Below are 61561 nucleotides of genomic sequence, written 5' to 3'. Positions count from 1 at the left end.
ACCTTTACTTGTTTATAATATTCTTGTGACGTCTTTCGTAACACTATTTATTTATTTTTAATTTCACTAAGCTTATACAACAAACCCACAAACAAACCATTTACAAGAGGGAAATATCCACCATTAGACAGTAGATACTTTCCCCGGGTAAATATACCACAGAAGGTTAAATATTTTACAAGGCAAACATTCCCTCGGAGACTCTTTACTGCCCCCGGTGTGTCGTAAATCCTGAAAGTTGGGAAAAACAGGTGAAACTGTCTGAGGTGAAGAAGAATGTGATGAAGGTTAGAGTTCACATGTGCCCCCTCCCATACTAGTTGTTATGGACCCCATCCTAACCATACCATTAGGATTTAGGCCTAACCTAACCTAACTCAACTCGACGTAATGTAACCTAACGTAACGTAACGTAACCTAATCCTAACCAACGTAACCTAACCTAACTAGACCTACTCCAACCGAATGTAAACAAAACAACGTAACGTAAATCAGTCGAACCAAGTCTAACCTTAACGTAATCTAACTTAACCTAACTCTAATTTAATCTAAGCCAACCTCTCTCTCTTTCTCTTTCTTCTCCCTTACTTTCGCCCTTTCACACTCTTTACTCTGTTTTCCTTCAGCGTCTCTCTCTTTCATTTGCCCTTTCTCTTTCTCCTTCGTCCCCCTCTCCCCCCCACACTCTGTCACGTTTACGAAAGTTCCTTAACTATGACGACAGGTGACAGGAGTTCCCCGGACGGTGGTAACTCAACTGTTAACGTCAGGGGGTGGTGGATGTTGATAACTTATCGGCTGTGATATAGTGTGGGTAGAAGCGCGTGGTTTCTGTCTGTGTGGTGCTGGCAGTCTCCTGTGTACCTATTGGGGAAAGTTTAATTGGAGAGAGAGAGAGAGAGAGAGAGAGATCTATGTAAATTACCTTATACACTTCATCTTTAAGTTTTACCTACCTAAAGTTGTCATGCAATATGTCAACTGCATTCTGATTCACAGTTCACACTTCACACCATATCACTGTACTCCAGGAAGAGATATCACTGTTGGGTCTATCTCTCTCTCCGATGCGTCACTCGGCGAACAGATATAGAGGGAGATAGTTATTTTAGTCACTGCCATAATGTTGTGTTTACATTATCAATCAGCTGATGGTCACGTGAAAAGTACCAGGTAGCTAGCGGGTACACCTGGTGGGCGGGCAAGGGTATAAATTATGGTGTCTTCCTCCTGGCTGCCATAATCACGCAAGACACAGAAGGCGGCAGTACATCAGAATCCGCTTCAGACTCAACAATAAACAACATTTGTATTCAGTTCTTTAGCTTCAACTTATCAAGGTTTGGAACTTAGATTATTTTGTTAATTATTATACAGTATAGGGATTTATTTATTTATCTTATTAATTCACCAAGCTACTGTGTTCTTAATATACAATAATCAAACACCATATTTTGATAAGTTCTTTGTAAATTAAACAGCAGTGACGTCGTTTTTGTGGTAGAAAGATGTCAAACGACTATGAGGTGGAGCCCGTCACTGACATCATCAACTTCGGTGAGGGGCCACACTGGTCCGTGGACGACCAGGCCCTCTACTTCGTCGACATGTATGAGCAGCTGGTGCGTCGCTACCACCCGACCACTGACACACACACCAAGTTACACATAGGTAAGTAGCACCACAATCTACTCCACGGCAAACACCACAGCAACACCAGTTAACACCATACCACAATTAAAATCAAATCACTACAACACCACAGTTTAACATTACAGCAACACCACAACACAACAGTTAACAACACCAAACCGACTATCATCTGCCACATATGAAGCCTCATCGTCCCTCCATCAAAAGAGTTAAGTAAAGAGCTTCTCTCATGGAGGTGTGAGTCTTAACATGTGTCTTCTGATAGTGATAATCTGTGACCTACTGAGCCTACGATAAGTCTATTATACATAAACTTGGCCAAACAGAAATTAGGAAAATAATTATATGTATTGGACTCTTTGTATTTCCAATTTGCGCCACACCGTGTCATCAAATGTTATATAAACAAATTATTCGTACTACCTAACCTAACTCCATAATTGCCCGACTCGCCAGTTAATGCTTGTTTGTCATAATTCTGGTGCTGACCATCACACAACGTCATTACTACTTCTTCACTATGTACCGTATACTTCTTGTTCCCCCTCGTCCTTATACTCTGGTCCCTCGTCTCACTTGACCGCCTGTTCAATATTGTCTCCACGTCATTCGTGGTTTTCGTTTTTCTGCTCAATTTTCATTAAGGTTCTTATGACATTCTTATAGCTTGAGAAATCACACATTGAACTAATATATCTGTAATCTGACTTTACTCAAGAAAATTTACAAGATATTATTATCTTATAAATTGCAAACTTCAGTGTCCACCAAGCAAAGTCCCAAGGAACAACACATTCATTAATGGCTATCTAATTTTATGAACATCCTGAATATGAGATATAACGTGTAAGTAGCACGTGACATATCATATTCCGGGTATAACATGTAGACTGTGTCTGTCCCCAGAGGGCGGGCCCATCACACTCGTGGTGCCGCACAAGAACGAGAAAAACACCTTCGTCGTAAGCATCGGTCGTAACCTGGCGGCGGTGACCTGGCCAGACCCCAACCAGGACTTCTCTGTCACCGCCGATGACTACAAGGTCTTGGCCACCGTCGAGCAGGACCTCCCAGACAACCGCTTCAACGACGGGAAGTGTGACGCCAACGGCAGAATGTGGGCTGGTGAGGGCACTGAGGTGTGACGGGGAGGAGGGAGAAAGATAGGGGCATTTATTATATGTACAGGTGGATAGAATCACTCAAGGAATGAAATCACCTCTTGTCTATACAGATAAACAAAGAAACAGTTACGGGAGTGCAGGGGAAAGAACAAATAAAGGGAAGGTATGAGAGAGAGAGAGAGAGAGAGATTCACAAGACTTAATCTCCCTAGGAACAATGAGCCAAGAGGAGGACCCTGACCATCACGGCAGCCTCTACCGCCTCGACGGTGACCGAACCATCACCAAAATGGTAGACAAGGTCAGTGCCGGAGTCAGGTCACTAAAGGGGGGTAGAGTTGACTTATCTTGTATGCCATACAGGTCATAACTATGTGATAAAGTGTCTATTAACGATGTTTATGGTTGAGATGTTTTCGATCACCTTGACCTTGGTTAACTTGAGGCTCGTCCCGGCAGTTGACCCTCAGCAACGGGATGGCCTGGACTGAGGACAACACCACCATGTATCACATCGACACCAACGAGTACAAGGTCAACGCTTTCACCTTTGACCTCACTACCGGAACTATAAGTAGGATAATGTCTCTCTTAACTCCATATTAGAGAAGATATTTTGTTCTCTTTAGTCATATCAATATACTGTAATACCTAATACAAGAATACGGATAAATTTCTAAATGTTTATCTGAAGAATCGTCAACCTTGATAAAGAGGATGATCTTGACTAAACACAAGAGTTAAATAACGGTACTTTGATCTTACTAATGAATATCAAACAATGGCAATTTAGTGTGTAGTGTTGATCTGTCCAAGTCGAATACATGTCTTTGCTCTGTATGTATTAGATGATAAGGACGATAATGTACTTACAACCAATCCAAGAAGTATCGAGACCCCAAGTGTCCCAAAGAATATGAAACATCGAACAAAGACCAACACAACTCAACCAACACATGAACGAGTCTGATGTTATCGCTCATTTTCTATTCCACAGGTCCTGAGGTCTCGATACTTTTTAACAGGGGGGGTTTGGTATACAGTATACGTGGCCACTATCACTTAAGTAGTTATCACTTTGACGTGTCTGTCTCTGTACTTGTGTAATCCCTTGGAGTTATGGTGTTATTTCTGAGTTAGTGAGATGAATGACTAATGACCATATTCTGTTTTTTGATTATTATTAGTAATGATATTGATATTTAAATACAGTAGTTTATTTAGCCAGAAAAATACAAATACAAAATTAACAATAGCAACAATATTGACATGGCTGAGTCATGTGTTTGTGTGTGTGTGCGCTTCTACGTGTGTGTTTGGGTGTGTATTTCCCATGTATATGTATGTATGTATGTATGTATGGTGACTGGTGTTTCAGGTGACCGTCGTGTGGTGATCGACTTCCAGGAGGCCGGCCTCGCTCCGGCTAAACCAGACGGCATGACCATCGACACGGACGGTAACTTGTGGGTCGCAGGGTTTGGTTCAGGCACGGTAGGTGGACAGGGAAGCCTGGTGGTTGAGGTTCAGACGCGGAGGGTTGTTGGAGTATATCGTAACAGAGTAAATTAACGTTATAAAACACTAACAATAATTTAAGACATATAAACCATAAACTCGGGTAAAGATTCGCGAGTTCATAGTCGGAAATTTTGACCTAGACTCATATACACATATATATAAGACACATTAAAACTTACCTAACACAGACTGGGGGAGTGAAAAAAATATTGAAGTGAAGAGTTTACCCTATAGTTCCCACACGTTTTCTGTTACATGTATAATAAACTACAAGAAATTATATTTGCTCTGTATCACCATACCCGAGACAGCTTAATTGTCAGCAGGGTGCAAACATCTGTATAAATATATAATGTGCATATTTATTGATGAAAGCCGGAACTAGACGCGCTCACGAACATACAATGCTCGGGCTACTTATGAAATAGACCTTGACAAGATTATCAACACAGTGGAGAGATCCTACACAGGTCACTGGCCTCCTTTCCTCGGCATGGCCACCTCTAGTGGGTGGCCATTAGCATAACTGAGGATTTAATAAAAAAAAAAATACAAGAGTTTACTCGGGACCATGGCGTTTTATACGACTAAATGCTGAAAAACGAATAAATGTGTACTGTACCTTTACAGTTAATTACGGTATGACATCATCACCTGTGGAGTTATGTGAGTAAAAGTCACACACAAGGATTTATTACTCACTTTAATCCTGTTTTATTTTAGAGAGAGAGAGAGAGAGAGAGAGATACATTATGTCAGCAGGTGTTCTTGTACCCCGGCAGATTTTCAACATAGAGCCCAGCAGCGGGAAGGTGTTAAGGAAGGTGGGGGAGCTGCCCTCAAGTGAGACCACCTCCGTTTCTTGGGGCGGACCCGACTTAGACCACCTCTTCATCACCACTGGGGCAGGTCCTGTCTACAGGTGAGGGAATAGCTTTGTCGGTAGATGAGACTGATGAAGGGAGGGTGTTGTCTGTGAATGAGGTTCTATGAGGTCGGTGACTATCGTAAATTTATCATAATGGTTTATTCTTTGACTGACTGTGTTGTCCTTGGAATGATCGTGTTGTCCTTGGAATGATCGTGTTGTCCTATGAGTGAATAATTTATCTTTAAACTGTTTGACTGGTTGAGTTTGTGTCGTCCTCAGGGTGACAGGTCTCGGGGTGAAGGGTCGCCCTGGCGCCTCCTGCACAGTGGAACTCCCCGACGTTGCTACCACTCAATAGTATCATGATGACCTTCCCCCATCCCCAGCCTCTCTGACACAGGCATCTATAGAGGACGTCTTAAGTGCTGTCACCTCCACATTCTACATACGAAATCCTTTGATGGTTTACTACGACTGTCCATCTCAGTGCATCATTCCCCGTCGACCTCACCAGAGACATAGTTACCCACACACCACCTGTTTTGGTCTGCTCGATTACAAGTGATATTATGGCAACTGTGGTATAATTTAGGAACATTTTAAAAGCATAAGCCACTAACTTAACCTAAACTAACCTAACCTAGCTCTAACTCTAACCTAACCTAACCTAACCATAAACCTTTAAAATAGAATATATTTACTGTATACATATTTTCTATTAATAAATCATATACGTTCAATCTAAACCATATTTTGTGGACGTTTTAATGTCAGTCTTGGAATAGGTAGAGTGTGTAGATGAAGGACAATGATAAAAGAATAAATAGAGGAAATTTAAGGAATAAGGAATAAGTAGTGAAGAATGAAGAGATGCTTGAAGGAGCTTATTATATATCTCTCTTTCTCATTCTCTCAGCCTTTCATTTGTTATTCTCTCTCTGCATTATCTCTTTCTGTCTGTCTGTATGTCTTTTTCGTTCTAATTTTCTGTCTGTCTGTCTGTGTGTCTCTTCATATCGTTCGCTTTTTCTTTTTTCCTCACTCACTCACTCTGCTTTCTTTCTTTCTTTCTTTCTCTCAGTAAAAGAAGGAAAAGAGAACAAATATATTCACAGCTGACAAACAAAGAGACATTCATGCTCGGTGTATCTGACGTGTGGGTTATGACCTCCCTCTCCCATGCCCCCTCTCTAATGCTCCCTCTCCAATGCTACCTCTCCAATGCTCCCTCTCCAATGCTCCCTCTTCAATGCTCCCTCTTCCACATTTCTTCCTTTTCGTTCCTCTCGCCATTAATCCTCATTCCTCCTACTCTCTTATATTCTCTCTCTCTCTCTCTCTCTCTCTCGATCTCTCAAGCTGTCTCACTCACACTTTCTCTCCCTCTTCTACGCTCCATCACCCTCTCACTCCGCGGTTTCCCTTACCTCTTAGCTTTCTTTCCTCTTTCTCCTCTCTTTCTCTTTACCATCCTCCCCTACACCCCTCCTCTTCCACATCACCCCTTTCTTCTCTCTCTTTATTTTCAATGTATCATCAAATTCTCTCCTCTTCCTCCTGCTCCTCCTCTTCTTCCCTTTTCTCTATCTCCCTCCTCTCCCTAACCTCTCGACCTGTGTATTTACTCTCCTCCCTATTCTTCCATCTCTTTCTCTCACCTCCCCTCCCCTTGCCCATCATTCTTTTCCCCTTTACCTCCCATTGGTCTTAATTTTCCCTCTTCTTCCTCTTTCTCCCCCTCCCCCCCTTGTCTCTCTCTCTCTCTCTTTCTCCTTTTCTCAATTTATATATTCGGATTTACGTTCCACTATTCCTCATTTTTCTCTCTTCCTCCTCCTCTTCCTCTTCCTCCTCTCTCTCTCTCTCTCCTCGTCTCCTCTTCCCAATTTACACACCGACTCAAGATAATAATGAGCAGCGGTGAAAAATAAGACTCTTGGTATAGGTTGGACCAAGACGCCACCGCACAGTCATCCCCCCCTCCCTCTCTCTCTCTCTCTCTCTCTCTCTATTCTTCTTCGTTTTTTCCTTTTCTCATTTATATCTTTTTACTTTTTTTCCTCTCTCTTTTTTTTTATTTATATCTTTTTACTTTTTTTTCCTCTCTTTTTTTTATTTCTCGTGTTGTGGAAAATCATCAGTCAGTGACAAGATGTCTCGCGTCCACTTGTCGTTCTCGAAGTGTGGAATATTTCGTCTGCTATTTTTATTCTCATGTGTAAATAGTTTGTAATTGAATTGACATATTTGATTATATATGAGATTTAATACTATATTTTCTTTTAATTCTCGGAAGGGAAGACAAGGAAAGAGAAATAAATATAAGACTAAAAAAAAAGTTGATGAAATGGAAATAAAATAATGATGAAGAAAAACCCACCAAGAAATACACAGACCAGATATATATAAACTTGATTACCTGAAGATTAGACACCCTAGTTTATTATCCTCCCCCTCCACACACACTTAACGCTCCGTGGGGTTAGTTTTTATCTTTGTCAGTCACTTTGTCTCTTGTCTCTCACCATCTTTATCCTTTTTGTTTTATTTCTATGTCTCCAACTTTGTTATCTATTCTTCTTTTGTATTATTATATCCTTAGTTATTATTATCCTTATTGTGTTTACGTTTTTTCTCCACAGACAGACAGACACAAACTCAGGTCATCATCGTTTTTTGTCCATTCGTATATAAATTATTATCATCATCATCGTCATCATCATCATCATCACTATCACTATCATCACTATCATCATCACTATCATCATCATCATCATCTTCATCATCATCACCATCATCATCATCACGGGGGACCTCGTTAGGGGACGGGGACTCTTCCTCTGAATATATGACACACCTAACTGGCCTCATCACAGTGTTAAATCAGTCTCTGCCGTCTTCATCGACGACTAAGAATCCTTATTATTCATACGTGATTTAACCTGATATATTCTCTCTCTCTATCTCTCTCTCTCTCTCCTTTTTTCTCTTACAATCTGTCTTTCTTTCTTTCTTTATAGATTCCCCAGTACAAGCCAAAGACAGATTCTGGCTACATTTGTTGAATTCGTGACTTTGAAGTTACTTTTCCTTCAGGTGAGATTAATTCTCTTCCTACTCCCCGTTCTTTTCTCTGCCTTCATATTTTTCTATGTCCCTCCATACATCTTGTCTTACTCCTTCTATGCCTTTTATCGGTATTTTCTTAATTCATTTGAAGGAGGCAGCCAAGAGAATCATACTTTAGCGACAGGCAGGAAATTGAACCAAAATCGACAACTCTCCTCCTCCTACGTGTTGCTGCCGCTACCACCAAAAACACGGATCACTCCTCAACACGGGTCGGTCCTCACACACGGATCGCTCCCTCCTCACACACGGGTTACCCCCTCCTCACACACGGATCGCTCCCTCCTCGCACACGGGTCGCGGGTTTCAATTTAAGCTTAATTACAGAAATCCATCGGAGCTGTTGACTTCACAAGGTATAGAACTTACTAACACGTTCTGCCCCGCCGTTCTTAGGTATGTAGAGTTATACAGGTAAGTCGTATCGTGAAACCGACCAAAGTTAAGATTCTGTACCGGGTGAGATTCTGTAACGGGTATTTCACAGATCGCGTAACATATGGAAATTAATGTTTTATATATATTTTTTTTCAGCGAGGGAATCATAGCAAATCAACGAAGATAACACAGATATTAAAATTAGAGGAATCATTAAATATTCAAGTGGAGACTCAGTTGGTAACACACCGATTAGTCACGTGAGTTGTTGATTAAATAGAGACTACAGGTTTACAAACAATAGTAAACAAACAAGTCAATATGATCAACGATAGCTAACAAAATCCTCATATACTTATACCCAGTAACAGTGTCCATTTTTAACTTTTAAGAACGTGAGAAGATACCCATTTATGGCGAGCCTCCGTGCAATCTCCAAGTCACTTCAGCTATCATGTTTGTGTGAGCCAGATTGATACGTTCTCACATCTCCAGTCAGATGAAAATTCAACAGTGGAATCTTTGAGAAGTTATTGACTGGTAGAAAACTCATCGTTATTTTACAGGAATTTGATTCGGTATATTACGGACGGACACACACACACACACACACACAAACATACACACACACACACACACATACTACTTTAAAGATTCTTATATCAAAAGGTATTAGCTGGTGCAGATATTAATGTGTAAGTAGGTGCTGGTCATTATACAGTTCAGTTCAGTGTGGAGACTTAGTGGTCGACCTGTAGTTGAAGGGTGAATGGGTGTGTCTATAGCAGTGTCTACTCTGTCTAACTGTCTGTCTGTCCCTGTCTGTCTGTTCCTGTCTGTCTGTCTCAGTCTCTCTTCCATCTCTCACCTCCTAAATTTTTTTCCCTGTCATTCGTGGACATTTTCCCCGCCTCACTAAACACACTCACCCAGCTGAGTATAAACCCACGAGGAGGATCTGTTCCCCTCTCCTTCACTCTGTTTCCTTCACTCTGTTTCCTTCACTCTGTTTCCTTCACTCTGTTTCCTTCACACTGTTTCCTTCACCCTGTTTCCTTCACCCTGTTTCCTCCACACTGTTTCCTTCACACTGTTTCCTTCACCCTGTTTCCTTCACTTTGTTTTCTCCACTCTCTTTCCTTCACTACGATTCCTTCGTTATGATTCCTAGACTCTGACGCGTTCACTCTAAATCCTTCACAGTTATACCTCCCTTAATCTTTCACATTCTCTCCTTCACTCTGAGTCGTCCTCTCCTTCACTCTGAGTCGTCCTCTTCGTGATGCCGTAATAATATTTTTCTATCATCTGGCGCGGGAGCAGGATGGTGGTTATGTAAGTAAACTAGTTGTGTACTTTGACCTACCAACTTGTTAACAGGTCAATGGCCAAGATGTTATTTTTACTCTTGCTTTTAACTGTAGATGGGATTTTTAACACAGACACACACACACAGATGGACAGACATAGAGACACGCAAAGACACTGTTACGAACCCCGCCACCAATTGTCATGATCTACCTACCCAGCACTACGAACCACGCCATCTATTGTCATGATCTACCTACCCAGCACTACGAGCAACGCCATCTAGGGACGAGACACGAGTATGACTCGTCTTAGTTACCACTCCCAGGTTTCCCTTCTCCATATCCTGGTTGTTGCGTCACCTCCTCAAAGTCTTCTTTGTCAGCTCCAGTTCGAGGAGAGTTCAGTTCACTCTGGGAAGTGACCACAGGATCACCTATCCTGGGAACCTACGGCACAGTGACTACCTACCGTCTTCTACAATACTCAGCCTTACTCGTCAGCCATCTCAGCTCCGCACTTAAGTATTTGTAATCTTATATTGCCTCCCCGCCTCCACCTTGCTTCAAAATTGTTTGTTGTATAAATATGTATATACTGTTAATGTTTAGGTTAAGTTTGGTTAAGGGTAAATTATAGAAAGCTGAATATTTTGTTAAGGAATTTATGGTACTTTATTATACACAACAAAAACTCGCATCCTTTGTCTACCCTTTTATAGTCCGATTGTCTTTGTTTTTGTTGTTGTTGCCTGTTGGGATCTGGGTAGACTTTTAACTATATTCTAAATCCCCAACTCGTAACAACACACACACACAAAAGTCACATATATAACTACACAGACAGATGGATACACACAGACAATTGGACAGAAACACACACACACACACACACACACACAGGTGAGTCTCTACCTGGCTGTTACAGAGAGATAGTCGAGCACCTCAAGCCATTAAAGGTCAATTTCAGAGAATGAGTAAACCTGCTGGTGACGTGTGACCTACTGTGACTGTCAATATATCCAGGTATTGTTTTCTGTCTGTCTGTCTCTGTCTCTCTTTCTCTGTCTCTGTCTGTCTGTTTCTCTCTGTCTTTGTCTGTCTGTCTCTCTTTCTCTGTCTGTCTCTCTGTCTCTCTTTCTCTGTCTGTCTGTCTGTCTGTCTCTCTTTCTCTCTCTGTCTGTCTCTCTCTGTCTCTCTATCTCTCTCTCTTTGGTTGGTGGTGGCTTGCTGTCCTGATTCAATGTAAATAATAATAATAATGTGTGTGTGTGTGTGTATGTGTCCAGTTTATGATTTAGTTGGATATCTATCTATCTATCTGTTATCCAGTACATCATAATTAATTAACCTGTACGTGATGAGTTATTTTCTTTCTTATTTTCTTTCTTTCTTTCTTTCTTTCCGTTATCTCGAGGGTCCGTTATTTATAAAACCTCCATCTAACGGATTATATGGATATAGAAGTTCGTTATATGGAAGTTTCACTTATCCGATTGATTCATTCTTTAAATACTCTGTTGGTATATGACTCTGAGGGTATTAGGTGAAGTTAGATTAGGTTTTGGTTAGGTTAGGTTAGGTTAGGTTAGCGTTAGGGTGGTTAATCTTAAGGTAAAATAAGCTTGGGGATCACCACCACCACTATCACCACCACCATCACCACCACTACCACCACTATCACCACTATCACCACCACTACCACCACTATCACCACCACCACCACCAGAACCAGAACGACGCCCACACCAGGAAAAAATCGCTCCAGTGATGCAAAGATACGACTAACCTATTGTGTGTGAGTGTGTAGGGGTGAGGGAGGTGTGTGTGTGTGTGTGTGTAAAAGATTTCTTCTAAAACACCTCTTGAGTTCATATCAGGTATCACAATCTTCGTAGTAGGGGTTCGAACACGAGGTCTCACGGTAACCAACTCAGCTTGACATACCCAGTGCGATACAAGAGATACAAGCATTAAAAAACAGACCTGAAACTTTACTCACACACACACATATTAACCTAACCTGACCTGACCTAACGTAACCTGACCTAACCTAACCTAACGTAACCTGACCTGACCTAACGTAACCTGACCTGGCCTAACGTAACCTGACCTAACCTAAGGTAGCCTGACCTAACCTAACCTAACGTAACCTGACCTAACCTGACCTGACCTAACGTAACCTGACCTGACCTGACCTAACCTCCTCTTTGTTGAACTTCAGGAAAATCGCAATAATAAATCGTTGACTCATTCTCGCTCTTGTGACGCCATTTTACGTAAAGGAGAACGAGTTGAACGAAGAGAGGGGGAGAAGACTAGGGGAGGAGGAGTGAGTAGAAAATGGAGAGAGAGAAAGGGGAATAAATGGAATGAAAAGAGAGAGGAAGAGAACATTGGCTGGAAGGGAAGACGGAGAAGACGAGGAGGAGGAGGTGGGGGAGGAGGGAGGAGGAGGGGGAGGGGAGGAATGTTAGTGTGTGATGACCGTGTGAGAGGGGTAAAGGGAGAAGAGAGGGAGGGTGTCAATATGTGTGTGTGTGTGTTGACTGTGGGGTTAGAGCAGGGGAGAGGGGGGTGAGAGGGTGAGAGTCTAACCTAACCTAACCTAACCAAACTTCACCTGTCTTATCTGACCTACCTTGACCTGACCTGACCTGCCTACATCATTTTGTCTTTTTTTTTTTTTACTCCGATAGGTAATAGTAAATAATTAAGAAGACACGTACCTGGCACAGCGGTTGTCGAGGTAAGCAAATTATAACCACCAATACATAACGAGGTAGTGAGAATGTTCACCCCTCGACCCCAAGACCACCAGGAGGACGAACAAGGTCACAGATCGTTACACAACTGGAGACCAAAATTGATTTTCACTGACAATAAGTCACGGCAAATGACCACCACTCCCACAGGTAATTGGGTTATTAAGGTCCCTGTGCTAGAGCTGAGAACTGAGTCACGGTCCTTGATGTAATGATAATAATTTCCTCAAACTTTACTTATGCTCAGAGTTTTCATTCCTCATGCAACCGTAATTAATATATACATGAATCCTTGACTCCTTAACTTTTCACCAACAGTTTTAAAATGGTAGAATTTGAAGAGAGTTTTGCCTCAAGGAAGTAAAAAAAAACCAGTATATCGTGGGTGTTTTAAGTTTCATCATCTGAATTAAACAGTGATATTTTCAGGTCTAGTGAAGGCGAGCGAGCTATCATAGAGGAGGGACCAGCCAGCAACACACACACACACACACACACACACACCTAATGCTACCATGACGCTATAACCAAACCTAACAACGCTAACCTAACTTAACCCTAATTTAACCTAGCACTAACTTAACCTAATGCTACCATGACGCTATAACCAAACCTAACAAAACGCTAACCTAATTTAACCCTAATTTAACCTAGCACTAACTTAACCTGATCTAACATAGTCTACCCCCCACCGGGTGTCTTAACTTCACGTGATCAGCTATAAGTCTACACAACACATTTTCAAAACAAGAAAATCGTCGACTAAAGCTGACAGGTAATTGATTCGGTAAAGGTTGATTAAAATTAGCATATTATTATACCTTTTTTCTGATGGGGGGATGTGGTGGAGGGTTAGGGGTGGGGGTAAGGGGTGAGGGTTGGGGGGCAAATCTAACACCTCCCCCCCAAAAAAAAATATTTTGTATGAGAGAAGTGAACCTGTCCTCTGGGGTAATCACACATAATGAAGTGGGACAACACAGTACCATCCCACCTCTTCAGTAAGATTCACTCTCAAGGTTTCTAAAAGCCTTAATCACGACCTTATGGATTAGTCTAGGAGGGTCGAGTTAAAACCCACACTGGCAAACATTCGACGGGAGATTCTCTAATCTTTTTTTCCTCCCTGTGTCTACGTCTTGGTGTTTATGTATCGTGTATAATTATTTCTGAGAGAGAGAGAGAGAGAGAGAGAGTTAAGAAAAATACATCTCAAACATTTTTAATGGGTTATAGGAAGTCGAATTATCAACACTGCCAGACGAACATTCATCACTGACGTACAAAACATTCATCGCCGAATATGAATAATATGGTATTATTGGCTCTAGTCAATTACCTTGTTGAATAATGAATAATATTAACATCAATATACATTAGGCAACATAATGCACTGTGTATAACAAACGGGCAGAAACATGTAAGCTTGACCCTTTGTGTAAATGGGGAAGTTATTCATTTTAAATACTACTACTACTACTACTACTACTACTACTACTACTGCGGCTCAACACCCCCTCCCCCTCCCCCTCGACGTCATGGTATCCTTTCCTTCTCGCACATCTTTCTTCACTGGATGTCTGACTCTCACCACCCCAACCCCCACAAGATCAGTCCTTCAGTATAATATAAAATAATAGGAAGATATCAAGGATCTTTTAGTGTCAGCCATTCAGTCATTCTTCTTTCATCAGTCTGACTATATTCATTCACATTCAACATATATCATTCTTTGTTTTTTGTTTTATTTAGGACTGGTGTGTGTGTGTGTGTGTGTGTGTGTGTGTGTGTGTGTGTGTTAGTCCCGGATATCATATACTGTATAATTGTTTTAAAAGTTATAGAAAATCAGCTCCCTATTATTTCCTGGGGCTTCCAATTAATCCGTTTGTTTGCTTCCTTGGAGAGAGAGAGAGAGAGAGAGAGAGAGAGAGAGAGAGAGAGAGAAATGGTTGATAATATACTTGCTAATGATAAAATTTATAATGAACCATTTTAAATTCTATATTGTTTATTATCATTCAGTTATGCCTTTGGGAGGACCTACTTTCATCCTTTCACTAATAACATCATTATAATCATCATTAATATCATACCTGTTATTATTGTTAACATCATCATCATTATCATCATCATCATTATAAAACGAATTATCTTATCACTCATTATAAACTTACACATGTTCTTTGACCATACTGAATCTATGTCAAGGTACTAATAACACTCTTCCCTTTCTGGTAGTGATGTTAGGTTAATTACTTCAGAGTTAATCACCTCACTAATGACCGCCAGAGTTTGATCATCAGCTGTGGTTGTCGAGTTAACGAACAGTTTGTGGCTTAATGATGCCAGGTTAGCTTTCCTCAATGATGGAATTAAAAAAAAATGAGGTGAATGTTATTTCAGTGTAAATGTTCGAACAGCTTAACTTGAAGGGCATTGTTGGGTTATGTTTAGTGTGTTTATTAAGGCATAGTTAATGTAGGGAGAATGTTTATGTTTACTGAATCATTGTTGAAAAAGAATGTGTTTACAGAGTTAATGATGATTGGTAGTGTTTAATGTTTAACGTAGGTATGGAAAAAATGTTTGTTTACTGAATCATTGTTGAAAAAGAATGTGTTTACAGAGTTAATGATGTGTTGTGTTTTATTAATGTTTAGTGTTTTGGCTTTTATTTTTGTTCTTTACCAGAGTGAGTTAGGAGTCAAATTCTCTCGATTTTCTTACCATCATTATTTTCTTCATTAGTACAAGAATCTGGTGGAGAAGTTACCATAGCAATGTTCACTCACTTCACTCACTTCACTCACTTCACTCACTTCTCTCACTTCCCTCACTTCACTTCACTCACTTCTCTCACTTCACTCACTTCTCTCACTTCACTCACTTCTCTCACTTCCCTCACTTCACTCACTTCTCTCACTTCCCTCACTTCTCACTTCACTTTCTCTCACTTCACTCACTTCTCTCACTTCACTTCACTCTCACTTCACTTCTCTCACTTCACTCACTTCCCTCACTTCTCTCACTTCACTCACTTCTCTTACTTCCCTCACTTCACTCACTTCTCTCACTTCACTCACTTCTCTCACTTCCCTCACTTCACTCACTTCTCTCACTTCCCTCACTTCTCTCACTTCTCCCTCTCTGCTCCTCAGTAACATCGTAACACCACAACCAATGGCACTTTAATTCTGAAGTTACGTGAGGTGGTGTTAATAATGGTGAGGTGGTGTTAATAATGGTGAGGTGGTGTTAATAATGGTGAGGTGGTGTTAATAATGGTGAGGTGGTGTTAATGATGGTGAGGTGGTGTTAATAATGGTGAGGTGGTGTTAATAATGGTGAGGTGATAATGTAGTTCTGTTGTGTCGAACGCTTTATTAGTTAAAAGGTAATGAAAGGTACATCATTACCTGAGGTCATGTTCCAGCAAGTGCATATAGTAGTTCGGTAGTTGAGGTCAGAGTGTGTGTAAACCTATGATAATAAAGGAAGGTGTATGACCGTGATTGTGTCCGTGATTGTGTCTGTCTGTGTGTCTGTCTGTGTGTCTGTCCGTGTGTCTGTCTGTTCCAGCCATAGGTCCAAAACGGAAGCAATTAGATGCCTGAAACTTTGCACACATATTACATGAGTTCCAAGGTTGTGTAGTACCTAAATATCACTATTGACCACGGTGCCCTGACTGAGATATTGCCAGGGCGAATGTGGGAGGTGGTTACCCGTGTCAGGGAGGACAAACTGTGACAGCGTTATGTATATACCTAACCCGAGCGTAGCCAGGTAATCTTTATATGCAGTATATGTGTTTCAATGCCATCCCTACAAACACATTTAACGTTGTATACAGAAATAAATTCATTGATTTTAATCTGGATGCAATAACCAATTCATGTAAATATTTGATGCTGTATATATAAATAAATTCATTGATTTTAATCTGATTTTAATTATAGACGGGTGAATATTCAAATCGATATTATTAGCACGGAATTCTGGCAAAATAACTTCTTTTTAATTTTTATTACCCCGGTGTTGCTGCTGTATTATCTTGCAATATATACTTTTCTCTAGGCATCTTTCTAAGTAGTTACATCCACAGAACACAAGTTAACATATAGAACCAATATTATTCATCGTTGTAAACCAGTCAGTGATCGTCAGTATAACCCAGATAAAGTGAGTCTCCCATTATTATTATTATGTTGCTGCGGGCTGACATACGGTGAGTGACTCGTCCAGGTCGATGACGATATTATGCTGTTTGTTGATGACAGATTGCCCAGCGCTCATCCCAATAACGACCTGATCTTGTCCAGCTATTGAGCGAGGCAGCTGGATATATGTATTGCCTCTCATGACCAGATAATTTTTCTTATCCGCTTGTCGTCTTCTCTTACCAATAGACAAGAGTTTCCTTCCTTATATTATTGAGGATTTTGACGAATATGTTTATACCAGTAGTCGTAGGCAGGTCGAAGGTGTGTATCGCTGGTGTTATAACAATTAATAAAGTTGTTAAGGTTATATTGGTGGTCAGAATAAGTTGGTGCTAGGCATAAGGCAGACTTATCTTTGAAAGAAATATTCAAGATTCAATTTAATACCAGATTCGTAACAAAAGAACCAACAGTATTAAAGTAGTGAAATTCAGAGTTAATGGTTCAAGAAACTTTTTAAATTATCTAACTCAAATCTCCCCAGTAACATGTAAACACAAGTCCAGGTGAAGTATTTACTGGGAAGGAGCGCCTGTCTGAGTACCCGGATGGTGAGGAGGTTTACTTTTTTTTTTTTAAGGGAATAACCCACCAGGACACAGGTTAATGACCCACATCAGGGCCTGGGGGCGAAATAATAATAATAATAATAATAATAATAATAATAATAATAATACAGGACCATAAATTAAAAAATAACATAAATAAATAAAAAAAGACCAAGAGTGAGAAACAATATATGTTGTCAAAGTAAGAGAAACAATTGAGACCCAGCAATTATGTGTAAATGAGGCAGAAAGTTAGATCAACAACCTGGAACTTGGTCACAATTTTCGTGATGCCATATGGCTGCAGGATCTACCATTAGACAACACTACACAACAACAACCTTCACCTGCTGACGACTAACACAACACAACACAACACAGTCACGAGGAAGCAGATCTGACACTTCCCATACAAGTCCTTCAAACCAAACACGAGATTAAAAAAAACCCACCCAGCATAATACTGAACCTCCCTAAGAATGTGGAACAATTTCATCAACTGATACACATTCCCACCATCATATTTATACACATCCGGATATATTTCTAGACATCCGTAAATATAGAAAATGTATATATATAAATGAATGAAAGGCAAGAGGGTAGGGAGGGGGAGGGGGGGGGGAGATTTGATTAGAAATTCTATTGTGGGATTGTGGATTAAGAGACAAGAATAGACCTGGGTTATGAACGGTGGTTAAAAAGTACGGCGTAGTTTTTCTTCCCTGAGTGATTATAATTTTTTTTTTAATGACCTTACTCACCTGTGGGGCTTGATGACTACACATACATACATACATACACACACACACACACACACACACATATATATATATATATATATATATATATATATATATATATATATATATATATATATATATATATATATATATACATACTTACATACTGTACATACACACATACATACGAGTACATACATACATACAGACATACTTACATACATACGAGTACATACATACACACATACATACAGCTGACAACTAAATATGATCGTAGCGGTTCTTCAAACTTGTATCAACAATAAGATTTAACCTTAAATATTAACATAGACGAAAAATGGATTTGGTTTCGTATGTATGTATGTATGTATGTATTACCAGAGAGCTCAGGTAAGACAAGAAACGCGATGAAGAAAATAAAATAAAATAAAAGAAAAAGGTGAATGAGATAACAGTATAGAGAGAGAGAGAGAGAGAGAGAGAGAGAGAGAGAGGTGAACATCAAGGCACCTGGGGTCAGTAATTGGAGGTGGTGGTAGTCGCTCCAGCTCCCTACTCACTCACTGATTGGTGCAAGGGATCCAGATGCTTTGGGGGAATAATGGCCCAGTGTGCTGATTTCTATTAAGCGTTTATCGACAAATACATTGTTTTCGTTTAAAGGTTATTGGGAAATACATACATGTGACTTAATGGGAAATGTAGACATGTAACCTATTAGGAAATGTAAATAGGTAGTTTTGATGGGAAATTCTCTTGTATAGTTTTATTAAGAAATTTATATTGTATCTTACTGAGAAATTTATACACAAAAGGAAACATTATTGACTGGGCAGTTTATTGTTTTATATCAAGTCATCATTGTGAGAGAGATGTTTACATTTCTTGGTTAAGTGAGTCGTAATTTTAATGGGAATTGATTTTTTTTCTCGTGAGTGTTGAGAGGTCAGGGTGTAGTATTATTATTATTATTATTATTATTATTATTATTATTATTATTATTATTATTATTATTATTATTATTATTATTATTATTATTATTATTATTATTATTATTATTATTATTATTATTATACAGTTGCCCTATGTGATAAATGAATACATACTATATTACTAATATAACCGATCATCCCCAACTGTTCACTTAATCACCTGTTTAACACTCCAACTTGCAATGCTACCCTAACCTGAAAAAAAAAATCATCAAACCAAACCTAACTTAACCTAACCTAACCTAAACTAATCCTCACCTCCCCCTCCCCCCCCAGGTAATTAATCTTCAGATGATCCATAAAATGTTATAAAAATCGTCATTTACAACACATCATCACTGTACTCAACTGGTACACACTGGGGGGACGAAAATCATACAGTCAGATAGGTAGGTAGGTAGGTAGGTGGAGGAGGGAGACTCATAATAACAGCATATTGGCACGAGTCAGGAGCGTAAATTCCCGCGCCATCATAAACCCTCAGAGTGGCTGGTTGTGGCTCTGTCCCTCCACACAACTGCCTTTATTGACTCCCGCATGAAAGCTCCCGTTGGCAATACTTATCTAGATTCTTAGTAAGCCTGAATGGTTCTTCTGATATTACGTGGAGTCCATGAGAGACGTAGTAAAAACACTCAACTTCACAGATAAACTCAAACAAAGACCCCAAGCTATGTAACAGACCTTTACTATAGGGTCCGCTGTCCACTATAGGCTAGATATATACACGCAGATCTTGTTTATCTACCAATCTAGATGAGTCTGGTAACACACACACACACCTCTCTCTCTCTCTCTTACATGCCCTGTCTGTCTGTCTGTCTCTCTGTCTGTCTGTCTGTCTCTCTGTCTGTCTGTCTGTCTGTCTCTCTGTCTGTCTGTCTGTCTCTCTGTCTGTCTGTCTGTCTCTCTCTCTTTCTCTCTGTGTTCCCTGGCAGAAGGAGGTCACCGTCCCAAGCAAGAGATAGAATGGAACGAGGACGAAAGATAACACACACACACACACACACACACACACACACTCACACACAACACACACAGAAACAGTCACTATTCATCAGTTGGTATCATAGGATCTCTTGTCGACGAGGTTTATGGGTTAAGGGAGGGAGGGAGAGTTTCGTCCAAGTGGAAGGTTGATGGCCATCCCTCTAGCCCTTCAATCGATCACAGCATCAACTATTCATATATTCATGAAGAACTGGCTTACAAATATATCAAAATTCTCTAGTGTGTTTCTCTAGTTGCAGCCCGACCTTTCTCTCTCTATCTCTCTTTCTCTATCTTTCTTAGTTAGTCATTAGAGCTCCTGTGGTCCTTCCTTCCTTCCTTCCTTCCTTCCCATTGCTGTTTCCTCTCTCCCTTCCTTCATTCCTTCCTTCCTTCATTCCCATTGCTGTTTCCTCTCTCCCTTCCTTCCTTCCTTCCCATTGCTGTTTCTTTCCTTCCTTCCTTCCTTCCCATTGCTGTTTCCTCCCGTCCTTCCTTCCTTCCTTCTCACTCACCCCTTTGCCCCCTTGCTCTATTCTTCCTTTCTTCCTCACTCTCCCCCCTTGTTCTCTCCTTCCTCTTTTTATCTTGTTATCTGTCTTTCTCCATACCTTGAATTCTTCTCTATTCTCTTATCGCCCCTTTATCTCCCTGTCTCTGATTTTTCTTTTCTTTTATCTTACTCCTTCTCCACCTCCTCCTCCTCCAACACCCACACCCTCTTCCTCCAACACCCACACCCTCTTCATCCAACACCCACACCTTTTTCCTCCAACACCCACACCCTCTTCCTCCAACACCCACACCCTCTTCCATCCTAGCAACGTCATATTCCTCTTGCTGTGTGGCAACTGTACAAGTGTCAACCAACCGTAAATCAGGTTGGTTACACCGGCAAATTAACCCGGGTTCCCCCTAGCCACTTGCAACACACTCCGTTCTCATTGACAAAATATCATCCTTATGTTGATAAATTTTCCTCATTTAACCTTGCAACATTATTCACCTTTATTGTTTATTAATTTTATTCATTTTAATGGATGAAAAAAAAAATAGTTACTTAGAATTATCGGATTTTTTTGTGTGGATATCTTAGGTTATTTCGTAACCTTATTACAGTTAGGTTTGGTTTAGGTTTGGGTTTGGTTTAGGTTTGGTTTAGGTTTGGTTTTGGTTTGGTTTAGGTTAGGTTAGGTTAGTTGAGCGTTGAGTTGTTTGATCTTCAGGTAATTCATATCTTTTTTTTTATACATTTAACTTGTAGAATTTTAAGTTATGTGAGGATGGATGAGGGAGGTGTGAGGGAGGTGTGAGGGAGGTATGAGGGAGGTGTGAGGGAGGTATGAGGGAGGTATGAGGGAGGTGTGAAGGAGGTGAGGGAGGTGGAGGGGAGGTAAGGAGGGAGGTGGGAGGAGGTGCGGGAGGGGAGGTGTGTGAGGCATGAGGAGGTAAGGAGGGAGGTGTGAGGGAGGTGTGATGGAGGTGTGAAGGAGGTGTGTGATGGAGGTGTGAGGGAGGTGATGGAGGTGTGAAGGAGGTGTGAGGGAGGTGTGAGGTAACAGCCATCATTAATGCACTATTAATATGAATAACGATGCTGACGTCACCGATCATAGGGCTTATTACTCAGGTGCACAGGTGCTTCCTCCCCCCTACCTCCCTCCCCCTACCCTCCCCCTCACTGCTCCCCCACCCCCCTCTCCTCATACCGGCTCTGATTGTACCTAGACGACCCTGATTGGCCCAAAGTGGCTCTAATTGTTCTTCCTCGGCTTGATTGTTCCTGGTTGGGTCTGCCTGTACTGCTGGGATTCTCTCAATTCTGATGGTGTAGTGAGTTATGTAAATAATACGAAAATTATACCTTTATCTACTACTACTACTACTACTACTACTACTACTACTACTACTACTACTACCATGATCTATAGTCAATGGTTGGTTCTATTCACATTAATGCACTTATACAACCCACTCACCTAATTCACACACACACACACACACACACACACACACACACACACACACACACACACACACACACACACACACACACACACACACACACACACACACACACACACATACACACACACACACATACACACACACACATACACACACACATACACACACACACATACATACACACACACCCACTTACACACCCACGTACACACACTAATCCTTACACACACCCACGTACGCACACTCACGTACATAACTCATGGATAGTGAGATGCGCTCCCTGAAGCACCATTGATGGAGGTGATATTATTGCATTCCTGTAGAGTCGCCCAAATAAATGGTGTCATAATCACACAGGCGTTTGTAGGTGTGGAGGACAGGTGTGTGTAGGTGTGTGGAGGACAGGTGTGTGTAGGTGTGTGGACAGGTGTGTGTGTGTGTAGGTGTGTGAGGACAGGTGTGTGTGTGTAGGTGTAGAGGACAGGTGTGTGTGTAGGTGTGTGGAGGACAGGTGTGTAGGTGTATGGAGTGACAGGCGTGTGTGTGTGTGGGTGTTTTGAGGACAGGCGTGTGTGTGTGTAGGTGTGGAGGACAGGTGTGTGTAGGTGTGTGCAGGACAGGTGTGTGTGTGTACGTGTGTGTGGGGGAAGACAGATGTGTGTAGGTGTGTGCAGGACAGGTGTGTGTGTACGTGTGTGGAGGACAGGTGTGCATAGGTGTGTGGAGGACAGGTGTGTGTAGGTGTGTGCAGGACAGGTTTTACACTTATGTTCATGTCTGTAGTTGAGAGAATTTCCTTTGATATACATCTAACTATTAATAAACACATAGAACTGCAGAGTAACTTTTCCTTTACCCAGAGAGAGAGAGAGAGAGAGAGAGAGAGAGAGAGAGAGAGAGAGAGAGAGAGAGGTCCTATAATTCAATCATTTACATACGTCATTCATAATTATCTTCAACAGTAGCAGCAGAACACGTGACCTGGCTTATAACAGGTGTGACAATACCTGTGTTGTGTGTGGGTGAACAAGTGTAATACCTGGGAGTTAAGTGATGAAAATACCTCCTTTGATCTTTTGTGTACATATATCACCTTTGTGTACCTGAGAGATTTAAGGCCAGGTAAAAAGAGGTATATATATATATGTCTTACCATTTCATTCTCTCTATTTCTCACCTCTCTCTCTCTCTCTCTCTCTCTCTCTCTCTCTCGAATGTAAAAAGAGCCAGTTCACTCATAGTTCATCGTCTGACACAATCTCTGTCTGACATTTCCGTTACGCAAATGTGTGTGGGCGTGGTGTGTGTGTGCGTGGTGTGTGTGTGAGTGTGTGTGTGTGTGTGAGAGAGAGAGAGAGAGAGCGAGAGAGAGAGAGAGAGAGAGAGACAAACAACATTACTTAAGCGTCTGCCAGTTAAACATCTCCATCTTCTTCTTCTTTATTCTTCTTTACAAACAAAAGCAAAACATAAATTAAAAACAAAATAAAAGACAGAAAACTATTTATCTCCTCGGAATAACGATACGGCGAGGATACCTTAAAGAAAAAGAAGAAATAATAGGAAATAAATCCATTGTAACTTAGATTCTCCTTTTTGCGTTTCCTATACACAGTGAGGATTTGAATACAGTCTCTCTCTCTTTATGTAGGGCAATTAATACAAAGAGTACACAAGAGTTTATGTACGTTTTTATACTCCTCTTAGCTGTAGGGGGGAGGGGAGGGGGCGGGCAAAGGTTGACTGACTCTTGCTTGGACATATTTCACGGGTAGTAAAATTCGCGTTTTCTTCACACACACACACACACACACACACACACACACATACATACAGAGACTGTTTTATGGAGCATCGGTAATTCTCAGTCGTGTGTTTGTGTGTGTGTGTGTGTGTGTGTGTGTGTGTTCTGATGTCTCGTGTTGATGGTGGTGGCGAGCTGTAAGGTCCTGTTAGAGAGAGAGAGAGAGAGAGAGAGAGAGAGAGAGAGAGAGAGAGAGAGAGTCGATTACATGTTTTCACTCTTTAATCAGCTAAGAGCAACACTTTAACCTTTCACCAACCACTGTAGCATCATACGTCACTTAACCTGAACAGCGCCTCCACCCCCTAAGACGTCATAACACCGAGTAGATCTCTCTCTCTCTCTCTCTGTAGGGCTCAATAATACTACACATTTGCTACAAGAGAGAGAGAGAGAGAGAGAGAGAGAGAGGTGCACTTACCATACACATGATTATTTGGCCACACACAAACACACACACACACACACACACACACACACACATAGATATACATATTCTTCTCTACTGTACTACGAGGACATAATAATCGCATGTATAGTCTGTATGGAAACTTAATATACACACTGGATACATAATACATGCCATAATATATGTATACACTCACAAGAATGTATACACTTGGAAACTAATACACACACTTATACACTATCACCTCATCCCCCTTTCCCTTCTCCTACCCCCACCCCCCACCCCCCTCCCACACCCCCCTCCTTAGTGGCGAAAGTCCAGGAATGTTAATGAGGAAAACTTCTCCCAGTATTGGCTGAAGGAACGGTAACTAAAAAGCAATTAGTCACTTCTTACCTGCCTCGGCTAATTAAGAAGGCCTTCAGGTATTGTTCGTTTTTGTCCCTTTTTTAACTCCAAAATTATTAACTCCCCCCCCCAAAAAAACATTCAAATATTCAGGATAACACAAACATATGTACATTAGGTCATTATTTTATGGATTATAAGTTCATAAACACTACAGGTCTTTATTCGTATTATTAACTCATCTCTCAATACCGAGTTTGGCGAACGTCAGACGAACGATGGCTGAGTCATTGGTGCCAACGAGCTTTTAAATATGCAAATTAAGTCTCTAATTTGCATATTTTAAGATGTTAAGCTTTGCAGTTTTTGTTTAGGGTCGACTGTCTTCATCCCTAAAAACAGAGTCGACCAGATCCTCCTGTACCATATTCAACCAGATCCCTGTACCCTATTCAACCAGATCCCTGTACCATATTCAACCAGATCCCTGTACCATATTCAACCAGATCCCTGTACCATATTCAACCAGATCCCTGTACCCTATTCAACCAGATCCCTGTACCATATTCAACCAGATCCCTGTACCATATTCAACCAGATCCCTGTACCCTATTCAACCAGATCCCTGTACCATATTCAACCAGATCCCTGTACCATATTCAACCAGATCCCTGTACCATATTCAACCAGATCCCTGTACCATATTCAACCAGATCCCTGTACCCTATTCAACCAGATCCCTGTACCCTATTCAACCAGATCCCTGTACCATATTCAAGATCCCCTTATGCCAGATCCTATTCAACCAGACCTGTACCATATTCAACCAGATCCCTGTACCCTATTCAACCAGATCCCTGTGCATTCAACCAGATCCTGTACCCCTGTTCAACCAGATCCCTGTACCCATTCAACAGATCCCTGTACCATATTGTACCCTGATATTCAACAGATCCCTGTACCCTATTCAACTAGATCCTGTACCATATTCACCAGATCCCTGTACCATATTCAACCAGATCCTGCCTATTCAGCAGATCCCTGTACCATATTCAACCAGATCCTGTACCATATTCAACCTTGAATCCCTGGATCCCTGTACCATTATCCTGTACATATTCAACCAGATCCCTGTACCATATTCAACCAGATCCTGTACCATATTCAACCAGATCCCTGTTCTATTCAGATCCAACCCAGATCCCTGTACCCCATTCAACCAGATACCATATCAAAGCATATTCAACCCAGATCCCTGTTCTATTCAACCAGATCCTGTGCCCTATTCAGCAGATCCTGTACCATATTCAACCAGCCTGTCCTGTACCCTATTCAACCAGATGAATCCCTGTACCATATTATTCAACAGATCCCTGTACCATATTCAACCAGATCCCCCATATTCAGATCCTGCCTATTCAACCAGATCCCTGTACCCCATTCAACCAGATCCCTGTACCCCATTCAACCAGACTAGTCTTCACCGTTTTTAGGATCATTACCTGGACTCTAAAGACATCCTGAGAGAGAGAGAGAGAGAGAGAGTCCTACCTCTATTATTACTAACTTGACAACAGGAACCAACACTGCTCTATGCTCCACACCTCAGCTGTCAAGGCAAGTGATGATGTCTTCTGACGAGAGATCTATAGATACCTCTTGACAAGACTTGACAGGTGAACCACTTTTTTCAATGAGAGAGAGAGAGAGATACGACCCAGTTCTTTTCCCAATTCTGGTTGCGTTCTCTTACTCCTTTAGCCTTAGTTATGAGAACCTAACCTAACCTAACCAAACCTAAACCTACAGTAACCTAACCAAACCTAAACCTACAGTAATCTAACCTAACCTAACCTAACCAAACCTAAACCTACAGTAATCTAACCTAACCAAACCTAACCTAACGTAACCTAACCTAACCTAACTGGATTATATGAATTACGTCAGAATAATGGATGAACAAAATGGCCGACAAATATCATAGAGACTCACTTATTTCGGATCACCTGAAGTTACCCTCCTGCCCCAGTTTATTTAACCTGATGATTATACACCCTAAAGCTATCTGGGGGTTAGGTTAGGTTAGGTGGGGGAAATAGAGAGGTGTGTGGGGAAATAAAGAAGCGTGTGGGGAAAATAAGGACGAGGGAAAAAAGAGATGTGGGGGAAAATAAAGAAGTAAGTGTGTGTGGGAAAAAAAAGCCCACTGGGTCAATTAGGAATTTCATGTAAAAGAAAACGAGACTAAGACAACAATTTCAAGGGGATAACTAATATATAAAAGGAATCCCGGCCAAGAGTGACTTATTTTTTGTAGATTTCTCGTTTTATTTCTGTTTTAATGTAATGTCTGTTTAGTTATCCCTTGAAATGTTGACAGTTTTACTCTTTCTTCCTTATTATTGTTGTGTGTTTTTTTTTGCGTTCTTTTAATGTTTAGTATTTGCATGTTTATGTTTATACCAGTTAATGTATGGCTTAATAAACATGGTGTGTGTGTGTGTGTGTGTGTGTGTGTGTGTGTGTGTGTGTGTGTGTGTGTGTTTTATTCATCATGTAGGCTGCCTATCATACAAACATCATGTAAAATATATATTCATTTCCTCTCTCTGCTGTTGAATGAAAAAGTTTCAATTTCGAACTAAAACTAATAATGAATTCCAAGTATCTATCAGTACTTTTTAATAAAACGAGCCCGGAATGGTAACACCGCTGTATATGTAATAAATTAATATATTTTCTATGTATGTATTTGTGAAAATGAATGTGTATTTCCTGCCACCATACTTTTTATTAATGTGGAAGCGTTTCATTATTTGTACACAGTTGAATATAAGTGAAATTTATCTACCAATCATAGGTTTTGTTTCTTCTAAAATTCGAAATTATACACTGAATTAGTATTGGAACAGCACACTGAATATTACGATCGTATCTAATTTATTCAAAATGTAAATATAAGATTACTATAAAAATTATAAACACTGCCATTCATATTTACATGATGATAGGCGTAATGTTTGTACACTACCCCAACACACCAAGAAGGGAAGACAATGTTGCTGATGTAATACGAACATTCACACACTCCCCCAAAATCTACGTTCTCCTGAGACCCTCTGTACTTCACCTGTTAATTAATACAAGGAAACCATAAATAGAAACAGTATCGATATTTTTAAAACTAACCTAACCTAACCTGTCTGTTATTACTACAAAGGTGTATCTATTAACGGATACTAGAAAGTTAAGTGTTGTTCTGTATATAACTTACAATGAATCAAACTTTGGAACACTGAAAGTCCAGTGTCTTAACCAACTATTGTTTTCTTTAATAATCTTTTGGATATACTGCATAGGATCACGTGTAATTTAGCTACCTTAAGCTTATTTACTTTTAAGATTAACTAAGCTAAGCTAAGCTAAGATGAACTACAATAGTCTCATATAACTGACAATTCTATAAGTGCAATGAATAAAAAAAAAATTATGAATCACCTGAAGATTAGACACTCTTTAGGCAACGTCATTAATCGCATGAGACAAAAAAAAATCACAGACGCTTTGACGCTTTGCCCTGTGGATAATACAAGGGATTAACTGACCTAATTAACTAACGTCCGCACCAGGAAAATCTGAATCATTGTTGACATTCGAGAAAACGCTAAGTCATCTTTGTTGACATTCGAGAAAACGCTAAGTCATCTTTGTTGACATTCGAGAAAACGCTAAGTCATCTTTGTTGACATTAAGAAAACAGCTAACTACCTCAAACATTTTACGTATAAAAATGTTAACATAAACGAATATTTCTAACAACACCTTGAGAATATTTAAGACAATGAGAGATAAAACAAAGACCAAGACGTGAGTTGATCTTGTGAAGGGATTAAAAAATATAAAGTAAAGTAAATTAATATAGTGTGTGTGAAAGAGAAAGCATCCTAGTGAAAATATGATTTGTACAGACACTTTCATAGGAGACATTAAGTAACAACTGGTAACTTATCACCAGCTGAGACAACAGACCTCACCTGAAGGGTTGATGGCGAGTGAGGTTGTAGGATAATAAAGTTTTGAGGTTGTGAAGTGAGGGGGCTAGTCTGGCTGTCACACTCTGCCTGTTGCCTTTTGCAGTTTGCCTGCCAGAGGTAAGCAACACCACCCATTGCCGCAGCTCTGCCCGAAGGTGTTCATTTCCTGCACCTCCCTAATAATGAGACATCATAGTGTTATTTTCTTTCATCTGTTGTTGTATACACAGCTTCATAACGGTCACATACACACACACACATACACACACACACACACACACACACACACACACACACACACACAGTGATAAAATCAGCTTATTTAAGTCATGCCATAAACTGTTGCTAAAATCGTGCTTGATAGTTTTATTATACATGCTGCCAATACTACTGTATCAGTTTCAGAACCCAGATCAAAACTTTGAAGGTAAAACAGATGAAGAATGACAATACAGAATTAGGAACATGTAGGCTGTCATCTTCCCTTTAAAGTTCTAGAAACAGAAGGTGATGGAATTGACAGAAAGGCATCAACTCAAGGAAGGGGGTTGTAACTGACTATCAACAAGAGAAGGATACGTAACACTTTAGAGCTCAACACCAGACTTTCTTCATTGTCAATAACCTCAAGTAATTCTCCCTAATATTGTTTCCCCAAATGTGCGTTACTTTACCCAACCATGAGTAAATTTTCCCAAACACGAGTTACTTTTTCCCGGAACACTCCTATCATGGTGTCCTAAATCACAGTGAGCGAGATTTTATTTAATTTTAACTTCAAACGATATATCACGACAGGAGTCAACACAAACAAGAAAGATATACCCTATATTTTGTTGTGTTTGTGTGTGTCTGGGTGTGTGTGTGTCTGTGTGTCTGTGTGTCTGTGTGTCTGTGTGTGTCTGTGTGTGTGTGTGTGTGTGTGTGTGTGTGTGTGGGGTCATAGTAAACATTAAACTGTCTCCATGGATGAGATTCTTTGAGATGTGTCTGGTCTTTTATGAAATCTTTGTAAGTTGACTATTTATTTAACATCCCAGAGTGGTGTGTGATTAACGAATATGATGGCAGTAATGAGGGAGCTGAGTCTACACCTAATGTGTCAGAAGACTTCGTAGTTGTCTTTGATTCATTGTCAGTAACGAGGTGAGAGGGATGTGGTGAGAGGGATGGGCTGAGAGGGATGTGGTGAGAGGGACGCGGTGAGAGGGAAAACAAACATAGAGACGCGGTTGGACGATATGTCAAAGAAAACATCGGATAAGATTAGTTTTTCCCTTTTTATTATTATGATGTATATATGTATGTATGTATGTATGTATGTATGTATGTATGTATTCTTTTATTATATCTTGAGAGAGAGAGAGAGAGAGGGTAGATTGCAACGAACATAATGAAAACTATTAAAATGGTGGAGGCTTAAAACACACACACACACACACACACACACACACACACACACACACACACACACACACACACACACAGACACACACACACACCATGCCTGACAAAGTATGAGGGGGGCAGAGAGAGTTTTGAGTACAGGAACCAACCCATTATTTTGTCACTAACGAAGCACAGTTTACCTTTCATTTGAGTGTGTGTGTGTGTGTGTGTACTGTGCTGAGCCTAACAACCGTGTGTGTGTGTGTGTGTGTGTCGTTAATAGCGGCTTCAATCTCCCATATATGTACAGTTAAAGAAATGAATGTGTTGGCAACTATACTCCCCCGAGAATTGTTGTAGTAAGCTATAGTTGGAGTGGTGGTGGTAGTAGTGGTAGTGGTGGTTATATTGTAGTGTTGGTAGTAATAGTAGTAGTAGTATTTGTAGTAACGGTAGTATTATTCGTGGTAGTGGTCGTAGTGAGGGATAAAGTGGCAACATCACCGCCACCATAACAACAGGGAGGTCGTGTATAAGCTTACGTAAATAGCACTACAGTATGACGTTAGTGGGTACTGTACCGTGTTTATTATAAATTCCCTGTACCGTTATTGATTTCTCTATTATTATTATTGTTTTATTATTATTATTATTATTATTATTATTATTATTATTATTATTATTATTATTATTATTATTTCTTGAAGGTTATTTTATTGTACGGAGTCGACGTCTTCTTTAACCTCTGAGTATAGCTTCATACCGTAAGGCACCGATACAGCGTTATTCCCTGATGCTCCGACATGCTGAGTAAATAAAAAATAAATTGAACTCCTCTGTGTCTCATTATTCATTTATTCATTTTTTTCTATTAGCCAGCGGTACGTTGGAAATATGAAAAAAAAAAATCTGTCGGGACTGGGTGAAAATAATAGTTTTAAATCAGTGATACATATATTTTTTCATCATCTTCCATCATGTTATAGACGCCACGAAGCTAACAAAATTCCCCTTAACTCTGGGAGCGTTGGCAGCTACGGTATCTAATCCTACATGGAATCAGGATTCCCTGGAGATTTAATCCCATTCAGTGAGACCAAGACTATAACCGAATACTGTTTCTTCTCCAGATTCAGGCGTCTATGATTATTTTTTGGGGTCACAACAATAGATGAAGATTTTGTAACGTTGCTGACTATAATGACTGATTGTCTTTTGTTTTAACGGGAAATTATGAAGTTTATTATTTTTGTGTCTTTTGTGGGATTATTCTGACTGGTGGATGCGTTCACATTCTGGGCTTTGAGTCGTTCCTGGAGCCGATATGTGAAGCCGAGGTCTTTGTCAGGGGATTACAGACTTTAGTTATACAATAATCCACCACCACCACTACTACTACCACTACCACTATTACCACTATTCTCACCACCACCACCACCATCACCATCACCACCGTCATAACATTCCAGTAAATTATTATTACCAAATCCGATTATGCGATTATTTCTCGCGAATTCTAAAAATCGTTTTCAAGATTTGCGAGGAAAATTTAGATTATTGTTCAGCTTATGTCCTGCCGTAAGATTAGTGATATCTGCTTACTCCAAATTACACGACCAATCAGGTATTACCGAAACTGTGAAGATTTTTTTTTAAGAAACTTAGTCACTCAAAGATTTTTACATGGAGAAAAAAATGATCCGTCACTGATGAGTTTCTTTGTGTAAAGAAGTCAGCATTGAAGATGAGGAGAGAGGGAGGTGAAAGGGAAGTGAGAAGAACGAGAGGGGAGGGGAGAGGGGTGAGTGGGGAGGGAATGAGGTGAAGGAAGAAGTAAGGTTTTTGAAATAACCAAATCTAACCTAACATGACCTAAATTAACCGAACCCCCATTTAACATACGGGTGTTTAATTAACAGGTGAAATAAGTATTGGTTTATAATCTTCAGGTGATCTGTTTTTCCTAATTAGATACACCTGTAATACCTCTTAGTGAAGTTAGAGGAGATGATTTATTACCAGGTGTTAGTAGATAAGACTGGTGAATATATAAGAGGGAAGATGAGCTCAGGGGATGATGGAAACATTGATCCAGTGAACTTTCGAAACAATTGAATCTTTGGAGCAAATGAGCCATGAGATTAAATGAACCTTCGGGTCAAATGAACCTTCGGGTCAAATGAACCTTAAGACCACAGCATACATTGAGGACAAACGAACCTTCGAACCAAAACGAACCATCGAAACAAAACGAATCTTCTCAGCCGTGTGAATCTCGACACACAGGATAATCTCCACCTAAACAACCTTGGAAACTTGTCGATCTATGTAAAGTCAGGCGAAGGGACTCACGCCACGCCTTAGTGTGAGTCCCGCCGTGAGGTCTAATGTTCGTGTATGTGTCAGGGGAAGGTGAGGGGGAAAGGGAAGGGGGAAAGGTGAAGACTGAAGGAAAAGGAGGGATGAGGGAAAAGGAAAGGAGGAATGGGAATGTAGTGGGAAGGAAGAGATGGGATAGGAGGAGGAGGAGGAGGGTAGGGGAGGAAGAGAGAGGAAAGGGGAAGGTGGGTGGGAGAGGAAATGAGGGGAAGGTGTGAGAGGGAGGGAAGGAGGGAAGGAGGGAAGGTAGGAAGGGTAAGGACGGAGGGGAAGGTGGGGAGGGATATAATTCCTATGATTAGCCTAGTTTTTAAACCCGACATTACCAGAGAGAGAGAGAGAGAGAGAGATGTGGTCGTATTAGTGGAGCTGGAGGCGGGTGGTGATAAGCAATGAGGGGGAAATGAAGGCAGTAGAAGTCTGATTACGTAATGACTGTGGGGGTGATGGTGGTGGTGTGGTGGTGTGGTGACTGTGATGGTATGGTAGTGGTGATGGTTGTAGTGGTGATGTGGTATGGTGTGAGAGTTAATAGTAGAATATAGCATAAATTCCCCTTGACGCACACAGAACGCTTATAGACACACACACACACACACACACACACACACACACTATTCACGGACACAAAGACGCACACAGAACGGACAGACGGACGGAAACTTCCAAATCATTATCCACCACCTCTGAATATTTATCTTTAACCTGAATTAATATCTCCAAATGGTCGTATCCTCAGTCATCCAGTCGCCAGGGTCTCTATTAAAGCTGCTCATATCGATCTCATTAACACTTCACCTGTCTCTATTTTATGTTACGTTTGTGTTAATTATATAGAATGTAACTACAAAAAAGTAATAATTAGGTGAATGACGATTTTTATGACAGGGAGGATCAGGACCATGGAAAACTATGGGTGGTGGTGGTGATGATGAGAGAGAGAGAGAGAGAGAGAGAGAGAGAGAGAGAGAGAGAGGAGGTAAAAAAGAGAGAGAGAGAACCCCTTCAATAGAATGTTGATATACATAAAAAAAAGAGAAAGTGGCCATTTTTAAAGAAGCATATTCCAAAAGGTCACATGTAATCCTTATATAGCTCAAGAACGTCCCTTAACCATAGAGCAAGAAAAGATAATTCGCAGAAAATTCCCCGAGCCGAGGTTTTTATGGGACGATTGAAACGAAGGATAACCATCTTCAGGAGACTAAGAATGATTATGGTCTTCTAAAGTATCATTGGAAATAGCCGGTTAGTAAAAAAAAAAAAAAAAGTTGCAGATTGGAAATTATTATATATTATGACCTCCTGAAGGTTGATTGGAAATAACTGCGGTGTTGAGGAAAGTTAAAATTGTTCTATAAATCTGGTTGCGTCTGACTGATTGACTGAATGACTCATCAAAATTCTAGCAATAGTACAGGCAGGCTTCAGTAGTAAAATTTTGCGCCTGGGGTTAATAGATGCCATTGAACACGAAAACAATATAACTTTTTTTCATTTTTAAGGTGAAGTGTCCAAAAAAAAACGACAATGGCCCATTCAGCCATTCGAATTGCCAGCATTTGCCTAAGGTTATAAAGTACACAATTTCACAGTCGCCTTCCGTGCCGTTGTTGGTGAGCATAGCAACCAAGGAGTTTAAGGAACTAAAACTCCTATATTTTCTTAAGTCCTCCTATTCTCCCGTCATCTATTGGACAAGTAATGTACGGAATGTTTTGCAAGACTGCTTCATCTAGGTTTGAACCGGAGTTCGACTTTGTGAAACTTGGTTTGCGTTAGTTTCCATTCTTATTTACATTTTCTACTTATTAATTTGTATTACGTTTAATTAGTTTATATCACATATGTTTATGCTTTATTTTAGGTACTGTGATTATTGTGTAATGTATTTTATATATTGTGTAATGTAAGTCGGGTATTTTGAATAATGTTAATTTCATGTCTGAGTATGGACTTTGGAGTATGGAGGTGCTCTGGTTGCCTGTCTGGAATCTACGAATCAGTGATTCAGTGATAGGCTAGCTGTGTGGACATCAGGTATCGGTAGACGTGTTATTTTGTAGTGCTGCTCACTGATACTTCACCATAATACAATTATTGTGAGGTGTCTTGACACATTTTGTGTATGATTACAGGCAGCGTTTACATGACTAGCTCATTATAAAAGTTCGTGTGAGCATTTTGTGTTTTAGTACTTTAGGGTCTAGTCACCGTCCGCCATTACTCAGTCCTCTAGTCATCATATCCGTATTACTTGATGCAGAGTAAATACTCTTGTAAAAAGTGTTAAAATAGGCTTATTTAACTTGTTTTAAGTCCTTTAAACTAAACCAGATGCACACAGAAAACGTATACTCCCACGGCCTACGTGCACCGCATACTTACATTGTCTATATTCATGCTGCGATGCGTAACAGCATAGTTTATAAACATGCTTATCCATTAAAAAAACATGAATGACAACTTTACTGAATAAATATTATACTATTATTGCTCTCAAGCTGAGATCATGCCACGTCCTTGGCTCTCCTTCCTTGTTTACATTCTCCATGTTCAGTGTTACCATTAGTCACATTTCGGAGGTTGGGAGTCCGTACCATGTTAGGGAGCTCGCAGACCAAGAAAATGACAACTGTGAAAGCGAAGAAGTTTGCTTGTACTGATGTTTACGATGTTGGGGATTCATTTGGTTACGATGCTTACAAATCGACTGTGAAATCGGGCCCTAGTCTTTGCCATATCACAGTACAGTACTCCATATAAACACAAAAAAATTTCCGATGGTTGTTGCAATATTGATATCGGTGGTATTAGTTTTAGTATTAATGGTATTATTAAATGAATAAATCTAATCGTATGTGTTTCAGTAGATCGTCATTTATAAACTGTTAAATTTAGACTTTCTAAATATGCTCAATTTGGACCCATAATTTTCCTATAAGACGTTAAGTGATAATTAATGATTAAAATAAGTGAAAATTAGTGACCTGTTAAGTGAAAATATATGATATCGATTAAGGGAAATAAGTGATCTCGGTTAAGTGAAAATAAGTGATCTCAGTTATAATTAATTATCTCTGTAAGTGGAAATTAAAGGTCTCGGTTAAGTTTAATAAAAAAATAGTGTTCTCGATAAAGTTATAATTTGTGATCTGGTTTAGTGAAAATAAGTGATCTGGGTTAAGTGAAAACAAGTGATCTCAATTAAATGAAAATAAGTGATCTCGATTAAGTGAAAGTAAGTGACATCGAAAATAAGTGAACTACGTTAAGTGATTAGTAACCTTGGGACGACATCACCAGCAAGACCACCAGTGAGTATTTTAACTATTTTTGGTAATATTCAAGGTTTTGTTCATGCCTTAGGAGCTACCTGACGAAAGTTCTCCATAGAAGATAAAAACTTTCTTACCTGTAGAAGCAAACAGAAATGCAGGAGGAATATTGTTTTTGTAAGATATCAGTTTTGACTTTTGAAATAGGCGGAGGATGACAGCCGCCACTATTGCAGGTTTACAAAGTAGGAATGGTTCGTTTCCCCCCAAAAAGAATTCTTATTTGTTTTAGGATAATAAAATAGGAAATAATTGTAGTGTTCTAGGTGAGGTCTGGTAAGTTGTGAAAGATTATGGACTACAAGAATGTATTGCCACTTGATAACTAAATATTATTATTCTTATATTTTTATTTAATATTTTTATATTTTTTAATTATTATTATTATTATTATTATTATTATTATTATTATTATTATTATTATTATTATTATTATTATTATTATTATTATTATTATTATTATTATTATTATTATTATTATTATTATTATTATTTAGCCCCCAGGCCCTGATGTGGGTCATTGACCTGTACTCTAGTGGGCTAACCCCATAAAAAAAACAACAAAAACATTCTAGCTACTGATATTGGTTAAGATTCGGAAAAGGTCAACAACGGAACTATATTGATTTGTATATACTGAAGGGCGATAAAGCAAAGCAAACAAGAGTACTTCAAATATATAGCATTTTCGTCGGAAAATTATTTTTTTTCGAGTTTTTCTGACTTCGATTTCTGGTTTGGTTCTTTAGGGTTCTTTTTTTTTTGTCCTGTTGGTTTGTTAGGTTTACACAGGACTATCCAGGGGCAGATAGGAGGTTAGGCCAGTTCCTTCTGGTTTCTCTGGTTAGGTTAGTTAGGTTAGAAAGGTATACTGATATTTGAGAGTCGTAAGGTTAGGTTCTTGATGATTTTTTGTATGGCCAAAATTTATGTCATCCACCATTTTTGTAAACTGAAGAACAATTTCCCTCTAATGTTCTTCATACTCCGGCTCACCTTGTGTAATAAAAATAGCATTTCTTAAAAATAAAATCGAAGAGTAAGAAAAAAAAAAAAATGATGAAATGTTAGAGTAAATTCTTATATTTTCTCTGTTTGTCTTTATACAACTTATTATAGAGTTCAGTGGTTGGTCTCTTCCGAATCTTTACCCTGACGTTTAGGTACATGATGTCATATAAGAAATTACTTGAATTTTTTTCACCACAGTAGTTTCAGGAATGTTGTTGTGTTCTGGTTGTTCGCTTTTTGAGAGACTGTGTCAGACGAAAAGAAAAACAAATTTCAGGAGTTGATACTTGGTCACAATCTTGTGTAAATAAAAAAATCTCCAGGAAGAACACCAACAATCTCTGACTAGAAGGAACCACTGGCTGGATGGCGGGTCTAAGAGTTGTTGCTCCATGTACGGTAAAACGTCAAAAATCATAAAAGTGAAGTGACACAAAACGCATTCCTTCTCTCTTTTTTGTATGTTTCTTTAGGTAAGGAAATATTTATCTTCTATGGTGAAATTTCGTCAGGTAGCTCATAAGACCAGATCACTCAAGTCAAGTATTACTTAGTATACATACTATAACAAACTATTATCATATTTTTCAACTTTTTGATGACAAAAATGTCTTCCAAGAATTAAACACAAGAATAGTGATAGAGGTGTACTAATATGTAAATTTTACTGCGTACTGTGGACACGCCCTAGGCGGGTAATGTTTTTCTGTACAGAGAGAAGGGCAAGACACTGTTATTACTGTGCTTTAACAACTAAGGTCTTTAAGGGCCTAGCAAGATTTATAATCACTACTCCATCAACAAATAAAAATTATGAGAGATGGAACTCTGAGTTGGTAGGACCAAATGATACTCTTGATGCTGTATTAAATAAGACATTGTGATAGAATGAAAAATTACACAAAACATTTGTTTAACAATGAAACTTGGTGTTGCATATCAGGTGGTGTGTAGTGCTGGCTGATGTACAACTACCCATCTGGCGGCCTAAATTTAAATGTTATAATAATAAAAGGACATGTTTGTCTGCGAGTCTGTCTCTGTCTGAGTTTCGTCATAGCTTCAAAATGGAAGCAGTTGGAGACCTGAAACTTTACAAACATATTACATGAGTCCCAAGGTTGCTATTGACCATTGGTCCCCCGGTGGTCCGGTCAAAACTCCAAAATCATCCCTGACAGAGATATCACCACGGCGATTGCGGGAGGTGGTTAGGTTAGGCTGAGGTGGTTACTTGTGTCTGGGAGGACAAACTGTGACAGTTAACGTCATACAGTTTATAGCTAACCCGAGCGAAGCCGGATATTTATATTGTTATTTTCTAAGTTTTTCATTTGCATTACAGGTATTAGTTACCTGTTAAATTCTGTAAATATTTGTAATAAGACAAAGCTACTATCACTTAACACTGTCTTAATATAATTACTGTGCTTGTAATGCAGTACAAAATTGAACTACATTTTAGCATTATGTTAATTTTTTATACAAACTATAGTTTTTAGTTCTAAAAAAAAGTCTTGAATGGCACTGTCTTTTGAATTAAAACAATTTATCATAAATAATTATTTTGGGAGTAACGATTCATAATGGATAATGTCCCAATTTCTTCTCTGATGGCAATGGTCAGTGGTCCCTCCCAGCTAGAACCATAGATTTTATTTGTTAATTTGCTAGAACTAGAGTGTCACAGGCACGCCAGCAGTGATATAGGAGGAAAAGGAAAGAACATTGATGGTTTGTTATATTCATTGAAGCCATTAAAGGTTCCAGTGAATAAAACAAATATCAGTTCACCACCACCAAAGGGATGTAACTCATTGTTACTAGTCAGTTAGAAATAACGTATAATTCTAAGTAAGTTCTAATATGCATTGAACAATTTCATTTATATTTTTTAATGACAATAGTATTTTTTTAATTATATTTGATGCAGACTATTGGTGCAGTAACTGAAGTGTGGAATTACTTTAAAATTCTTACTGAGTGATAGTTTTTTCTTGGTAGTAGTGTCAAAGAAATACAACTACTGTATTGTGACAGGTTTTATTATTATACATTTTTTTTAAACCGAGCTTATTGTGGTGGTTTATTTTTCTAACGCTGGTTTATGGCTTTACAGGTTAGAACTTCAGAAGCGTCTATGGTAAGTACAAAGCTCTTGATTGTTTGAAACTTCATCATATTTTGTATCAGTTACACTAGGTAAGGTTATATTAGGGTGCAGTTTTAAATATACGTATCCAGATTTATGATTTGTGTCCGTTTGAAAATTAACTAAATCCACTATGGGGTAAGACGAAATTTAAAGTTACTTTGAAATAAACATAGAGTTATTGATCTTTTGGATAACAATTACATTTATCCTTCATTATTTTATTAAGTAGGGATAAACTCTGAACCCTGATCCTTGTTTCATCAGGGAGCAGACTTTATTTTGATTTACCCTTATTGCATGCATCTTACTGACCCTGTACACCGTTCAGTACAAGAAACCTAGCGGTGTTAATGTCATGTACTGAGATAAATGAAGACTTGTGATACTATTAGCTTTAAATTGAGGTTAGGTTAGGTTACAATATATGTATAGGTTTTATTTATAAGTATAAGTAACACTTAGAATGAGGTATATAGTGGTACTGTAATGTTTGTTTTTCAGATGGATGTACAGTAAGGTTCATGTATTTTATTACAGTATGTCGAAATTGAAATGTTTCAGGTGCAGATGACATGCATAGGTATTTGTTCTCGCTATATACTGTATAATTATGATATTTGAAGTTTATTTTAATTGCAGTTAAGGCTCGTATCTAATATTTAGTACGATACAAGTGTAATTTTTTATCAAGGATAGATAAAATACGTATGTATTTCAATGCAACACATGCAAACTTTATTTTCAGATAAAAGATAATGTGCTTATGTAATTTTTTCTATTTAATTTTTTCTGTTCAAATCAAATGTAAAGTTTATTCTGGGTGGAGGTAAGGTTTATGTATGTATTTTAGTGCAAGCGTTTCGTAAAGTTATTTTGAGGATCGGCTAAAAAAATATTTGCATATGAATTTCAGTGCAACACTTATGCAACACTTTTTTTTTAGGTGAAGAAAGAGAATACTGTGTTGTATATCTTTCTGTTCAATACAAATGCAAAGTCTTCTTTTTCGTGTGAAGACTGAGTAGATGTATATTTCTGAGAGATTTTGTTTTTTACGGCTGAAAGAAGGTACATATATATATCTTACTGCAGCACAATAGAAAAGTATTTTCTTCATATCAAATGTATTTCAGTTTTGATAAAGTTAAATAATTTCTTTTAATGCAGCAGAAAGCAAATTACAACTTTTTGTTTCTTTAGTTCTTTTGGAAAAGGACCCCAAAGCTTTTCCTTCATCACATTCCATCTTTTCTTTCATCAGTCCATATTGATTTTTTTTTTGCACACACAAATGGAAGGTTTTCTCGGTTGAGCATGAAAGCAAGTACAGTGAAGCACACTTAAGGAGTCACAAATATCCAATGTCAAATTACCTTAAAATGAACTCCCAAATTATATCAGTTTGAGATGAATTAACCTAGTAATTATATAATGTTTTTTCTTTGGTCACTACGGCAGGTAGAGGGCCAGAGGTATCCTGTACAGTACGAGCCTTATGGTTTGATCTGCTGTTGTGGTGGAGGATCTGAAGAAGATTAGCTGTTCCTGCTCCTCTGGTGATACTACTGACGTGGTCTTACCGTGAGAGGTCGTTGGTGATGGTGACTCCCAGCAGTTTACAGTTGGTGTCGAGTATCGTTAAATCCGGGTAGACTAGGGGGTTTATCACTGGTAAATATGTGCATAACTTTGCACTTTTGTTCGTTGATGACCATGTTGCTTTTTGAAGTCCTGTTCTGGAGACCCTGAGTGCCTTGTTGTGGGGTAATAGCGGTGCTTACTTAACCTAACCCACACACACACACACACACACACACACACACACACACACACACACACTCACACTTCATTAACATTTTATACTTTTTTCTACCTTAACATATTCCTCTTCTTTTCTTTTTATTATTTGCATCCTTTTGATTATTCACATTTTTTCTCGTTTTCTTTCTATCATTCTCTTTTTTCTTAACACATTTCGTCGAATTCTACTTTTTTCTTCTACTGAATATTCTCTTCTTTCATTACTGTTCTTTTTTCTCTACTTTTTCTCATATCTTTCTTCTCACATCAGCCACCTCAGAATGTTTGGCTTGTCTTGGGTGAGTGAAAGACGATAGGAGTAGAGGGGGTCCTCTTTACTCATTATTTATTTAATTTTTTCCCAGTTTCTCTTCTCTATCATTTTATTCCTTTCATACATCTTATTTCATGTTTCTTTTCTCCTCTTACCTTCACGCTTTTACTTTTCTCTTATTTTTCTTTATTCTCCCCCACCCCTCCCTTTCTCCTCCTCCCCTCTCTCTTACTCCCCCTCTCTCATTCCTCCCTCTCTCTCGTCCCCCTCTCTCATTCCCCCCTCTCTCTCCTCCCCTCTCTCTCCTCCCCTCTCTCTCCTCCCCCCCTCTCTCTCCTCCCCCCCTCTATCTCCTCCCCCCCCTCTCTCTCACTCCCCCCTCTCTCTCCTCCCCTCTCTCTCTCTCACCCCCTCTCTCTCTCTCACTCCCTCCTCTCTCTCACTCCTCTCTCTCCTCCCCTCTCTCTCCTCCCCCCTCTCTCTCCCTCTCTCCTCCTCTCTCTCCCCCTCTCTCTCACTCCCCTCTCTCTCCTCCCCTCTCTCTCCTCCCTCTCTCTCCCCTTCCCCCCTCTATCTCTCTGTCAATCTTTCCCAGGCAGCTCCCGGTTCGTATTGTTGGTACGTAATGCATTGTGAATATATAATGAAGCAACTTAATGCTCTTGCATAATAGTCTACATCGAGAATACATTATAACGCAGCCAGTGTACAGATTATTGTGGATAGATTTCCATAGATTATCCGTGTGTGTGTGTGTGTGTGTGTGTGTGTGTGTGTGTGTGTGTGTGTGTGTGTGTGTGTGTGTGTGTGTGTGTGTACATGGCCAGCTCAGACAGACAGACAAACAGCCAGACATGACCAGCTCGGACACAGCCAGACATGACCAGCTCAGACACGAACAGACATGACCAGCTCAGACACGGACAGACATGACCAGCTCAGACACAGACAGACATGACCAGCTCAGACAGACAGACATGACCAGCTCAGACAGGCAGACATGACCAGCTCAGACAGACATGACCAGCTCAGACAGACAGACATGACCAGCTCAGACAGACAGACATGACCAGCTCAGACAGACATGACCAGCTCAGAACATGACCAGCTCAGAACAGACAGACAGACAGACAGACGAACCTCAACGCTCGTTAATATGAGTAATACCGTCACTTTTATCAATTGCATTTTTTCGTAACCTGATTAATTGATTATGTTGTACGTCATTATGAATTAGGTAATTATGTAGGACAGTTTGGTGTGTGTGTGTGTGTGTGTGTGTGTGTGTGTGTTGAAGAAATAACGATATTACACTAACAAACATAAAGACTAACCTCAATAATATACATCTTGAAGGATCTCTCCTACACGTCTAGGATCTCACTAACACACATCTTCCCTGCCCCTCCCCCCTCCCTCCCCTCCTCCTTAGGGCGTCTTGGATCTGAGACCATTGAAGGAGAATTAAACCTTGATGATAACCCTCAGGTGTGGGGGGCTGGAGGGGACTGAGGAGGGGCTTTCGGTGAGGGCGGGGTGGGTAGTGAGGGGTCGTAGGGGGAGCAGGGGGAGGGGCGAGGCCTTAAAATAATAATTATCATAAATACTTTAAGTGCTTCACAAGGGCGAGAGGCTTTTAGGAACGTCAGAGTTTTCAAAAGGAAGTTTGTCCAAAAAAATAAAAATAAATAAAACGAAGAAAGTATTAAAGCGTTGTGTGTTGGGTGGAGGAGCCCTTGACGACACAGGGAGGAGAGGGTGCGTGAGGGGTTGGAGAACAGGGGGGAGAGGGAGGGAGGGGTTTGGGACAGGGAGGGAGGAGAGGGAGGGAGTTTAAGAGAATAGGAAACAGAGAGAGGGAGGAGGGGTTTGAGGTATCAGGAGAGAGAGAGAGAGAGAGAGAGAGAGAGAGAGAGCACTGATACTCGGGAGCTACAGTGAATTAACCCACCCACCACCCACCCCACCCCACCCACCCCACCCACCCACCCATACACACACACCTCGAGGTACCCAGAGTGCTTGCAGTAAACACTCTTATTAACTGGAAGTGTTTTAATATTGAAGGATAAACAATAGTTCTTTCAGTCTTGCCAAACTGGGTGTATAGGGTGACATTAGTACTGCCGAGGTGTACTAGTTCCCTCTATACTTGTTACCTCTGTGTCACGTGTCATCTAGTTCTGTTTATCTTACCTCTGTGTCACGTGTCATCTAGTTCTGTTTATCTTACCTCTGTCACGTGTCATCTAGTTCTGTTTATCTTACCTCTGTGTCACGTGTCATCTAGTTCTGTTTATCTTACCTCTGTGTCACGTGTCATCTAGTTCTGTTTATCTTACCTCTGTGTCACGTGTCATCTAGTTCTGTTTATCTTACCTCTGTGTCACGTGTCATCTAGTTCTGTTTATCTTACCTCTGTGTCACGTGTCATCTGGATTCTGTTTATCTTACCTCTATGTCACGTGTCATCTAGTTCTGTTTATCTTACACTCTGTGTCGTGTCATCTAGTTCTGTTTATCTTACCTCGTAATACGTGTCATCTGGTGAAGCATATTTACTGTTCTGTATTTTTCTCCTCTTCCTCCTCTTCAGCAGTTTCCTCTTCCTCCTCTTCAGCAGCCTCCTCTTCCTCCTCTTCAGCAGTCTCCTCTTCCTTTCCCTTCCACCTTAACTGGATCTCTACACTGGTATTTAACTCCTCTTACATTCGATGAAAATTATCTGCCATCTTGGTCGCCATATTAGTACCTTAGTTTACGTGAGCAAGATGTCTTATCTAATCTCTAGTGAGGGAAAATTTCAACTTAGGAATCTGTGAAAATGTGACGCTTGAGGTATACGACTATTGTGAGGTGCGGGGCTTAGAAAACACCCGGGCACTAAAACGACTTCTTGAGTTTGTAAAGTAAAAAAAGAATAGCTGTTTTAATGGGTGTTGAGAGCCAAGTGGTCAACATGTTTGCCAGGTGAGGTGAGGTGAGGGGTGAGGTGAGGTTATTAAGGTGATAGAAGGTCTCTGGAGGTTAGTGAAAAAAAGAAAATGAAAGAAGTGGAGGGAATAATGAAGAAAAGGGAAATAGTGGGAGTGTTAAAAAAAAGATTAATTTCCTCAAGGACGTGAAGGAAAAACAAGAGAAGGTGGAGGTAGGATAAGTGGAAGACATTTGCCACACGTGTAGGAGCCGAGGTAAGGACCAGCTGGCTCTATATATCTTGTCACCTCTTGTTTTCTCTGTGTTGTGTCCCGTAGCTGAGAGAGAGAGAGAGAGAGAGAGAGAGAGAGAGATGTCAACAAACCTTAAGACTCTCGGTATAAGTTGATGTGGAAAGTTGATTCCGTTTTATCGATTATATATACAAAATTAAAATTGTTAATGTTTTTTTTTCCAATTCTCCTATATTTTTTTTTGCTGGTTATTTATCATTTTACAGATTTAATGACAATTTTTCTTCTTTCAAGCAAAATAAAATTCACACTGGTTAGCTGTAATGAGTCGACACCAACCACAACTGTTTGCTTATGTTCTGGTTCAGGTCTATTTTAGTCGACTACAGGAAACGCAGCTAAACTCACTGACTGTCGATACAATGTTTATTTTAATCGACTACAGAAGGTACAGTTAAACTCACTGACTGTCGATACAATGTTTATTTTAATCGACTACAGAAGGTACAGTTAAACTCACTGACTGTCGATACAACTGTGGTAAATTGCCTTAGTTACGTCCTTCAGAGCGCCGCCATGACTTGAGTTACAAAATTGGAGGTTTGAAGTAAATTTCGTTCACTTGTTGCCTTTCAGCCAGATGTGAAGAGCCTCATTTAACGGCCACTCACCTCTGCCCTGTCTAGTATTTTATGGTGTATACAGCTGCTCTGATTTATTTAGTTTCTCTTGTGTATGTCGTTTTTTATGTATATACTGCGTGTGTGTGTGTGTGTGTGTGTGTGTGTGTGTGTGTTTGTGTGTGTATGTGTTATTCTTTTTCTGTTGGTCTGTTTGTCGATCTTTTTTTTCTCTCTCTCTCTCCCACACATACTTTCTTTCTGTCGGTCTGGTCTATTTGTTTATCACTCTCTATCTCTCTTTCACACATATTCTCTTTTTATTGGTCTTTCTGTCTGTTACACCTCCCCCCCCACACACGTACACTAGTTTTCTTTCCATCTGTTTGTCTTCCTCCTCCCTTTTCTCTCTCTCCTCCCCCCCTCTCTCTCTCCTTCCCTCTCTCTCCTTCCCCCTCTCTCTCCTCCCCTCTCTCTCTCCCTCCCCCCCTCTCCTCTCTCTCTCTATTTTTTTGTTTGTTTGCTTTTCACCTCACTGTCCTTGCAGAAGCATGTGTGTGTGTGTGTGTGTGTGTGTGTGTGTGTGTGTGTGTGTGTGTGTGTGTGTGTGATAAAGTGCTGGGTGTAGGTGTGTAAACCTCTCTGATAAACACCCGTAAAACGCTGTTTGAGGCAACGGGTGAGGATGAGAGAAGGGGGCAGGGGCACGCTGGGGTGGAAGACGGAGGTGAGAGGAACACTGATAGCCGAGGTATGATATGTTTGGCTAAGTTTACTGCGAGATGTGGGAGGGAGGTGGGGTGAGGTGGTGTGTGGGGACGTGGGTGTGGTGGTGCTGTGTGGGGGTGTGGTGGTGTGGTGGTGGTGGTGTGTGGGGACGTGGGTGTGGTGGTGGTGTGTGGGGGACGTGGGTGTGAGTGGTGCTGTGTAGGGGTGTGGTGTTGGTGTATGGGGACGTGGGTGTGGTGGTGGTGTGTGGGGGACGTGGGTGTGGTGGTGCTGTGGAGGGTGTGGTGGTGAGGTGGTGGTGGTGTGTGGGGACGTGGGTGTGGTGGTGCTGTGTGGGGGTGTGGTGGTGTGGTGGTGGTGGTGTGTGGGGACGTGGGTGTGGTGGTGGTGTGTGGGGGACGTGGGTGTGGTGGTGAGGGTGTATTGGGGACGTGGGTGTGGTGGTGGTGTGGTGGGGACGTGGGTGTGGTGGCGGTGTATTGGGGACGTGGGTGTGGTGGTGGTGTATTGGGGACATGGGTGTGGTGGTGAGCCTTATTGGGGACGTGGGTGTGGTGGTGGTGTATTGGGGACGTGGGTGTGGTGGTGGTGTGGGCGGGGACGTGGGTGTGGTGGTGTGTGGGGGACATGGGTGTCTTTGTTATTAGTGGTGTGTGTGCGGGTGCTTGGGTGGTGTGGGCGTGGCCGTAAGAGCTTGGGGTGGTGCGGGCGTGACCGTGAGAGCTTGGGTGGTGCGGGCGTGGCCGTGAGAGCTTGGGTGGTGCGGGCGGGGCCATAAGAGCTTGGGTGGTGTGGGCGTGGCCGTGAAAGCTTGGGTGGTGTGGTTGTGGGATCAAGGCCGAGTCATGGGGCCGAGTATTGGGTAATCCAAGTGTGGACTGTGGGTGGAGGGAGGTTGTGGTCGTGTGGGTGGAGTGTTGGGAGGAGGGTTGGTGTGGCAGTCAACTGAGGAACTACAACACGTAGCGTGGAGGGGAGGTGCGTGTTGAGGCCGCCCCCACCAGGCTCTGGCCTCCACCCTCAGGATCTGTGGTCGGACACTCTTTACCACCCGACTCTTGCTGTGTTCGTGCCAGGCAGTAAAACGTTTAGTGGGAAATATAAAGCTAATATTTAAATAGCCAGAAAGAGTGAACGAACGACATGCTCGGCTGGAAAACTTTTCTGCAACAATACACCAGAACTTAGGTAAAATTTTGATACCTGAATGAATTGAAGAGTAACTCTGTTTTCTGAATTCCAACGCAACCTGCACTTTCTCATTGTTGGATATATATATATATATATATATATATATATATATATATATATATATATATATATATATATATATATATATATATATATATATATATATATATATATATATATATATAAAAGATAGACTACATATCAAGTGGTAGATAAATCGGTCAAGCTGTGTAGGATCACTGAAGCAGTCTCGTTACTCACCAGAAACACGCTGGCAAATGTCTGGGATGAAATGAAACATCGTATCGCCCTTTTCCTTGTGACTCGTGGTGCAGGTAACCGCAGTGTAAATTGAAACCCAATTGACACTTGTATCTGTCCCTTGATGATCTGAAGACACGAAATCACTTAGGAATTTTGTGTTTCATTATACATTGTGGTTACTTGTGCATGTGTGTGTGTGGGTGGGGTGTATAAAGCTATATATATTGATGGCATCATAAGTAAATTCCGAGAAAGTATAGATGTCTCACGGGTTGACAACAGTGACTCACGCCTGTGATGAACCCTCAGGTGTTGTGTCCATCAACGTTATCAACTGCAGGTGTCAGTAAAGTCTCGTTAATTCCTGGGTAGTGGGTGTTGACCCCGTGTACTCCTCGTGATAGGATATGAACCACTTTGTCTGGCAGGATGGGCATGATGTCACGTTACTTCCTGTTATGGACGGAAATAAATTACGTTGAGTTTATATTTTCGGGAACTTTATTTAGTGAACATTTCTTTCATTATGGGAAATTAGTAAAATAAAGTCACCCGCCGCGTTAAAATAAGGACGCCTTTCAGCCCGAATCTGGGAGAGGTGGTGGCCAAACTCTAACACAAATACAAAAAAATATATAATTAATTCTTCATTACGATTTTTTCTACTCAGGATTAAACTGTTGAGAAAGAAGGATCACAAATTCGTACAAATAAATTAATATCAGCTGCGTCTTGTATTTTCTAGGTTAGGTTAGGTTAAGTTAGGTTGTGCAGGTTAGGTTAGGGTAAGTTTGGTTAGGTTAGGTTAGATTAGGTCAGTTAATGAGTGTAGTCTGCCCCTGGGAGCGAGCGAGTCACAAAAGAGGTTAATTGGAGCATCATGTACACCATTACTGATGAAAAGCTTCGTCGTTCAGTCACGCGAGTCTCTGTAGGAAGCCTTTCACTCTGTCTCACTCTCAGATTATAACACCTTCCTACCACTAGCCTCACCGCCTACCCCTCCACCTACCCCTCCTGCATACCCCCCTCCCACCGCCTACTCCCTCCCACCCATCTACCTCCCTCCCACTGCCTACTCCCTCCCACCCATCTACCCCTCCCACCACCTACCCCTCACTCCAGCCGCTCCCCTTCCACATCTACCGCCAATTAGAGCGTTGTCAACCCCCCCTCGCTCTTATATAGATCGTCCTCATACTGTGATAATTGGCCAATTGACGGAGGTAGTTAACGGGTACTTAAACCAGGAAGGGAGAGTTGTTGACATAAAGGAGACCTGCTTCATGATATCGAGTACAGCTGATGCAAAAGTATTATTATTATTAAAAGGTGGGGGGGGGTGGGGAAGAGGTGGGGAGTTAAGGGATACCTGTTGGGGATGTCATCATGGAGGGGGGGGGGTGATTTAATTACTAGATTGGTATATTATTTGTTACCTTACCTTACCTTACCTTACCTTACCTTACCTTACTGCCAGCACGAGCAAAGCAATATCACCTAACCGTTCGACGACTTTTATCCTGTAATGGTATTTTAATGTGGTATAACGCCTAACGAACGTTCAACAGGCTATTGCAACAGTGGTGATTTTACTTTCTTTACTGTAGATGATAATATTGCATCTTGTTGTGTGTGTTGCGTTATAGGGGGAAGTTGTTAGTGTAGTTGAGGGGATTTTGGTCACTCTTCTTCAATTTCTGTCTCCGTTTGTCTGTCTGTCTGTCTGTCTGTCTGTCTGTGTCGCGTCATAAAGCTCCACCAACAGTTAGTATCATCAACACTCCTGAGTAATTTTACGAGGAATTGACCAGAGAGGTGATGAGAGCCTCAGCCTCCGCCCTTAACCTTGTAGGAGCCATAATGACCTCTTAAAAGGTCACGCAAAACCATGAGAGACCACGAGAGACCACAAGGAGACTACGAGAGACAACAAGAGTCTCGCCAGATCACCAGTAGCTCTTGAAGGGTCAAATGTTGTCACTTCAGTACTGTTATTATGTCTCTACACGTGTGTGTGTGTGTGTGTGTGTGTTTGTTGCTTTGACATCGTAAAAGCAATTGTGACGTGGGGTCGAACCTGTCTTAAACACACACACAATAACAGTGTTGATATGACAAAGAGATAGAAAACCTTCACCCCACAGGACTGTACCTCCGACGACACCACTCAATTAAAAGGTCTTCACTAGCGACCACCAGTTAAAAACGGAGGAGATAACAGTTTTATGCATAGTGTTCGTGTTCCCCGGAGAGGCAAGTAGAGAGGGGAAATTTCTTAGATATTGGCACAGGAAGGTGTGAGTGGTGGCGGGGCGGTGGAGGGGGGGGGCCTCAGCAGTTATCAGCGGTGCTCTGCAGGAGCCGTAGCGACGATGACGTGTCTTCACAATGGTGTTCCCTTATCAGTCACCAGCGCTCCAGGTCCTTCCTCACCTTTTTTTTTGTTTCCTATCTCGACATAACCACCCAACCCCCCCCTCTCCCCCCCTCCACTACCTCTTCCCCCTCCAGCCCCAACCCCCCTTCCTATCCCTCCCGTGTCCTTCCTCCTTCCTGTCCCTGTCTGCCATCACTACCATATCTTGTCTTTTCTCTCTCCCTTCCTTCCTCTCGCCCTCAATCGTATCGACGAGGCTGAGTGACAAAAATCTACTCCCAGCGGCTAGTGCCAACCTTTACATGTGTGTGTGTGTGTGTGTGTGTGTGTGTGTGTGTGTGTGTGCGTGTGCGCTTCCTTGCCTTGTACACACACACACACACACACACACACTATCTCCTGTCAGTTTTTATTTCAATAACACATCTATTCAACTTTTTCCCGAGTAGTCATTACTGTACTAATATGTTCATAATTTTTCTTACAATTCTTTCGGTCCAAACTGGGATATATAGCAATCAATGTGCCTGTCAGTTTGTCTGTACCTGTCAGTTTGTCTTTACCTGTCTGTTTTTCTGTTCCTATCTGTCTGATTGTCCGTCTCTATCCGTCATCACGAATTGCTTCCAAGTGAGACTGTTTCGTTTCAAATTTGAAGTTTGTAAATCAATTCATCCGCAAACATTTTCAGAGGAATATCCTGAAAATTGATACAAATGGTGCACACGAGGAGGTGCCATGGCTGACAGTGTAGAGAGAGAGAGAGAGAGAGAGAGAGAGAGAGATAGGAGACAGACCTCTAGTTCCAGCAATTCAATATCTTCCCTTCTCCCCCTCATCCGGCAATGCTCTTGAACACTATCAGTTCTCTCCGCCTTTCCCAGCCCCGGCTAGTGTGTTTACCTCTCTTAACCAACATCTACTCACTTGTTTTCAACCCGTAGATATAACGGGTTGTGTCCACCGTTGTTTTGATCATTTTCCATCACCGTAAACGCCAATTGTTCTTTATTGATACATAGATATATAATTTTTTTTTCTCTCCCTAGTTTGGTTTCTCCCCCCCCACCATTCGAGTCGTCCTACCCGCCCCATCTGTTCCATCTGCCACTACAACAGTCTGCACTAATACCTTCCATTTCCCCGGACATCGTTTAGTTTCCTGCAATCCAATCTCGTTCTCTCTAACACCTTTCAGCTGCGGCCAACACTTTGTCTTTCCTGTTAACATCCTTCTGTGTCTCTCTCTCTCTCTCTGCCCAACTCTTGAGGATTCCCTTCGTCACCGTCTCTCACTCTCCCCCTTCCCTTGAACACTCACCTCTCCTCACCACCTGACTACCTCTCTCGTCACTATCACCTCGCCACCCCTCCTCCCTCTCTCTTCTTCCTCCTTTAGACACTCACCTCTCCTCACTACCCCCCCCCTCTCCTCCTACCTTTCTCACCTCATATTTACATTGTCTATCTCACCTCAGTATCATCCCCTGGCGATCATCTTGGAAACTGATACTGGATATGATTATAGGAGTGAGAATTACATTTTTATTTTTATGATTTTTTTTTCATATATTGGGTCGAGTCTTTTGAAAATAGACTCTGTTAATGTGGCTCTTTAGTCCTTTTTTATTATACGAGTCTTTTACACTCAGGTCTTAAAATAGGTGATGTTAATATAGCCTCGTTATATTCGTGTTGATCCATTGCTTCCTGTTTTGGTATCAAGTCTGTCGATCGATTGAGTACACCTGAAAAAAAAGGAGGGAAAATGAAACACAAAACAAAACCTAAAACTAGAGCAAAGACGAACCTAAACCAAGCAAAAAACAAACCTAAACCAAACAAAAACAAACCTAAACCAAAACAAAACAAAAAAACCTAAACAAAACCCAAAGAAACAAAAACAAAAACAAACCCCCAAGAGAGTATATAGCGATATGAGGCTGTTGTCCTTATTTACGATGGGGCTCCTCCTGACAAAAACCCTATACAATATATTATTAAGCTCGTAGTGCTTACCTTCTCTCTCTCTCTCGCTCGCTCTCTCTCTCTCTCTCTCTCTCTCTCTCTCTCTCTCTCTCTCTCTCTTTCTTTTACGACATAATCACCTTTGTTTATCTCAACCAGACTCTCCTACCTTAACTGTGCTTTTTTTTTCCTTCCTGTAATCTTTAATTATCTTCAACAATTGTTTTCTTACTAGAGAGAGAGAGAGAGAGAGAGAGAGAGTACGGAAAATTTATTAAAGTCAGGGAAAGGGAAGAAAAATTTGATATATTTTTCAAGGACGAATTCGTAAATTTTTACATTGGAGGGACAGACATACGTACAAGGTCACTTAATTAGGTTTCTATTGGTCAAACAACAATACTCAAGTTTCTATTGGTCAAACAAGACTAAAGCCAAAGAAACAAATGTGAAAACAAGACCAGGAATATTATGCAATGTTATACCGTTGAGTTAGATCACATGAATATTAGACATTCCAGCTTATTTTACCCTGAGAACACACCCCATGTCCTAGCTAATGTAGCGTGTGTGTGTGTGTGTGTGGGTGTGTGTGTGTGTGTGTGTGTGTGGTTATTCTTCAGGTGATCTGGGTGAGTTACAAAATTGGCTAATCATGAACAGCAATAGCAAGGATAAGTCCAGATAGTTGTAAGCTTGGGAAGACGAAAGGGGGGTGGAGAAGGAAGAATAAGAGGAGGAGGAGGAGGAGGACGAGGAGAGAAATTTCTGTGATATAAAATATGATCTCAAATGGTACCTTACGAATTTTGCTTTTTTGTCCCATTAATTCGGGTGTTTCCTCATATGTTCAAATCTTGGACACAAAACTCTTAAAAACTTAACAATCTTTATGGGTGAAATATGTCCTTAACACAGCTGCTAGTTAAGGTAATGCGGGGTGGTGGGTAAGGTAGGAGGAGGGCAGTGAGGGGTGGTAAGGTAGGAGGTGGTCAATGAGGGGTGTTGGGTAAGGTAGGAGGTGGGCAGTGAGTGGTGGGTAAGGTAGGAGGTGGACAGTGAGTGTGTAAGGTAGGAGGTAGTGAGGGTGGTGGGTGTTATAGGTGTAGTAAAATTAAACAAAACAACAGACCCTGCAAAGAACTACTGTACAATCCCACCTACCTCCCTCCTTCCTCCTCCCTCCCTCCACCCATTCCCTGCCCCTCCCTCTCTCCCTCCCTCCACCCTTCCACACACACACACACATACACACACTCATTGGCTCTTCCCCTTAAACAATGCCTCACGATCCACTCCCATTAGTGATTCTTAATTACTCTCATTAGGAGCTGGAGGATTTTAATTACTCCCTAGCCAGTTGCTTCTCCTTCTACCCGCTCATCAAGACAGTCGGGATCTCATTATGACGTCTGAGTTAAAGTCACGATCTGGTGAGATTTATCCTGCTGGTCTTGTCGCCACCCCGCGCCCACACACCCAAGCACCCAAACACCACACACCCACGCACCCATGCACCACCCACGCACCCATACACCACACCCACGCACCATACATCCACGCACCCATACACCACACCCACGCACCCAAACACCACACACCCACGCACCCATGCACCACCCAAGCACCACACACCCAAGCACCCAAACACCACACCCACGCACCCATACATCTCACCCACACACCACACCCACCACACCCACGCACCCATGCTACCCCACACCCACGCACCCATACCACACACCCACACCCCCACCCCCCCCCTCACACGTCCTAAAACACTGAAAGAGAAAATGGGAAGCGAAACAAAGATCGTCTAATTAGCGTCCGAGTAAAGGTTGTAAACATGGATTATTTTGTATCATTTTTCTCAGGACAGTTATTCTTTTATGAGGAATATTTCATAAACACTTTTAAAATTTTTACTTGAAGAAAACAAGAGAAGACGGAACAATGATGACACTTCGTATTTAAGTCTCTCTCTCTCTCTCTCTCTTTTTCCCTTCTCTAACCTTTTCTCTCATTCTGTCTCCTAAAATTGTCAAGTCATTCTCGTATTTTCTCTCTCTCTCTCTCTCTCTCTCTCTCTCTCTCTCCCTCTCCCTCTTTCTCCCTCTTTCTCAATTAATTCCTTACTGTCTCTCTCATTATCTCTATTATTATATCTGCCTCACATTCTCATTTTCCTTCCCTCATTTTCTTTCTTCTTCTTCTTTATATTTCTATAATTCTCTCTTGCTCTCTCTTTATACCCCATTCTTTCTTTCTTTATCTGTGTCTCCCTCATCATATCTCTACTGTTTCTCCTCCCTTATCTCTCTTTCTCTATCTTCCACTGTCATTCTTCTCATTCAATCTTTTCCCTATCCTAATCCTCCTCTTTCTCTCTCTCTCTCCTCTTTTTGTCTCCTTTCTTTCGTTCCCCTCTCTCTCTAGATGAAATTCCCCTGGATAAAATTCCCCTGGATAAAATTCCCCTGGATAAAATTCCCCTGGATAAAATTCCCCTGGATAAAATTCCCCTGGATAAAATTCCCCTGGATAAAATTCCCCTGGATAATATTCCCCTGAATAAAATTTCTCCTGTACAAAATTTCCCTGTGTAATATTTCCCCGAGCAAAATTTTCCCTAGATAAAATTCCCTGCATTAAAAACTCATGGATAAAATATTCAGGATAAAATTTCAACAAATAATACCCAGAGGAGATCTTAGTAGGTTAGGTTAGGTTAAGCGAGGTCTAATCAGGCAAGGTTGACATTCAGCGAGGTATTCCCAGTACATTAATTGTAACGTTTAGTGAGAATCTTTACCGGTAAGAGATGATGTTAAGTGAGAATCTTTCCCAGTAATTATAACGCTAAGTGAGTTATTTCCCAGTAAAGGCGGCATTAAGCGAGTTGTCTTCTGGTAAAGGTGACGTTAAGTGAGTTGTTTTCCGGTAAAGGCGACGTTAAGCGAGTTGTTTTCCGGTAAAGGCGAAGTTAAGCGAGTTGTTTTCCGGTAAAGGAGATGTTAAGCGAGTTGTTTTCCGGTAAAGGCGACGTTAAGCGAGTTGTTTTCCGGTAAAGGCGACGTTAAGCGAGTTGTAGTAAAAACTCATATTCCAGGTAACATTTCGGACGTTGCCGCCAGTAAGATAATTATCTATGCAAATTCGGATCATCATTGTTAGGTTTTGATTAACTATTGGAATGAATCTTTTAACTGAGCTAATTATTGAGGTTAATAGCCCCAGGTTTGAATAACGAGCACAATTTACTGTCTTAACTGAGCTAGTGCGGTTAATAGACCCAGGCTTTGAATAACAAGGACAATTAATTCTTAACTAAGTTAATTAGTGAGGTTAATAACCCCCAGGGTTTGAATAACTAGCACAATTTACTCTTAACTGAGATAATCAGTGAAGTTAATAGCCCCAGGGTTCGTATAACTAGCACAATTAACCCTCTTAACTGAGCTAAATAGTGATGAAGAGATGGAGGGGGAGGAGGAGGAGGAGGAGGAGAAAGATAAAGAAAACAAGAAAAATGAAAAACAATAATTATAAAAAAAAGCGATGAAAGGAAGGATTGGGGAATGAAAACAATAAAAGGTGGAGGAAACAAAAGGATGGAGACGAGAAATGAGGAAGAGGGAGAAAGAGAGATGGATAAGAGTACAAAGAAGGCAGGGGAGAGAGACACCATTGAGAGGTTGTGATGGAATGGGAAGGCGGAGTGAGGGTGGAGTGGAAAGTGGGGAGTAAGATATGGAAGGTGGGGAGGGAGTGAGGGCAATGAAGGAGAGGGAGTGAGGGTGGAAAGGTAAACAAAAAGAAAGATAGAGGCAGCAAGAGTAAACATAAATGAATATACGAAAAACAAGCAGGAGGAAGAGTGACCATTAGTGAAGGAGGAAGAGGACGACTGAGCCGGAGGAGGAAGGAGGCAAGGGGAGGAAGAGGGGGAGGGTAAGGTTGGTGGTAGTTCTGGTAGGAGTAAAGGATTTGGAGGAGGGTTGTGGGAGGAGAGGGAGAGAGGAAAGGAAGATTGTGGAGGAGAGGGAGGGAAGAGGAATATATCAGAGGGTGGGGGGGGGCAGTGATGGGGAGGAAGAGGAGGAGTAGAAGAGGAAAGAGAGTAGGAGGAGAGAGAGAAAGAAGAGGAAGAGGAAAAGGGATGAGGAGAAGGAAAGCAATACCATGAGAATGTACTCAGAAACGTGACTTGGAATCAGCATTATCCTGAGCTAATCGATCATCAGTGCCTTGTGTCCCTCTGCCAGACAAACGTTCACTAGCGTTTTACCAGAAGCGGCTCTCTCATGGGTCAACCACACGCTGAGGTGGAGTGGAGTGGAGTGGTGAAATCAACAGGATAAAGGAGGTAGTTTATCATTGTCTTCCCACCTTTAGTGTGTGTGTTAGGTTTAGTTACGGATAGATCAAGTTAGGTTACGTTACGTTACATTAGGTTAGGTTAGTATGAATTCTGTGTTACTTGAATTATCTCAGAAGTTGCGTAAGTTTCTGTGCACTTTACTGAATTGAAGACTCGGTGGTGGAGTTAGCTCTGCGTGACACTGTGGCTCGGGGTGCACTTATAAGTACATTTTATCCCCTAACTGGTGCTGAAGTAAGAGTATCAGGTTACGGTAGAGTCTCTGTATAATTCTGATGCCATATTTGGTCTTTATATCTTGGGCTTTCGTTTAATTGAGCCATTGGGGTACGTTTCTTGTGTCTCCAATTACGATGAAAATTTTACAGGTGAATCTTGTGGAGAAGTTGGATCCCAGTGTGTGGCTATCCTGCCTCACACTTGATCCTGAGACCAGCCATCTAACCCCTCCTGCAGGAAAATCCTCTTCAGATAGGTCAGAAGAGGCAGACGACGACACTACCACCACAGTAAGGGTGGGGAGGTGTGGGGTCTGGTGGGGATGGTGTGGGGTGGGTGCGGAGGAATCAACAGGTGTGGGAACTTTCGAAGGATGTCTTAAATCTTGTGGCGGAACATTCTTGCCCACGCCACGGAAGCTTTGGTCTTAGAAGAGTTAATTTCCGCCGCTGAAATTTGCTGGTGGGGGGGAGAGGCATGTGCGAGAGGCGGCTGAGAGAGAGAGAGAGAGAGAGAGAGAGAGAGAGAGAGAGAGAGAGAGAGAGAGAAGAGGTGAGGAATGTGTAATTACTAAACTCGAGGATCAGAACCAGAGGGAGTAGGCGACCTTCAATGTGGGGTGACGGTGGGGTGGGGGGTGAGGGAGTTGGGGTATCCTTCTGGGGGAGGTGGGGGAGTAATTATTGTCAAGATGTTTCCCATTAAACCACAAACCATAACATATATCATCATCAATCACCACCACCACTACCATCACCACAATTATCACCATCAACATCATTATTATCATCACTACGTAGATAAAGACTGAAAAGACCATTGTCTACAACAAATGACGAATAAAAATACAGTCCCTTTCACTAGCTTTTGTTTTACCTCCCCGCGTTCATTTGTTATGATGGAGGAAGCGGCTCGTAAACTTATAACTCAGATCAAAAAGGAGTGCATTGATTTTTACCAGGTGACAGCCCGTTCTTATGATGGTTAGGGAGAGACGAGTGGCTGATTCTGGGATCTTGTTGAGACTGTAATTGGACAAGGAGGAGGAGGAGGAGGGGTAGAAAACACACACACACATTTGTATCACTTATGTTACTTGTATACTATCTGTCAATCAAGTGAGTCATTCCCAAATTATGTAACTGTATATTTTCATTATTTTGGTTGCCATGTTCTTTCAATAAACCGTTAATTATTATTATTTTATTATTATTACACTGGCAGGGTCGCCGGCAGATGTTGCACGCTACATCTAGTGCGGGAGGGGCGACGGCAGCGTCTTTCCGGCGCTGGCGTTCGTCCGTCACGGTATGTAGTCGAGCTAAATGAAAAATATGAACACCTCGTGTGGTGTTCATCCAAACGATATTGAGTGGAGTGATCGTCTCCCAGGTGACGGGGTTCATTTGGCACTTTCAAGTTTTTCTTAAGACTTACCTTATACCTTTTCAGTTACTCGGCAGTGTTAAGCTTACCATTCTTTAGGTGTCTATACAGTAGCTGCCTCGGCATTTTACCGTCGTCAGTGCGGGTAACATGTTCAGTCCAGCGTAGTTATTCATGGATAATGGTAGACCTCGATGCTCCTACAGTTGGTGTCCGTGAGAATACTGGCACTTGTCCTCTTGTCTTCCCAGCGAACTCGGAGGATGGAACGTAGATTACGTTAGTGAAAGTTCTCAAATGCCTTGAGGGGTATCCTGTATGTGACCCATGTCTCGCGGCCATGTAGCAGGGTGGGGAGGACCACTGGTCGATATACGTGCAGCTTTGTAGATAATTTCAGCTCCCTACAGCTGTGGACACGGGTACATAGCTGATAAAGGCTTGAAATCCACATCTGATCTTATGTTGGATCTCTTCATCGATTTCCGCGGTGGTGGACAGGTGGGAGCCGAGGTACTGGTCATGGTTAACTCTGGTGAGGGTAGTATCGTTAACCTGGATGGATGGTGGAGGCGTGGCTGAACCAGGGGCAGACTGGAACAGAATATTTGTCTAATCTTCCGCACAAAGGTTCATGGTGGTGGTGTATTGATCACAAAGGTTCATGGTGGTTCACTCTACGGAGGATAATATCTTGTTGTGTGTTTACTTTCCATCTGTTTTACTCTGGTTAAAATGTCTTTCATGTTCAATTTCAATGGAAGAACACTGAACAGAGGCATTAAGTGTGTGTGTGTGTGTGTGTGTGTGTGTGAACTGAGACGCGGGACTCCTACCATGCGCTGAGAGTGGGACAGAGGCTAAGGGTGAGTCCTGTGGCAACTGTCTAGGCTCTAGGGTGTTCTTCGAAAATTTTTATGCATGGGAAGTCTTCAAAACTATACATCTGTTTATCTTGAAGTTTTCTTGATGTTAGTGTTTACACATTTTGTATTAAGTAACGTTTGTGCTGGATTTTGTGTGTGTGTGTGTGTGTGTGTGTGTGTGTGTGTGTGTGTGTGTGTGTGTGTGTGTGTGTGTGTTTTTTCTTTATACTTAGTTTGTATTTGTTAACGCTCAAACCCTAAAATTTGCAGAGTATCTTCGTATAGTTCTGATAAACACACAACACACAGCCCAGGACCTTATATACGAACAAGAGAGTTACGATCACATGAATGAGACACCCCAGCTTATTTCATCTCCAGACAATTCATCCTAACCTAACCTAACCTGACCTGACCTGACCTGACCTAACCTGACCTAACCTGACCTAACCTGACCTAACCTGACCTGACCTAACCCCTCAGGTAACGATTGAGGTGTTTAATCTTCACTTGAATTAAACTGGGGTTGTCTAATCTTCAGGTGATCCTAGAGTTGTGTACTGATCTGAACACACTGATAGAGGCGACAACCAGGCTATATCAGTGTTAATATGAAACTTAAGTTAAAGTTAGTTTCCATAAAAGCTGTCTTTTTAAGGTGGGAGGTGGGAGTGGTGTGAACAGCTCCAGTCTTGAGCCCCTCCAGTCTTGAGCTCCTCCAGTCTTGAGCTCCTCCAGTCTTGAGCCCCTCCAGTCTTGAGCTCCTCCAGTCTTGAGTTTCTCTAGTCTTGAGCTCCTCCAGTCTTGAGTTCCTCCAGTCTTGAGCTCCTCCAGTCTTGAGCTCCTCCAGTCTTGAGCTCCTCCAGTCTTGAGCTCCTCCAGTCTTGAGCTCCTCCAGTCTTGAGCTCCTCCAGTCTTGAGCTCCTCCAGTCTTGAGCTCCTCCAGTCTTAAGCTCCTCCAGTCTTGAGCTTCTCCAGTCTGGGTGTATCTTCAGTGTCACTCTGGTGGAGGAACAGAAAACTTCTTCGATTCTTAACTCCTACAAGAGGATAACTGGTTCTAACTTTGTGTGGTTTAGTGGCCACACACGTTGCTCTGTGTCATACAAGAGAGTCCTCGTGTCTCTCATGGATTTTGACGGAACCAAACATGTCCCCATTGTTATCGAATTGCCAGGTCTGTTGTGTTATAAGCAGATACTTATTTGTTTCGTATTCATTAAGTGTTGAGGCTTTAAAGTGGAGAAACTTTTAGTCTGAGTGCCTCTTGCTGGGAGATGGAGTGAGACAGGGAGTAGTAGAAGACGGTCTATCTAAAACTTATTGAAAGAACAGCTCCTTAGGTACGGAGTTGGCTGTTACTATCACCGAGTGTAGACATACTCGACGGTATAGACACAAGTACTGTACCTATACAACACATTCTGTATAATTATCTCTTATTGACCAACTGATGTAAAACGTTATTCATAATCTAAAAATAAGAGCTTAAAAGAAATACGAAGAAAACCTTTAGCGTTACACACAGGTAGATTCACCTTTAGCGTTACACACAGGTAGATTCACCTTTAGCGTTACACACAGGTAGATTCACCTTTAGCGTTACACACAGGTAGATTCACCTTTAGCGTTACACACAGGTAGATTCACCTTTAGCGTTACACACAGGTAGATTCACCTTTAGCGTTACACACAGGTAGATTCACCTTTAGCGTTGCACGATGGGTCACCTTTAGCGTTACGAACAGGTGGGTCACCTTTAGCGTTACCTGGGTAGATTCACCTTTAGCTTTACACGGGTAGATTCACCTTTAGCGTTACAGACAGGTAGATTCACCTTTAGCGTTACACACAGGTAGGTCACCTTTGCTTGTTACACAGGTAGATTCACCTTTAGCGTTACACAGTGGGTCACCTTTAGCGTTGCACAGGTAGGTCACCTTTAGCGTTACAGACAGGTAGATTCACCTTTAGCGTTACACACAGGTGAATTCTGTAGCTTTACACACAGGTGGGTCTGTGGCGTTACACAGGTAGATTCACCTTTAGCGTTACACACAGGTGAATTCACCTTTAGCGTTACCTAAGGTAGTTCACCTTTAGCGTTACCTGAGTAGATTCACTTTTGACACACACGGGTAGATTCACCAGCGTTACACACAGGTAGATTCACCTTTGGCGTTACACACAGGTAGATTCACCTTTAGCGTTACACAAAGGTAGATTCACCTTTGGCGCTACACAGGTAGATTCACTTTTTAGCGTTACAGACAGGTAGATTCACCTTTAGCGTTACACACAGGTAGATTCACCTTGGCGTTACTGGGTGGGTCGCTGGCGTTACACACAGGTAGATTCACCTTTAGCGTTACACACAGGTAGATTCACCTTTAGCGTTACAGACAGGTAGATTCACCTTTAGCGTTACACAGGTAGATTCTGCTGGCGTTACACCTGGGTAGATTCACCTTTGGCATTTACAGGTGGGTCCACCTTTAGCGTTGCACACAGGTAGATTCACCTTTGGCGTTTCAGACAGGTAGATTCACTTTAGCGTTACACACAGGTAGATTCACCTTTAGCTTTACACACGGGTAGATTCACCCCAGCGTTACACACAGGTAGATTCACAACCTGGCGTTACACACAGGTAGATTCACCTTTAGCGTTACACACAGGTAGATTCACCTTTAGCGTTACACAAAGGTAGATTCACCTTTAGCGTTACACACAGGTAGATTCACCTTTAGCGTTACACACAGGTAGATTCACCAAACAATAAACCTAAATCGGGGTGACAGGCAGCAGGGTGGCCAACACTAACCTCGTCCCCTCACCCTCCTACTCACTCCCTAAACCACTCTTGATGAGACACTTACAAAAAAAGGGGGAGACCAAAAAAAAAAGACTACGGGACTGAGTTTTGTGGCGTCCGCTTTGGTGTTAGAGGCTGCTCTTGGCTTCCTCTATATTACCATAAAAGTGCCAACCCCAACACTGTACGCCAGCCCATGAAATTCTAGAGTTGCCTTTATTGCAAGATTACCCGAGCCTCCGCGTCCATTAAACCCACGAGAAAAAGAGGAAAAATTTAATATACTCTTTGTGAGATTACACCTGGATTATACCTGTGAGGAGCCCCCCTTCCTCCTCCTCCACCAGGTAAAAGATGTGTCAGGGATATGATTTTGCGATTCACCTGGAAAGATAGTCATTGTTAAGCATATTCTT

General features: G+C 41.2%; 2 protein-coding genes across 2 annotated transcripts; both read left to right on the top strand.

Moving 5' to 3' along the window:
- Positions 1-1165: 1165 nt before the first annotated feature.
- Positions 1166-5920, top strand: LOC121871050 (regucalcin-like). The gene is made up of 8 exons (XM_042373141.1): positions 1166-1340; positions 1505-1671; positions 2560-2778; positions 2990-3078; positions 3237-3351; positions 4156-4271; positions 5081-5220; positions 5449-5920. The coding sequence occupies exons 2-8, from the start codon at positions 1509-1511 to the stop codon at positions 5525-5527; spliced, it is 921 nt and encodes a 306-aa protein (XP_042229075.1). The 5' UTR covers positions 1166-1340; positions 1505-1508; the 3' UTR covers positions 5528-5920.
- Positions 5921-25054: 19134 nt separating this feature from the next.
- Positions 25055-26269, top strand: LOC121870936. The gene is made up of 2 exons (XM_042372909.1): positions 25055-25069; positions 25283-26269. Exons 1-2 carry the CDS (start codon positions 25055-25057, stop codon positions 26267-26269), a joined length of 1002 nt encoding a protein of 333 aa, XP_042228843.1.
- The last annotated feature ends 35292 nt before the right edge of the window (positions 26270-61561 follow it).

Source organism: Homarus americanus, unplaced genomic scaffold, assembly GCF_018991925.1.
Source record: "Homarus americanus isolate GMGI-L3 unplaced genomic scaffold, GMGI_Hamer_2.0 scaffold52512, whole genome shotgun sequence".
Lineage (NCBI taxonomy): Eukaryota > Metazoa > Arthropoda > Malacostraca > Decapoda > Nephropidae > Homarus > Homarus americanus.
This window is presented reverse-complemented; position numbering and strand designations above follow the sequence as displayed.

Excerpts from the sequence above, each read along its gene's own strand:
- LOC121871050 (XM_042373141.1), top strand. The coding sequence starts at position 1,509 with ATGTCAAACGACTATGAGGTGGAGCCCGTCACTGACATCATCAACTTC. Across the intron at positions 1,672-2,559 it reads ACACACCAAGTTACACATAG|AGGGCGGGCCCATCACACTC; the intron begins GTAAGTAGCACC and ends GTCTGTCCCCAG. Across the intron at positions 5,221-5,448 it reads GGGGCAGGTCCTGTCTACAG|GGTGACAGGTCTCGGGGTGA; the intron begins GTGAGGGAATAG and ends TGTCGTCCTCAG.